This window comes from Sorex fumeus, unplaced genomic scaffold, assembly GCF_029834395.1.
Source record: "Sorex fumeus unplaced genomic scaffold, SorFum_2.1 ptg000003l, whole genome shotgun sequence".
NCBI lineage: Eukaryota > Metazoa > Chordata > Mammalia > Eulipotyphla > Soricidae > Sorex > Sorex fumeus.
The window spans coordinates 47,888,366-47,960,454 of record NW_026606060.1 but is presented as its reverse complement, the minus strand read 5'-3'; the positions used below and the strand labels follow the sequence as shown (position 1 = coordinate 47,960,454).

At 42.3% G+C, this 72,089-nt stretch overlaps 1 protein-coding gene across 1 annotated transcript; it reads right to left on the bottom strand.

The window, feature by feature from the left end:
• Positions 1–40,883: 40,883 nt before the first annotated feature.
• Positions 40,884–71,511, bottom strand: GAS2L3 (growth arrest specific 2 like 3). The gene is made up of 9 exons (XM_056117819.1): positions 71,488–71,511; positions 58,153–58,200; positions 55,077–55,245; positions 53,173–53,288; positions 50,531–50,672; positions 47,797–47,860; positions 46,860–46,998; positions 44,539–44,646; positions 40,884–42,354 (listed from the first exon to the last, which is right to left on the bottom strand). Exons 2-9 carry the CDS (start codon positions 58,174–58,176, stop codon positions 41,038–41,040), a joined length of 2,079 nt encoding a protein of 692 aa, XP_055973794.1. The 5' UTR covers positions 58,177–58,200; positions 71,488–71,511; the 3' UTR covers positions 40,884–41,037.
• Positions 71,512–72,089: the final 578 nt, after the last annotated feature.

The following is a 72,089-nucleotide window of genomic DNA, read 5'->3' as shown; positions in this document are numbered from 1 at the left end:
AAACCCTCACCCAACACACAAATATTTGTTTCCTCTCCTTTTCCACTTTCCAGGTCTGTTTTCCTTGTAGTAGAGACATGCCCCCCTGTTCCAGGACCCCAATCAGCAAAGGGCAGCTGTCTGGGACCTCTCACACTTACTGGCAAAGCCACCGTACACTGGAGAAGCATGGTCAGTACTTCTGCTGAAATTTCTCCCTATCACACTGAGCGCAGGGTGCTTCTTGATCCCTGGACTGTCCTCTTGCCTGCAGGGACGAGCTGTAATGGGCCTTGAGCTGGGTACAAACCTGGAAACCAGAGAGAAGGGTGCTGCCTCTGCTATTTAAGTCAATCAATGTCATCTCTGCAACAAAGCCCACTGCCTTCCTTCCAAACCCAAGTCTCCAATAAATAAAAGGTTCCGTTCCCCAAAATATCTAGGACAGGCAGGAGGCATTCCAATCAAGTGGTTCAAGAATGGTATCTTTGACCACACACTCTCATCATGGCCCCATGGGGTCTGTTGCTTTCTGGCAGCTGTCCAGTGCCCAGGAGCACCTTGGTGATTCCTGCTGGCATGTCCTCCTGGCACTGGGCCTGCAGTTTGATGGGAGGAGCCGAAGATGCAGTGCTGGGAATTTTCTGGGTCTCCCTGGGTGGTGCTCAAGGGCCTTCCAGGCCTTCCTAGCAGTGCCCAGTGCGATGGTGTGATCACGATCACTATCACAATTACAATCATCTGTTGTTTGTTGATTGCCTCGAGCAGGCACCTGAGATTTTAAAAAGTGCCATATTCAAGGTTCTTTCAGGATTAGGAGAATGAGACCTATCATTGTTACTGGTATTTGGCATATTGAGTACACCACAGGGAGTTTGCCAGACTCTGCCGTGTGGGCAGGTTACATTTGGTAGCCTGCCAGGTTGTCCATAGTAAGAGTCATTCCGGAAGCCGGGTTTTATAGTCTCTGGGTCTTGGTTGTTGATGGGATTACACGGCGTGGTGGAGGGGGGGCTGAGAGGGAGGGGGGCAGTTGGTGGGTATGATCCCTGCCTACTAGAAGATGGAGGATCTGGGTGGAGGACTGTGTGATATTTGGGATCAAATCAGAGGGGATCACATGCCTTAACCCCTGTGCTATCTCTCCACTTCAAAGAGCATCTCTGTTTAAAATATGAAGAAACAGCAGATAATATTGTGGTAAGTTCTCATAATAGTCATTTCACATGTCTCTTGCAGACATGTCCCTGCTCTATGCAGGAAATTAAAAAAAAAAAAAAACTTCCTGGCCTCGAACTTTCTGGATGAGCCACTCTGCTTCTGTGGGTAGAATCAACCTTTTCCTCCTATGCATTTCATCCCAGTCCCTGTTCCCAGGTCACTCAGCTGAAACCCAAACCTGTGTAAACTCAAAAAAGACAGCAGTGTCTATCTCTCCCGCCACCTGTGTTCGGTAGTCACGCCGGTTCCCCCAACCCGGAGAGGCCATGGCCATGAGCAGACAAAGGAAGGAAATGAGGGCCAGGCTGGTTGGTGTCAGCTGCAGTTTATTCCATGCCCATCTCCATTCTCCTCTGATTCTCCTCCTGCTTCTTCCTCCCCCATGCTACTTCATTCTCCTCCTCGATCCCCCTTCATTCTCCTTCTGGCTCTGGAATCTGAATCTTGATCCCTTTCTCCTTCTCCTTCTGGAGTCTGGATCCTGATCCCCCAGCCCACTCTTACAGTCTAGTTATATCCCAACGCATGAGGGGTTGGGGTTTACACATAGGTGTGGTCGCAGTCAATAGGGATAAAGTTCTTTCCCTCAGGGAAAGCCGCTTATAGTACAGATTCTCATTTAGCAGGTCCACCTACCCTAGGGCGGAATCCCATGGGTGTGTGTCTCCTCTCCTTGTCCAACAAACATATAAGCATTCATAATATAAATCATTTTGTATGGACACAGTAAGAAATACATTAAGCTTATAGAATTGCTCTCCTAGGGCCATGTCGATCTCAGACTACAGTGCTCAGGCCAGATAGTCTTTCCTCTCCCTAGCAGGGTCCTCAGTCTCGTTGTTACTTTTGGATCATGACAACATTTGTCTATGATCAAGCTCCTAACTTATAGTTAAGAATTGTGGCACTTTGGCCTGGCCCATTTTGATCCCAGGGTAGCTCACAGCTTGCCCTGGGTCCATTCAGTCCCTTGTTGGGACCCTGCTTTTGGGGTGCTAGGAACTAAGGGCAACTGAGGCTTAAGTCGAGAAAGCAGATGCCCGGGAGAGAATAATATTCAGAGCCAATTAAATCCTAAGTTACAAAAGCATAATATTAACTGTCTTCCTGTATCTATACAAAAAGGACATTGCTTTAAAGTAAACTATTCATAAGACATAAGGAGAGGAGAAAGGCAATATTAACTTACAGTACAATTTCAGTGTCCTAGAAGGATCTGACCTTACTAATTAACAGAGTCTGATTAGGGGAAAAGCTGATTAACTGGTTGGGGTGGAGAGCATAGAAATGGTTACAGATAAAGAAAGGAATGGAAGCGACTCGGGAGCACTGTGATGGCCGTAATCTGATAAACCTAAGCTCCTTGTGGCAAGGGAGAAAGGACAAAGCAATGTCATCCTAGACAAACCCATTACTGATCTCTCTCAGGCTGACTCATATGTTTGGACCAATGGAGATCTACATTTGTTTGCTTGCGTGTGTGTATGTGTGCTCACGCACGTGCGTATACATGCCCATGCCTGCCAAGGGTGGAACCCAGGGTTTCACGCATGTCAGGCATGCGCTCTATCACTGAGCTACATTCTCAGCCAGGAAATCTCACCTTGGAGACAACCTGGCTCATTTTGGTGTTTACTGCACGTCATCCATGTGGTTGATTACTGAGTGGCTGCTGACCCTTGTATGGAAATCACCTGCTGAGAAGGAGGAGGACAATGGCAAGGACTCTTGAAGCTTTCACTTAACTGGCTCTTACCACATGCTAAGGACTCTTCTAAGAGTTTTACAAACTATACTGAATTCTCATAACAACCCTTTGTGGTGGATATCAATGTCCTTATTTTTTTAATTGTGACCCTTGAGGCCCATAGTTTGGGAAAAGACCACACAGGTAATAACCAACACCGCCAGGAGTTAAACTGAAATCTTGCCAATTTAACAGTGGTTGCCCTTAGCCAGTGTGATACTTCGATTGGGAAAAGATTCAGTATTAGCCATTCAGTAAGCATCAGCTCTAAGATAAAGGGCAGCCACCTGGCTATCTACCCAGACCTCCCTCCACATCCCCATCCATCCTCCTGCCCATACTTCAATGCATCTACCTACCCATATCTCTATACACAGATCCGAACAGCCAGTTATTCACTCAATCACACAGTTGGTTTTCTTTGCCTAGTGTATTAGTTTGTTTTTTTTCTGTATTTCATTTTTTAAGTCTAATTTTTTGAAAGGCTTTCTCTCCTCCTAGAACTCTTCCTAACCCGATGCTGTGTCCTTCTTCCATATCTTCATGGTACTCGGCATATCTCATACTCAGGGATCAGTCTAGATTTTGTAAGACCTGAGCCACAGTGCATAGTCATGGAGAATAACCTAAAGGATGAACAGAAGCAAAAATTTGAATTCAAAGGAGCCACTTAAAGGGCCAGAGTGACAGAATAGCAGTTAGGGATTTTTTTTTTTTTTTTGCACATTGCCAACCCAGTTTCGATCTCTGGCATCTCACATGGTCACCTAAGCCATCTAGGAGTGATCCTTGAGCACAGAGTTAGGAGTAAGCCCTGAGCACCACCTGGTGTGCCCCCACCCAGGCCCCCCAAAAGAAAGAGCAACTTAAGTAGCTGGAGAGGTATTACAGCAGATAGGGAGCTTGCCTTGAACACAACTAACCAGGGTTTTATTCCTGATATTGCAATGCCCCCCGAGCCCACCACAAGTGATCCCTGAGCCCAGATGTAGCCCAAGAGACAAATAAAAACAAACAAAAAAGAACAGCTTAAAATAATTCATTCATTTAGAAGTTTCACCTTTTTTGATACTTGATGTATAACAAATCACAAGTATTCACAGCTTACTTGAATGCTTGTTAGAAGAAGCATTTAAGTTTTATCTCTCAATAGACAGACCAAGGCTCAAACCATTTAAAACCACAATGGCTGTGATTCATATTTGACTTGCTGAGCTTTATCCCCAGCATTTCCAAAATTTTTGCCCAATGGAGACATGAGAACAAACAGTGCTGCCCTGACCAGAGATTCCAAAAGCTAATGCGTGTCGTTTCAATGATCAGCTTAAATCTCAAGGGGTGTGTATTGAATCATTTTGGCTTATATTAATTCTTTCAACATCAGATCATAACACTGTAGCACTGTAGCACTGTCCTCTTATTGTTCATTGATTTGCTCGAGCGGGCACCAGTAACTTCTTCATTGTGAGACTTCTTGTTACTGTTTTTGGCATATCGAATATGCCATGAGTAGGTTGCCAGGCTCTGCCATGTGGGCAGAATACTCTCGGTTTGCCGGGCTCTCCGAGAGGGACAGAGGAATTGAACCTGGGTTGGCTGCGTGCAAGGCAAACACTGAAAGCGGCATCAGACCATAGGAAATATTATTATGTTACTTGTAATCCAGGCTGAAACTTAGCGATTTCTGTCCGCAGTAATGGAAACTCAGAAAGATGTCTCTATCTGTCCTTATCTCACAACTACGGAGACCCTAGGAACAAGGAAATGATCCATCTAAGACAACAAATATTCAAACACAGCAGCTTGGCATCTGAATAAGGACCTGGGAGTAAAAGGTAATAATACTGAACAGTAACAAATCATAGCTCTCCACATCTTGTCCACTCTCCGATTTCATCTCATGCTCCACAATTATTTCTGTTATTCGCAGGCTCAGCCAAAGCCTCAATCCACCCCACTTAGGGTCAGGACCATCCTCCCTCTGGCATCCACCAGGGGGCGCTGTCTCCCATCGTACCACTTCCTGACTTGGAACCTGGAGCCATTGAGAACCAGAGCCCTGTACCCAGGCCCCTCAATGGCCTGCACTGCTGGCATCCTTCATGCCTCACATTCACCCCTCAAGTCTCAATGGGATGCCCCTTCCTCCTCTGCTGGAAAGAGCCAATGCTCTTATGCTGCCCTGTGCTCCAGACCAGTCTGAGGTCCTCACCTGTAGGATAACATTGAATTGTCCTTTCTGTCTTGCCTCAGGGAGCTTAGGTTTATTGGGTTACTCTCATGACAATGTTCCCATTACTCTGTGTTTACTTGTAACTTCTTTCTTTGTGCTCTGTTGACTTGTAAATATTGTCTTTCTCTTCTCCTTAATGTCCTTTGCATGGTGAGTTATTTCAGAGCAATTGCTTTTTGTATAGATACAGGAAGACAGTTAAAAAGACAAGCCTGTGGCTTGGGAGTTGATGGACTCCAGATAATACTACCTCCTGGACATCTGCTCTCTCGACTTGAGTCTCAGTTGCCTTTGCTTCCTAGATCCCCAAAAGCAGGGTCCCGACGAGGGACTGGATGGACCCAGGGCAAGCGGTGAGCTAGCTAGCCTGGCATCGAAATGGGCCTGGAGCCCACAGAACGCAGGCTGCGAGAGGAAGAGCCCCCGAGGCTTTCCCTAACTGCTTGGAGATTACACACTTACCTTTGGTTTTTCCTCCAGGTCTGGGTTGGGGATGATGGGAGGTGAGATGTGGGACTCGCACACTCTTAGAACATTGGGACATGGTTCTTGGGCCATGGTGGGTTGGGAGGGGATTTGGTTTTTATTGAGTTGTTTTGTTTTATTTTATTTTATTTTTGTTTTATTTTCCTAGTGGTGCTCAGCTCCAGGCCCCAGAGGGTGCTCCTAGCAGTGCTCTGGGGACCACGCAGTGCAGGGCCAGGAATCTGGGCCTCGCACTGGCCCAGCAGGGCCCAGTCAGGGGAGCTAACTGCTATGTCCAGGACCGTGGGTTCCCAAGTGGCGAGACAGACAGAGACACTAACATGATAATGCAACAGCAGTAAGAGTTTTATTCCAGTTAACTAGCGTCAACTATCTCACTGACAAAGTAGTCTCTTGATAGCGACCCCGACCTCCAAGTGCAAGCAGTTTATATAGTTTGATTACATAAGCAGTACATGCCTTGTTATTTCAGAAAAAAAAAAAGTCTTAGTTACCAAACAAAGGTGTTTGGGCAAGTGTCTAGGGTAAGAGTGATCAGGCAATAGTTAAACAAAAATTTCCAGTAACCGTTTATGGTTACATAAACTACTCATTCCTTACAGTTAACAAAAGATAATTTCTGGGGCATTTTAACTTGAGGTATAGTGATGATTGATTGATCCTATTTATTGGGCTCAGGAACTTTCCAGATGGGTTTAGGTTGGCTAGTTATGCATTGTTTCATTGCTGGGAAACTGAATCTGTTTCAGTTCCAGGAACTGAATCTGAGGCCTACCTGATTTTTCTCATTTCTGCCACCAGTCACGGCGTCAGTTTCACCCTCCCACTAACTCTCTGGCTTCCATGGTGCTTCCATGCACCCGGATCTCTGTCCTTAGCACCCACTAAATGCAGAAGAGAACAGGAGAAGAGGCCTGGGGAGACAGCACAGCAGCTAAGGTGTTTGCTTTACACAAAGCTGGGCTTCATCCCTGGCACCACTTATGGTTCCCTGTACCAAGACTGACCCTTGAGCACAGAGCCAGGAGTAAGCCCTGAGCACTATCACATGTGGCCCCAAGACCAAATCAAAACAGAAGACAAAAACCAACTCCCTGACCCCCGCACCTGCCTCCCCCTGTGCTGTTGAGTCCAGGAGCTAGAAGACATTTGGAACGGGGCTGGCTGAGACCCACAGAGCGAGGACCAGCACACTCACCTCACATCCTGCAGGTTTCCCAAATCCCTGTCCTGCCCTTGCTCCCGGCTGCAAATTCACCACCACTTCTGGGAGGAAATTTCCAGAACACCCCAACACTCATGCTTTGACATGGCCTGCCCCTGCCTTGTGTCCCCAACACTCACTGGCCCACCAGGCCTGGGGCAGCTCAGGGCCACTGCTGGCACTTGCGTAAATCTCGTGGCATCTTCTCCAGAAATTTCTGTTTCCTGAAGGACCCTTTCCCTGGACCTCTGACATCTGGGAACGCACAGATAGGGTGGGCTTTGGCAGAGCAATCCAGTAAACAATTGCTGAAAGAGGACCAGTGTGGCCAAAAGAAATACAAAGTATACACACACACACACACCCCCCTCCGGGCAAAGCTCGTAGTCACCCTAATATTTCTTTCTCTTGGCTTCCCCCTTCTCTGACTTTGCCTTCATTTCGGGCTGGAGATGTCCAGCCTCCCAGAATATTGATGCACTCAAGCGCCACCAAACCTCGCCCACGGGGTCCCCTGGAAATAATAATAACAACCTGACAAAGGCTGAGTCCCCTCAAAATGGATTCAGCACTGGGCTCCTGTGACTGCACATCCAGGACAAATGCAGGGAATAAAAGCCCGAGGTCGACAGTGAGAAATGGCCAGCACTCGGCCAAGCACTGCTCTCAGCAAAGCCTGGGTCTGGGCAGAGGGAGGAAGAATTCAAGGGCACACAGCGAAGGGCAGAAGCCTGGCCCATGCCCCGGACTTTGTATTTGTCTCTGCCTCATCGATTTCCTAATACAGCTCCTTTTTTACTCTGCACAACAGGTATCTGAAATACCTATCATCCCCCTGCGCTTTCAGTGGCTTCCACAGTGACAAAGGAAAAATATCCCTCAGAGATGCTGACCAAGTGTTTTGATATCCTGAGTGCATTAGTCAAAACTGTGGTGAGGGGGGAAATTCCAAATAATAATGGCGGGTCTTTTGTCGAAATATTGAATGCAATCAAAGTAGAGAGAGGGTAACAAAGTGAAAATCATCTGCCACACAGGCAGGGGGAGGGGTGGGGTGGGATATATACTGGGGTTCTTGGTGGTGGAAAATGCGCACTGGTGACGGGATGGGTGTTTGATCCTTGTATGACTGAGACTTAAGCTTTGTAACTGTTCTCACAGTGGTTCGATAAATTTAAAAAAAAATTTAGAAGATTAAAAAATACTCTCTTTAAAGTGTTCACCACACAATAATTAAGTTTTAGAAAATATATGCAACAATTGCTAGTTGTATATTAATGTTTCGTATTGTATATTTAATTAAGTGGGCTGGAGCGATAGCACAGCGGGTAGGGCATTTGCCTTGCACTCAGCCCAACATGGCCGGCCCGAGTTCGATTCCTTCGCCCCTCTCGGAGAGTCCGGCAAGCTAACGAGAGTATCTCGCCCACCTGGCAAAGCCTGGCAAGCTCCCCGTGACATTTTCCATATGCCAAACACAGTAACAACAAGTCTCACGATGCAGGCGTTACGGGGCCCGCTCGAGCAAATCGATGAACAACAGGAGAACCATGACCGTGATTTAATTAAGCAATTAATTTAGCTCCAAGTTTTGGAGTAGTAACCTATCAAGGCATTAATGCTAATTTTTCTCTCATCAAAACCATTTCATTGGCAATAGTATGCTTTTCTTACAAACAAAAATGTTGCATTGGGGCATGGGAGGAGGGAGGGAATCAGTAAAACTAATTAGCTAGCTAGCAATAGTTTAATTTGGAGCAAAGAACTGTATTGTTTAAAAAAAATTTAGATAATGCAACATCATCTTCTGGTGTTCTTGCCAAGAATATTTAAACTAAATTTAATCAGAAAAAAGGAATCAGAAAAATGGAAGGAAGAAAAAAAATCTGGCCTGGATTTTTTTAAATGGTCAGTTTAATAAAAGACAAAAAAAAATATCTGAGGAACATCTCCAAACAAGGGAAATTCGAGAGTCAACTAAATATAGAGGGTGAACTTTGATTAGATCCTGTATTTTGAAGTAATAATAATAGAGTGGCATTACCAGGACAATTTAGGAAACTCAATACTAAGATTGATAGATGATATTGGATGATGTTACATTTTGAGCACGATTGTGGTTAAGTAGACAAATGTCTTTGTTCTTAGATACACAAAGAAAGTGTTTTGGGATGACAAATTGTGTATGCAACTCATTTATATATGGTTCAGAAGAAATTGTATGCATAGATTGGGGGTGAAGGAAGGGAGAAAGGAAAAATGTCAAGAATTTATGAATCTTGGTGAAAGGTACATAGGTGTTCATTATATAGGTACTAGTTCTTAAAACATTTTTTTAGCTTTCAAAATTTTTGCATATAAAATATTGATGGGAATGAGTAGGGGGTAGGTGAGATTATGGTACAGTTTCAAAACAATCTAAAATTTAACTCCCCAAAGTAACATAGAAGTGGAAAAAATCTAGTTGTGCATATATGAGGTCATTATGGTCTGGTTAAATAAATAAGAACACTGGTTTTAATTCTAGTTGGGGAGAGGGTGGGTTGGGGAGATTCCAGGGAATACTTCCGCCTCTATGCTCAGGCAGCATTTCTGGCAGTGCTCAGGGGTCCATATGGGATACCGGGGATTGAACCCAGGTCAGCCACATGCAAGGCAAGTGCCCTGCCCTCGTTACTCTCTCTCCAGCCCCAAATGAGGACAATTTTAGCTAGAAAACTTAAAGGCTTCCAGGTCTAAATCTATTCCTCCTACACGCTGTGGATGGCTCCCCCTGGTGGCGGCTGTCTGCTTTAGCTTAAATGGGATGGATGCTTGCTCTAGGTCCTTTTAGAGATAATTTCCCGAACCTTGCTGGAAGGAACAGCCATTACACTAAGTGTTCGTTCAGTCTACAGAACAAAAGCTGTTGCATGGACTAACTCTGCATCTCCTCGCTGACTTTTTTTTAAAAAATTGTTTTAATTGAATCACTGTGAGATAGACCCTGACATAGCTGTTCGTGATTAAGTTTCAGTCATACAGCATTCCAACACCCATCCCTTCACCAGTGTACATTTCCCAGCACCAGTTTCCCTCTCATCACCCTGCATCCCCACCCTCAGCCTACCTCTATGACTTCTCTCTCTCTCTCAACTTCTCTCTCTCTCTCTCTCTCTCTCTCTCTCTCTCTCTCTCTCTCTCTCTCCTTCCCCTGCCCTTTTTGGGCATTGTGGTTTGCAATACAGATGCTGAAAAGTTCTCATGTATATCTCTATACCGACTTTCAACACTCAGTTCCAGCATGTTCATTTCCAGCTCTTATTTGCAAATTTAAAAAAAGAGTCTCCTGCCCCCACGCCTGGCTGTCCTCGCCAGAGCCCCTTGGAGGGGAGCGGGTTGAGTTTCCCTCCCTGCCCCGACCAGGGCTCTGGCAGCCAAAGACCTCCAGAACCAGCCACCACCATGCTGAGAACACTCTCCACACGCATGAAAGTACCAGCAAAGAAACAAAGGCATGCAGGTCCCGGGGCTGAGATCTCCAAGCCTGCTCGGTTCGGGGCTGAGCATCCTCCACCCAGATCCTCCATATTCCAGTAGGCAGGGGTCACACCCACCAACTGGCCCCCTGGCGCTATGTAATCCCATCAACGGCCAAGACCCAGAGACTATAAAACCCCGCTCCTGGAAGTGCGCAGCAGCATTTGCGGCCTCTCTATATCTTATTATCTCATTCTTACTTTGGACAAACTGGCAGGCTACCTATTGTAACCTGCTACCTATTGTAACCTGCCCACATGGCAGAGTCTGGCAAACTCCCCGTGGTGGTGTACCCAATATGCCAAATACCAGTAACAATGAAGGATCTCATTCTCCTAACCCTGAAAGAGCCTTGAATATGGCACTTTAAAAAAAAAATCTCAGGGCTAGGATGAAGGAGACGTTACTGGGGCCTGCTCGAGGCAATCGACGAACAACAGGATGGTCATGATCCTAATCGTGATTTGCAAATAATTTGCAACTTACCTATCTTAAGAAAATCTTTCATTGAGGCTTAAAGAGCCAGCTCGCCGAGCTGAATGCATGCTCTTATTATCATTGTGCCCTACTGCCATGTTGTCCCTTCTCTATCTTACCTACCCTCAACCCACACACGCTTGCGGTAGATTCCAACCATTGACCAGTCCTCCTATCTTTGCTGATGTTTTGATCTCAGCTCTACTTCATACGGTCTGTGCAAATGTTAATCTCTTCTTCATAGAATGAGGTATATAAAACAAGACAACAATAAAGATCTAAGCCTACAAAACTCTCAAGGGAAGAGAGAAACCAGGGTAAGCTAAGCAGTCCCAGGTTTTGCTTGGATTTCTTAGAGATCCAAAAGAAAATAAGATGGTCTATCGCTCTTGGGTCCTCACCAAAAGGGCTTCCCAGAAAAACAGGGGATGAAGACAGGGAATCAAAGCAGAGACACAGTTAAGGGCATGGCTAGAAATCACCTCTGAAAGCCACAGGCACGCTGGCTGCGGGCTGATCAAACCAGAGTCCAAAGCAGGGCGGAGGGAAGGCAGGATCTTGAGGATCAGGAAAGCAGCAGATATAGATAGAGCTTTTCACCCTTTTTTGTTTGTTTGTTTATTACTATCTCCATTCCTTTCCCTTTGTTGTTATAATGACCAGAGGCCATACACGCGCATCTAGTCATGGTGCATTCACATTGGGTGATGTGGTTTGTGTGCACGCCGGCCAGGAGTATACCATGGTATACGAATGCATTCTGGAGGTGATGTGGGTCCAGGCAGAGGACACATGCCTAGCATGTACCATCTCCCTGACCCCTCTGTTTTCCACTTACAGAAAAACTATATTGACCTGTCATAGAGGCTGCATTGAGTGGCACATTGACTCTGGACTTTGAAAATGACACAAAATGTTCTTTGTATGAATGTTTCTAAGACTTCTCTACATGAGGTAGAACCTGTACTTTCAGAAAAAGCCGGCTGAGCAGTAAACACATTTTGTGACAATCAATTGCATTCTACATACCAGGAGAAGCTATTATGAAAAATAATGAGAAGAGGATTCCAGCGGCGCTAGTGAGAGAAAGACCCAGCACTTGGGAGTCATTCTTTATGACAAATGTGTGTGACCTCCAAAGAAAAAGTCTAAAGTTGTACTGAGAGAACAGACATATGATTAATGAAAAGACACACATTTTGGAAGACAAAGTATGTGTCCCTTCTTGACAAATTTATTTGTAGATTAAAGACACCAAAAAAGAAAAACCTCTAAGGGGATTGTTTTTATGGGGAAGAAAAAGAAAACAATTTAATGTTACTTTAAAGTAATGACCGAAGGTGGATATAAAATAACTTTCAAAAGCAAAAGTAATTTTGCTGATGGGGCAGATAAATGGGAATGAAAGATCTACAGCATAAAAAGATTTTAAAACATTTTTTGTATATGGGGGGGCACATGCAGCTGTGGGCTTGTTGAGGTAGAAGTCATACAGTGCTGGGGATCAAATCCAGGACCTAATAAACTCAAGGAATGCTTCTACTACCTGAGCTATAGCCCTGGCTCCTAAAACAGTATTTTAATGCAAACACTAATTTGGAAGGATATTTGCATCTGTTGTTCATATCATTGTTAGCCAGAACTCAGAATCAACAGATACACACAGCAAACATGTCTCCATACTAAACAGTGGTCTGTATCCTCGATGGAATACTACTGTGCCATTAAAAAGACTAATTTTTACCTTTGGGACAAAACTTGGGGTGAAAATATTTGTAAACAATTGCCACATGACTTCTTTCCTGTGTAGATTATGAATCACTAGAGCAAACACACTGGTAAAAAAAATCACAACAAGCACCCAGAGCAAAGATGCTCAAACTTATTTGACCTCCCACCCCCTTTTCTAAGCAAAACCTACTCTACAGTCCCTGAAATCTACCTTCTACATATGAACAAGCAGAAGTCCCCTCAAAAGCAGCCAAGGAGACTATCACCCCTGATGATGCCATTATCTCTCTGAGCGGTGGCATCATCCACTTTGGGAAGCACTTTATTTATTTTACCATTGTGATTGTGGAGGTCACTCCCAGAGATGCTGGGGGTGGGATTCATGAGGAGTTGGGTCTTCCATATGTCCAACATTTGCTATATCCTGTGAACCACATCCACGACCCTTTAAGATGCTTTTATAAGCATCTTCTTATAAGCAAAAAAGCTGGTGTCGAAGGTGATTTCATAAACACTGGTATTCCCCTGCCCCGAATTTATTGTTTCACCTTAGTTTTCATTTCTGATGCTATTTCTTAGAACCACCACATCCTGGGTAAATATATATATGTATATATATGTATATTGATTTTATTTTTGCTCCTGCAGACTTAACACAGTGAACAGAGGTTAATTTGTTATCTGGTCCATTGATTTTTCTCCTAGAAGAATGGGTTTCATCTGCCACCTCTCCAGCTCTTTCACGCTCCTCATTCTATAAATGGGTTCCCTAAGCTAAATTCTGTTGACATCTAATAGATTTTCTGAGTCATGCAATGTTCCTGTGGTTATTGTTTGGAGGCATGATTGAGTTCATCCTCTATTCTTTTTTTCCTCCTTCTTTCTCTTCTCTCTGGTTTGGAGGCCACAACCGGCGGTGCTCAGGCTTACTCCTGGCTCTGAGTTCAGGGAGCACCTCTCCTGAGGTTCAGAGGACCAGATGTGGGGCCAGATATTGAACCCGGGTTAGCTCTGGCCAGTGCCCTACGCACTGTGCTCTCCCCAACCCCACCATCCTCTGTTCTTATTACTCCCTGAACTATTAGAGGTATTGAGAAGACCTCCAAGTCAAGATCTACAAAATCTCCGAAATGGGAACCCCATTCTTAGCCCAAGCTCTCAGCAAGCTGAGACAAAGGGTAATGAGAGAAACTAAAATGTCAGGTAGAGGAGAGAGCTTGGGGCTCAGGGGGGACATGCAAACTCGAGTTGAATTCCCAGCACTGCATGGAGCCTGACCAGTGAGGCATTGCTTGGCCACTGAAGGGTCAGCTGGACTGACCAAATATTGCTGGAGACCAGTTGGGAAACCAGTCTTCTGCACAAAATAACCAAAACATTCTAATTATTCCTGCGCTGGAGAGATATAGGCCAGAGTGCATAAGACGCTTGCTTTGCACAAGGCCCTCCCATCCAGTAGCCCTTTACTGAATATGACCCCCTTCCCCAAGCTCCACCAGGAATCACCCCTGATCCTGATGGCAGAGCTAGGAGCACAGCCAGGTGTGACCCCCAAACTAAAGAAACCAGAGGGGAAAAGGACTCAGAAAAGATACCTCGATCCCAACCCCACTTCCCGGACACCCCGGAACTCCTGGAACCGGCAGGGTCCAGCTGTGGACAGGCGAGCTCCGCCCATGGGGGGCAGGGAATGGATACTGAGTGAGGAAGAGAGAGCAGAACAGGAACTGAACTGATGAGCTGCCCCGCTGGAATGGAGATTTCAGAGAGGAAAGGGGTCCCCACTAGGAAGATGCACGTAGAGACACAATGGAAACAAGCCCGGGGAAATCAGGAACACGGAAATTAGCGCAGTTCGGTCCCTTTGTTGCCCGGCTAGGAGGAGCGGTGCAGACAAAAGCCTCTCCCTGCGCGCCTCAGTTTCCCTCTCTCTGAAATGGGGCTCATAATATGCCCTGCACCTCCCAGGAGAGAACAAAAAATAAACAAACAAACAAACAAAAAAGGCCCAAAGGTCCCCTCTCAGTGGATAAAAACTTCACGCGCAGAAGCCCGGGATCCAGCGCGGGCTCCGGCCCCAGGTGCGCACCGCCTGGCCTGGCCCTCCCCTTTGCTCCGGTGCGAGGGTCTCCCCGGGACCGTGTGTCACGCAGAGCTGGAGGAGGCGGCTTCGTGCGTCCGCGGGATCCCCGGAGTGCGACTGTCCACCTGCACAGAGCCCGCGGTCACCACCGGTGCCCCGGAGCTGCACCGTCGTGGGCCCTGGAAGAAGGCGGGAACCCTGCGGGAGAGTTTCTGGAAGTCCCAGTTACCTGCTTCAGGGTCTTCTCCCAATACCGCACAGGGATTTTTTTATTAAACCTCCGTCTGCGGACGGAAAGTTGAGAGAATTCGCCCTTTTCCTCATTTCTCCCGGGTTCGTGCACACTGTGCTGCCCGCCTTTTCAGACACAGTGACTGAGTCTGCTCGGCCCACCCGCCAGCTCCGAGGGCTTTGCAATTCCCCGATTTGTTATTCCACGTTGTATTTGAACAAGGTCTTCCACTTGGCCCCAGTACTTCTACTTGACCAACTCCTAATCAGACCTTGAAACCCAGTTCAAGGTTTTTCTTCCACCAGCCGTGGCAGCGGGATGAGTGTGTCTCTCGTGTGCGTTTGTGGACTGTGCGTTCACCCAGGACCCATCTCCACACTTGCAGCCAATAAATAACAACAGCAGTCATGGAAGTTCCCCCTTATTAAATGTTTTTCATGTCACAGCCCTCTGTTGGGCTCCTTATAATCTTCACCTCTATGTTCCCCATCCACATTGTAGTCATATATTACCATGACTCCCATTTTAGCTGGAGCGATAGCACAGCAGTAGGGTGTTTGCCTTGCATGCGACCAACATGGCCGACCCGAGTTCGATTCCTTCGCCCCTCTCCGAGAGCCCGGCAAGCTAGAGAGTATCTGGCCTGCAAGGCAGAGCCTGGCAAGCTCCCCGTGACGTATTCGATATGCCAAACACAGTAACAACAAAGTCTCCAATGGAGACGTTACTGGGCCCGCTCGAGCAAATCGATGAACAACGGGAGGGCCTTTACTTTACTTTACCCATTTTACTGGACTGGAGGGATAGCACAGTGGATTGGGCATTTGCCTTGCACACGGCCAACCTACCTGGGTTTGATTCCTCCTTCCCTCTTGGAGAGCACAGCAAGCTACTGAGAGTATCCTGCCCTCACGGCAAGCTTGTATTTCATATGCCAAAAACATATTCCATATGCCAAAAACAGTAACAGGTCTCACAATGGAGCCTTTACTGGTGCCCACTCAAGCAAATCGATGAACAACAAGAGGACAGTGCTACAGTGCTATGTTCCCCAGTCACATTGTAATCATCTATTACCATTACTTCCATTTTACAGATAAAAAGTATCTAGGGGACAGGGAGGGAGCATGAAGATAGTATAGTGGTAGAGCGCTTTCCTAAGACACAGCCTACCCAGTTCAATCTCCAATATCCGATATGGTCCCCCTAGCATCGCCAGGAGTAATTCTTAAGTGCAGAGCCTGAAGTAACCTCTGAGCATCTCAGGGTGTGCTGCAGAGCTAGCCCCCAACCCCCACAAAAGAAGAAGGAGGAGGAGGAGGAGGAGGAGGAGGAGGAGGAGGAGGAGGAGGAGGAAAAAAACAAAGAGGGGGAGGGGGAGGAAAAGAGCAGGGAGGAAGGAGAGGGAAGAGGGAAAGAAAAATCCTTTTATATCTGTAGACCATATATATGGTTAATCCCAATAGCAATGTAACATAATCCTAATAGGAGGAGGAGAAATATAAAATAACCCTAATAGGAGGAGGAGGAAGAGGAGGAGGAGGAGGAGGAGGAGGAGGAGGAGGAGGAGGAGAAAGAGGAGGAAGAGGAAAGTAGAAGAAATAATCTAGCATATGCCTCTGTATAAAAAACACTTAGTGCAGGACCTGAAGAAACAGTGCAACTGCATAGAGCAGATCTATAAACATGTGGGCATCACAACCAGCTGTGTGCTCAGCACCATAATAGGAACATCATCCTCATCATTGTCAGTAGAGAGAAAAGAGAGGGATGAGGCAAATTTTAAATACTACTTAGCATAGTTGTGGGCAGAGGCATTCCATAATTGTGCTTTGAATTTAAAATATAGTGGGGCCGGAGAGATGGTACAGTGGGTGATTGCAATGATCTGAAAGTAGCTCCTAGAATTTCTAGGTGTGACCCCAAATCCGAATATGTACATGGACAAAGGTGTATCTATGATCTCACAATCAGGTTACTTATTTTGGGGAAACTATTACACTTAAATATGTATAACCCTAATAGTGATATGATCCCCAAAGCTGCCTTATGACAGCTTTCTGAAACCCTCCACATCCTAATAGTGATATAATCCTAATGGTGATGTAATATATGTATTATATGATTAATGGTTATCCTAATAGTGATATATGTATATGGTTAACCCTAATAGTGATATAACCCTATTAGTGATATAATATAATCCTAATACAATCTTTTCTTGAACCCTTTACATCCGCTGACCAGCACCTGCCCTACATCCTGAATAGACCAGCAGTTACATCAAAGGCCCAGTGGTCCCCAACTCTGTGGATCCGTGGACCGTTGGTTAGAGAACACTGGCATCAAGCACTGGTGCAGCAAGTCCCTTGAGATTGGACCCCGGTGCTGCCCACAGCAGGGTGATCCTGCTAGCCCAGCTCCCAGGGAAAGAAGGTAACTCAGTGGTTAGGTGCCCAGATCACATGTGTGCTGTTGAGCTTCATCCCTGGAGCTGTATAAGTACCACAGTGACCCTGATCACCCCAGTATGGGATCCCTAGTGAGGTGTGTTTGTACATGTATCGAGAGAATAGTCAATAACATAAGAGTGGTAGATACAGATTGGGACTAGGAGATGACTCAGTCATTGAAGAACCTGCCGTGCACACCTAAAGCCCTGAGTTCGATCCCCAGAGCCTCTGCATTTGCTAAGCACAATCCTCGCAGCTTTATGATCCAGGAACCACAAGCAGTTTCCAGTCTTCCTATAGCCAGGTGTGAGCAAGCACAACAGCTAATGTAAGGCCAGAGATAGAAATGTAAGGGCCTCCCGGGCTAATAGTCATGAAAGAGTTAAGTGGTAGGAAAGAGTTAACCAGAAAACTGTAAAAGCTGTGAAAACTAGAGTTGCGAAAGAGTTATAATGTACCTCCCACCTATACACTGCTATGACCTTGTGGTTAGGCCAGATATGGGGACATGTGCTCAGGTGTTCCGTAGAAGTTAATCTTGTGCAAGTGTAGTGCTGTTCTTGGTAAAGCTGCAGATTGCTGTACTGTAAGATTCCTTTGTTTATTCTTGGTTATAAAAGCCCACTGTACTTTGGCTCGGGGCTCTCTGCCTCTGTCCTGTTTGCGGGACATGTAGTGATCCCCAGCATGTTTGGACAATAAATCCTGTGCGTGTTGCATGAGAAAGTCTCTTGGAGTCTTCCTTCACGGGCAGCGAGCGTCTCGACCCTAACACTAAGTGGTGCGAACTTCATGCCCTCTTCCCCCACACAGTAAGCATCCCAACTAAAAAGTCGTGTGGGAATGAACTAAATATTATTATGCAAAAGATCTTTCTTGGCAGAATTATTAAAGGGAGAAAAATAAATCCTGAGGAAGGAGAAGGACCGATATAAAATGATTGTACTCATTTGGGGGATGTAAAAGATAGAGTATAAGACTAATACCCATGAACAGGAGAAACAAGGGCCACGGTTGGAAGCCTGCCTCAAGTGCTGGGGGAGACGACAGTTGGGATAGAGAAGGAACCACTTTGACAAAGATAGTTGGAAATGATCGCTTTGGATAAGAACTGTATGCTGAAAGTAGGTAAAGGAACAAACATGATAATCTCTCAGTACCTGTATTGCAAACCATAATGCCCAAAAGGAGAAGAGGGGAGGAGGAAGAAGTAAAGTGAATGCCATAAAGACAAACTGGGGGTTGACAGGTGTGAGAGAGACTGGAGACATTGGTGGTGAGAAATGAATGGAGGGATGGGTGTTGGAACGTTGTATGACCGAAACCAACCATTAACAGCTTTGTAACTGTATATCTCATAGTGATTCAAATACAAATAAATAAATCCTGAAGAAGGTAAGAGAACTATTGCTTTAAACAAATAATTACAGGATGCAAAATAGAAATTGTATTTTTCTTGTCTGATGACAAGATGCACCTGAAGTTCTAGAGAACATCAGAAGGTACTGGGTGAGGTTCATAGGGAAGATAAACAGGTCAAGTTCCTTGTCTTCTTTGAGAATTGCATTTTACATGTGTATAAAAAAACATTAGGTAACTGGGACTGGAGCAATAGCACAGCGGGTAGGGCGTTTGCCTGGCACACGGCCAACCCAGGTTCGATTCCCAGCATCCCATATGGTCCCCTGAGCACTTCCAGGGCTGATTCCTAAGTGCAGAGCCAGGAGTAACCCCTGTGCATTGCCAGGTGTGACCCAAAAAGCAAAAGAAAAAAAAACATTAGGTAACCATTGAAAGCATAGAAATAGAATGTTCGCAAACCGGTAAAAAGACTAGGTAAAAAGGAGGAAGATAAATGGAGGCAGGGAAAGGAAAAAAAAATAGAAACTTAGCGGAAGATAGCAGAGAGAGACAACCATCAGCAAACACAATGTAGATGGGTTCAATTCATGTAAGAGAGACCTAGATTGAATTAAGTCAGGAAAATAAGATATTTTCATGTGACAAACCTAAGTATCACTCTATTTCTTTTGGGCTGAACATGGCTAAGTGATGTGGTTTGGAGTGGATTGTGGGGAAGGGCTGGGATACCAATTTCATCTATAGACTCTGCAAAAGATGCTGATGGCACTTAAAAGTCTATGAATCAGGGGAGAGTAATAGTACAGCAGGTCAGGCTCTTCCTTTGCATGTGGCCAATCCTGGTTTGATTCCCAGCACCCCAGATGGTCGCTGAGGCCCACGAGGAGCGATTGTAGAGCCAGGAGTAAGCTCTGAGCACCTCCAGGTGTGGTCCCAAAACAAACAAACAAACAAACAAGTGGTATGGCCTCAATGACACAGCTTAATTTTATGCATATTTTTACAAAATATATTTAAGATTTTTGTCTTGGAAGTCCATTATTTGGAAATCACAGACAACCATTCGTTAGACCAAAGTGAATATTCAAGACAGCAGTATCCACAAGAATGATGAAAAGACCACACACACACCAAACACCAGCTATGTTACTCCCTGTATGAGAAATGGGCCAACATTACCCTTGATATTTTTTCTAATGACAGCTAGTAAATCCTCAGGGGTGGAAGTTTCACGCTCCCTGATGATTCCTTTGGCAATTTGAGCCAGAAGAGCTTCATTCTTTTCTGGGACTGTATAAATCAGTTGTAACAAACTGTAATTATCATTCCTACTAAGAACTGCTTGTGGCAGACCGAAATTCCATTTTGCAAGAGAGCCAAAAATCTCTCCTTAACCTCCTAAAGCTCAAAAGCCAGAAAGCAGCTGAAAGATGGTCACTGCTCTGTTCCTGAATGGCGATAATTACAGAGTTGTCAGTGGCAGGATGGGGTTTGGCAGGCAGTGTGTAAATAGGAACAATCAGAGCTCATTTTAAACTCATTTGAATACTTCTAAAAAAAGCAACATAGCTTCCGATTTTAATTACTCTCACAGGAATTGTTACATTAAACAGAACCTGACCATTTTCCCCCTTGCAATTCATTTCACCCAACATGACAATTCTCTGTCATAAAAAAAAGTTCTAATTTTAACAGTGCTACAGATGGTTTGGTAAGAATGTGAAGCTTATTCCTCCCTTGTTTCCTCCCTGGATTTATTTTAATCCTTCATCACAGTTAAAAATAATGCATATAGTATTGAAATATGTATGGCATGTATTCTATTCCAACATATTTAAAACTTCAAGCAGTCATTTACTAAAACCTGGATGTATTTTCCAATCATTGCATCTAATGCTTTGAAAACATTTTCTTGCTCAGTCTTCCTACCTACTTGATGAAGAGTGCTGTTCTCATTTTATAGTTGGGAAAATTGAGGTATAGTTACTCAAACAAGGTACAGCAGTTTAAATATATATACTTACATATATTTATATATAGGCATATATATGGACTGGAGCAACAGCACAGCGGGTAGGGGGCTTGCTTTTCATGTGGCCGACCCGGGTTCAATTCCTCCATCCCTCTCAGAGAGCCCAGCAAGCTACCAAGAGTATCCCGCTTGCACAGCAGAGCCTGACAAGTTCCCCATGGCGTATTCGATATGCCAAAAACAGTAACAACAAGTCTCACAATGGACAATGGAGACATTGCTGGTGCCCGCTTGAGCAAATCCATGAACAACGGGAGGACAATGCTACAGTGCACTGCATATAGTTTGGAAATTAATACCCACAGTGCTTAATCCCAGAGAATGTGGCTAGAGAGACAAAAGAATCAAGATATGTTATTGCACACTTTACAAAACCACTATATGGGATCCAGAGGAATGGCGCAGGGGCTAAGAACAGCTGTCTTGCAAGCATATGGTCATGAGTTCAAATCCCTGGTGTCCCACATGTGGCAAGAGCAACCTCTGCAGCTCCGCTGACTGCAATCCCTGGTATCAGCAAGCAATTATTGGCCATACCATGAGAAGGATCGCAAAAGGGGCATAACCCCAGTGAGCTCCTGCAACTAAAACATGTTGGGACCAGCATGAGCAGGAAGTATGATCTCTAGCAAGCATGTATGTGAGAATGGCTGTCACCCCCAGAAAGCACCACAATCCAAACTTACTTCTGTGTCTCAACTAAGAGTATGAGGGTGGGAGCGGTAGTACAGTGAATAAGGCGCTTGCCTTGCACATGGCTGATTCGGATTTGATCCCCGGCACCTAATATGACCCGCAGATTTCCCCAGGTGTGCAGAGCCAGGAGCAAGCCCTGAGCACTGCCAGGTGTGGTCCCAAAACAGACAAATTGAAAAAATAGTACAAACCCCCAACTCCCCAAATTACACACACAGACACACACACACAGACAGACACACACACACTCAGACACATGTGCAAGCAACACCACAGGTGAGCCCCACAGGCAGATATGGGTGTCTTGGCCACGCAGGGACCTTGGCCAGGCATATGTGCAGTCTCGCAACACAATAGTGAGGAAGGGGTGGAGTGAGAGGACCAAAATCAATTCATCTTTCATTTGATTTGATTTGATTTGATTTTTATGAAGTTGTACATTACAGATAATATTCAAACACCAAACCCACCACCATGCCCCTTCCTACCACCATAAGAGAAAAGTGTGTGAAGATTATCGTATTTCATCCTAGATCCTTTTAAGCCCTTGTATAAGAGATTACAAGCAATATGTTAAATCCAAACAAATGTGTGCGACGTTTGGTACATCGGTGGGTTAGAGTATAAGAATTAGCATGGCTGCACTCATGACCCTGCACTCAAGGACATTCTGTGTCGCTCCTTTTGTTTTATAGACTCTAGATCTTGGCCATTGATGAGAGAATTCATCTTTTGAGACCTACTGTGTGTGTGTGCATTTGTGTGTGTGTGTGTGTGTGTGTGTGTGTGTTTGGGGGAGGCAGTCCCACAGCCTTGGAGTTGGCAAGTTGTTCCAGAGCTGAGGATGAGAGTGGGAAGGAGGGTGACTCCCGAGAGGCCGCTGTGCTCTTCACAGTTTCCGGGATCGATCTGCTCCGCCAGCCACGGTAGCTCCTTCTCTTGCCCTGTTGACTGGCATAGAGAGCACTGCTCAGAGATGCTGCTTGCTCCTCTTGCTGATCGGCCTCTCTCTGTACTAGGAGACCGTGTTTCCCGGGGACAAAGCACAGAGATTCATGGCTTAGTGCTTTAGACACATGGCTGTTTCAGAAGGCCACACGGCTGTTTAGCTCATTCCCTGATCTCCCCAAGTGACTGCAGTGGTGGCGAAGGCAAAGTTCCCCTGCCAAAATGTTCCCCAAATCTCAAGCAGCCTCCAGGGGCAGGAAAGATCACATTGTCTTACTATTGTCTACTACAAATTAACAGTAATACAACGTTCACAAATATTTCTTCTTAAAAGTAGGCCCTCCCGTTGATCCTCGATTTGCTCGAGCGGGCCCAGTAATATCTCCATTGGAGACTTTGTTGTTACTGTGTCTGGCATATCCAATACTCTCGGTAGCTTGCCGGGCTCTCCGAGAGGGGCGGAGGAATCGAACTCGGGTCGGCCATGTTGGCCGCTTGTAAGGCGAACGCCCTACCCGCTGTGCTATCGCTCCAGCCCTCTTAAAAGTAAAATGTTTCGGGCCGGAGTGATAGCACAGCAGGTAGGGTATTTGCCTTGAATGCGGCCGACCTGGGTTCAATCCCCGGCATCCCATATGGTCCCCCAAGCACCGCCAGGAGTAATTCCTGAGTACAGAGCCAGGAATAACCCCTGGGCATCGGTGGGTGTGACCCAAAAAGTAAAATAAACAAAACAAAAAAAAAGAAATATTTAAAAAAAAAAAAGTAAAATGTTTCTATTTCCCTCTTCATAATCAGACCCTGCAAGTCCATGCAGCTCATATGGGCTCGGGAGTTTTCAGTGAAATGGAATAGATGAAGAGTGGACAGTCAATAAAGAAAAAAAGAGAGAGAGAGAGAGAGAGAGAGAGAGATGGGAAGGTCTTATCATCTTTATGTTGGGATCACTGTCTTTGTCTGTTTCTGGCTCTCTATCTCTCTGTCTCTGTCTCTGTCTCTGTTTGTCTGTCTGTCTCTCTCTCTCCTCTTCCTCTCTTACCCCACCTTTCTTGTTCCAGGACAATGTCACAGGTACAAGCCAGAGGAATCAAATCTGTGACGGATATTTGTGGTTTGGGTGGAATGTGTGGCTGTGGTGCCGGTGGTTACTGAGGTGAGCATGGTGGGACTGGCTGACACTGCAGAACAGTCCCAAATTCTGGCGATGGGGCTGGAGCAACAGTGCAGTGAGTAGGGCATTTGCCGTGCACACATCTGACCTGAGTTCCGTCTCCACTACCCCATAGGGTCCCCCCCAAATGCTGCTAGGAGTAATTCCTGCATGCAGAGCCAGGAGTAACCATGAGCAGAGACTCCTCCACAAAAAAAAAAAAAAACCCAAATTCTGGCAAGGGAGTGGCTTTCATGCCCAGTTCTCACCCCTTATTGCCTGCAGGCTGCCCCGCCCGCCCCCAAATGTCTAATCCACTGCAGTGAGGAATGTGGCAAATTCAGTCAACTGTGTCGGGGGGCCACCCTGCCGGCTGCTCTGTGATTATGACAAATGTTGCCCCTTAGACAGGAAAATGAAGAATAATGTAACAAAACCCCACATGCCATCTTCAGGCCAAGGAACAGAACAGAGGTGATTCCTCAGAATTTTACCCAAGGAAACTACACCCTCTTCCATTCCTGCCCTTCTCTCATGTGATGGTTCTCTTATTTGTGCTAAAGTGGCGAATTTCATCAGTTTGCCTGGAATTTGGGGTGTGGGATTAACTTTGTGTGAAACAAGCAGACATGCACGACTGTGGTCACAGTTTCTGCTTTTACCACGTACAGATCCATTCATCAACAGCGTGCTGCGTTATATTCTGTGATTCAGCTTCATAGAAAGCAGCTCCTGCTGCAGTTCCAGGCCACAGATTTCTTTAAATTGTTGTTTTTCTTTAAAGTCCAACCCACTATCAGTGAGATGAAGTCATTGGACCCTTAAAGCTCAGGTTCGCTCATTCGCAGGGCTCCAGGAGAGCTCCATACTCGCACACGGCGGGAAGTGTCTCATCATTCTGTGGCTGCTGGGTCATTTGGGACATTTTTCCTTGTGGGTAGCCTCACTGTCTGAGTCCTGGCTTCCGGCCACGGGAGTTGTTTTTTTTTTTTCTGGGCCTGAAAGAATTGTCTTCTACACACTGTACACCACTGTACCCCTCCTGGGGTAACTGCAGAGGGGCTCTCTGAAGAGGGGTGTTATTTTTTCCCAGCCAGCCAGGTGGGTCAAGGTTGTGAGTTCTGTGCAGGCGCCAGGTCTATACTCGGCCCACCCCTGGATGCGCCCTCACACCGCTGGGCCCAGAGCCAGGCAGTTAGTGTGTTTGCTTTAGTGAAGATGGTGAGGACGGAACTTGCCACTTCCTCTGCTCCAGGGCCTGATGACTAATTCAGGGCGAGGACAGCCACAGAATCTCTGATGTGCGGCTCTTCCCACAGCAGCCTGGACACGTCTAGTCCTCGCCTCCTGCTCTCGGCAGCCTGCAGACCCAAGGCAACCCATGTCCCTGCAGATGAACTCAGCCTGTGTGCAGATACTCGAGGAGGAAAAGCACAGCATGGAGGACAAAGTGAACACGCCCTTGTCCTTCCTAGGCACATACCTTGCTCCGGGCAGAAGAGGCAGGGCCTAGAGTGCCCACGGGCACCTGGAGAGGTAACAGTCCAACAGTCTGAGCCAGGACTCCTCCTGCCCTGCTCAAAATCTCCACCCAGGACTTGTAGGCGGTTTTCACTTGAATGAATGTATTTTCCTAACGTCTGTTATCATCTGCCTCAAAGAGGGCATGCATGGAAAAAAATTGGCAGACGAGGGTCAGAGAGAATGCACAGAGGTAAAGGCACTTGTCTTGCATCTGCTGATGCCGGTTCAATCCCCAGCACCACATGTGGTCTCCTGAGCATCCCTGAGCACAGAACAAGGAGTAAGCCCTGAGCACCGCTGGGTATGACCCAAACACCTCACACCCCACCCCACACTTAAAAGGAAGAGCACTTCTTCATTATAATTGTAATTTTGATTCTTAAAAAACAGTTCACATTGGTCTCTTGGTTTTGTCTGAACAGAATCTAAGCATTTGTGCTTCTGATGTTTTTGGTCCATACCAGAGGTTACACCAAACTTTGTGTCCAAGTGTCACTTCTGGTGGTGCTTGTGTGACAATACTTGGTGCTGGGGATTTAATCAGGGTTGACTGTATGCAAGGCAAGCACCCTAGCCCTGTCCTGTCTCTCATTCTCCTATCTCTCTCTATCTTCTCCAACCCTCTCCTATCTTTGACATTTTTATAGTGATGAATGACCTGAGCTCTTTCTTTCACATCCATGACCCCCTTTTTCCCACAAGGCAAATTCTTCAGACTTTGCACAGTACAGCCCCTATTCCTCGCTGTCCCTCTACAAGCACCTTTCCCAGATGCCTGGGGAAAATCTCTGCTTCTCCCACATTTGCTCCAGAATTCTCAACCATTGCTCAAGCAAGCCACCCTCTGGAAGACACTGGGATGCTAGTGCTGCAGCTGGGGCCCTGGCAGGTTCCGCTGCTTGCTGCCCCATGAGCGAGTGGGTCTGCGGTGCTGTGCTTGTCTGTTCTCTGGGCCATACAGGCTGTTCTCCAGACACACGGAAGGCACCAGCCACCCTGAGGGGAAGAAGTCAGTTTCTCTTCCTCTCTCCTTACTGTTGGTGGCAGCTATATCACACGCTTCTTGGCTCCAGCCCCGCCAGACTGCTGTGGTTTTTAGCTTCCTGAGGTGTCAGGGAAGGGGTCCCGAGGATCTCAGCTGAACCTCACAGTCAGCTGAGCCCGAAGCAGAAGGATGTATTCTCTGCGGTTCTCAAAACTTAAGCCATTTTGGCTTGGATCTTTGTACCATTAGCAATAAGAGTATTGGTCCAACCCACCAGCCAAAAATCACCTCTAGTCAGCAAGTAGATAAATAAAACCCTTCTGTTTCATTCTGGGAGTCCCCTTTATATGAGGTCTGTTATGCATCATTCGTTTCCAAGTGGGGTTTCCTTACATTTTATAAATGACCATTTAGGATTTCTGGCAGAGCTGAGCAGAGGCAACAAATCCCTTTAGCTATTACTTGTCTTTAAAAAGCATGTTTTAAATCAGTCCTTCAAACCTGAGTGATAACCTGTGACTGGAGGTTCTTTTCATCCAAACTTTTGGATGTCCCCTACGATTTCCTTCTGGCCTGCAGAGAAGAAACCTTCTTAAAATCTCTGGGATGCAGGGTGGAGAGCTCTGCTTGGTGTAGGAGAGATGGAAGCGCTCACAACAGGTAGGGGCCTGGGCCAGTGCTCAAATTTGAAGGGTAAACCCACTGAGCCATGGCGTGGCACACTGAGTCCGAGGCAGACAACTAACAACCTCAGCATGAAACTGCAAGCGCCAGGGCACTGTACAGTTACAGCGGGTGCCACTTGCCGAGACTGCACTGTGAACAGTGCTCCCTAAAGCTCTACGCTCTGCAGACTTGAGTTATGGAGTGAAGCAGAAAATGTAGTCCACGAACCCTTAGGCACTCTTGTCCAGGAGAGAGATGAGAAGGCTGGGAGTTGGGGCAGTGCAGGACAGGGTGCAGGTGTGAGACATTTGAAACTAAGCTGAGATTGTCAGTGTGGAGGGAGAAAATGCAGTAGCTGGGAGAAGAAGAGAGTTGATAGAGATGAAAACAGGAGAAGGCTGGATAGTAGCTGATCACAGCACAGGCTTCCAGAAAATGGGACTGAGATCAAGAATCAGAGGAGACAGGCAGGGAGCTCAGATGCAGAGCTCGTGCTTTGCATGTGGAAGGCCTGGGGCTTCATTCTCAGTGGCACCTCCAAGCCCTGTAGTCACAACAAGAAGCTGGAAACCACTCACAGAGATGGTACCAGAAGCCCAGATTTGGAACGCATCACCGAAAGAATCTGTTAGAAGACGACCGAGAAATGATTCTTCAACCTGGGAAAGGTAGAGAAGGAACAGAAATGAAACAACGGGGTTGAGGGAACATGAAAATCATCAGAAGCACATTGGGAGGACCAAAGCTAGGAGGACTGCCCTTCCCACTTCTGTTGGCGCTGGCACAGCAAGTCACTGGAACATTTGTTAAGGTGGAGCTTCTAACCAGCCTGGGTCCCTGAGCAATTGGAATGAGCCAAGCCCCAGGCTTGCAACGGACTTCTTGCTTGAAGAAGCATGTTACATGAGTCACAAAGACTATTTCATTGTGACTGTAGCAAGGCCTGGCCCAACCCTAGCAATGCACAGCAAAACAGAGAGTAATCACAGTCGAGAAACCCAACCACGTTTGTTATAAAAAAAAAAAAGAGAGAGAGAGAGAAAACATGAAAAAAAAAGAGACTGGAGATAGATAGACTGGTTGTTCTTGCCTCTGCAGGAGGTCTGGGCTATGCTCTGCCAAATCTCACAGTCAGACCCCAGAGCAGGTGCCCTGGGCATGGGCCCAACATGCCTAATGGTGGGACATTTGAGACAGGCATTGACAGCACATTTTTTTTTTCCAGTGAATCACTTTTGGGGAAAGCTGAAGGGCTGATAATCAAGGATTATTCTGAGATGATTTGGCATCAGGTCTTTCCCAATAGGCAGAGAAACGGTTTTTCTGGGCTTTAGTTTCTCATCCATAAAGTGGGATTATAATAGCGAGTAGGGCATTTGCCTTACACGAGGTCGACGTGGGTTTGATTTCTCTGCCCCTCTCGGAGAGCCTGGCAAGCTACCTGTGATGTATTCGATATGCCAGAAACAGTAACAAGTCTCACAATGGAGACGTTACTGGTGCCTGCTGGAGCAAATGGATGAACAATGGGAGGACAGTGCTACACACAGTGCTACTGTAGAGAGTGGGGTGGGGGTGGGGGTTACGTGAGGATAGGAGACCACACCAGGTGGGCCTAGGAGATCCTAAGTGGTGCTGGGGATCAAATCTGGTTTGGTGGCATCCAAGGCAAATGCCTTCATCTCAATGCTATCTCTTTGACCCCACTGCTTAGAGCTTTGAAAATCAGAGTTACTGTATGTAAAGCACTTAGAACAGCATCTGCCCAAAGTGAGTTTTATTTAGTCATGATCTCAGAAGTCCTTCAAGGCTTTAGAAAGTTCTAAATATGGCCATAAAATCTATTAACCTTTTTTTTTCTTCTTTTCTGGCAATCCTTTAAACAACAAGGAGGAATTGTAAAGAACAGCAAAGCCCTGCTGCCTTAGAAGACAAATCACTGTCACTGTCACTGTCCTTCCATTGTCATCGATATGCTCGAGCAGGCCCAGCAACATTGTGAGACTTGTTACTGTGTTTTCCATATTGAATATATGGAATATTTTTGACCAGCTTCCAAGATACTATTGTAGTATAAAAATTAATCTTAATTTATCTTATATCATTGAGCCCTTCCATCCAGTAAGAATATCTTCAGAAGGAAAAAAATAACCCAAATACTCAGGAGAGGTAAAAAGCCCTTGAACACTTTCTAGGAGTCTTTCAAAGTCACTCAACGGGTTTTCAGAGACCCAAACAATTGGGGCAAATAAAATAAACTTTGGGCATATCATGTGATGTCTACAGGCTATTGATCTATCACTCTGAATGTACCTAAGCTAGTCAAACCACATCTACAAAATATCAAAATCAACAATAAATAGTTAACCACTTTGTTGCTTGATGTACATGATTCTAGATAGCCACTTTGATAGTTGCAGGGACCCAATAGCTTGTTGTGATGTTTCATTGTAAGGAAAGTTTTGATCATCTCAATGTCGACTCAGGAAGGGGTCTACAGGACCCAGAATGAGTCCATTTGGGGTTTGATGCATCTCCAGGATGCAAGGGTAAAGCACAATCTTGTCAATGTGGACATTGCAGAGACATCCTCAGTAGCCCCCGTACCTTTGAGCATTTCCAAGCACTGGTCTGGGGATCGGATCTGTACCCTGTGGGCTCACGCACCTTGAGAGAAAAAGTCACTGTTGAAATATGACGGTTCTTTATGCAAAAGAAGACAGCTGTGGCACCCAGCTTCATAACCTGTGGGTCTCAACCTCCTATGGGCTTGCTCACTGAATGGGGTGGAGAGGTTTTGGCACAAAAAATTTGGCAACAGTAAGCTTTCTGCACACACAACAGCAAAATAGTAGCCCAAAGCCAAATGTGTTATGAACCCAAGACATACGTGACAACGCTTGCCTCTGTTGCATTTCTAGGGCAAAGAGGGATTAGAAGTGGAAAAAGTTTCAGAAGCCCTGGTCTGGGAGAGCAGATTAAATTAAATCACATCCTGGGCCTACCTGCGGAGAGAATTTGATAAATGAGTCAAGTTCAGCCCTTTAGGAAAGACTATAGCTGTGGCTTCTGCTAAGAGCAGTTTTGAGTGTCCCTGCTGTAGACCCAGCACTTTTCAATGGGGAGGGCAATGGGGACAGTGGGGATATGGTCCTTGGGGTCCCCCAGGATATTCCAAGGGGACCTCGGGTGAAAAGAATCTCTTAAATTGGGCACCATAGCATGAGATTAACTTCTAGGACAGGGGGAAAACAGGGTCAGAAAAGTATCAGGGTTGGGAAAAGTTTAAGAAACACTACTCTAGCCTACTGGCTGCTCTGGTCTCAGCTGACCGAACAGGGGAAGGGTATATGATTGGCTGACTAGTGACCTATGTTGTGGCCTAAAACACAAAGGAAACAATCATTAAGCCAATCAGATGGTTTCTTGAGACTTCTTTTCTGGAGGAGGGTGAAGTTTATGTTATACCCTGTTGGTGGTTAGGGGATACTCTTGGCTCTGAATCACTTCTGGTAATACTTGGGGCACCATATGCCGTGCTGAGATCCAATCGCTTGACACTTTCAGCTGACAAGTGGTATCAAGAGAGGATTTTGTGTTCAAATAAGGATAGTAGAAAATACAGAAAAGCAGCAGTAGAAACATGGAGGTTGGGTAGTGCTATGCTTATGGCAGAGCATCAGGATGAAACAGGGATTCAGGCTGCAGGGGAGGATGAAACAACCCATCTCTAGAGCATTCCAGGTTTCTCCGTGACTATCCCAGTTCCTGAGCCTCCCGTGCAGAGATAGCTCATTGCTTTGGTTTCTGTGTATCCATCAAACTACACATTACTAGAGAAAGCCAAACAGATCAATTGCTTGCAACCCAAACATCTGACCCAACACACCAGATCGTCTCAGGATGCCCAAGAGTTCCTTGGAGCTACAGAGCAGCCAGGAGGACACTCAAATCTCACTTCCAGCAATGCTTCTTCCAGGACAAACTTCTCTGTCATTCACAGAGGCCTTGGAAACATTCCTCAGATAAAATCCCCTCCCTGCCAGGATAATCGAGGAGGCTGGAGCAAGTCTAACCTTCCTCACACTGCAGAGACCAGTCTTCGTAACCGTGGACACTTATTGAGTTCAACGTGGAGTTAGAGACAGAGAGACAGAAAACCATGCCCTAGTGTCAGTGGAGATATTCTATAGTTAGTGGCACACCTATGTATTAGAGATGAGCATTGCTTAATCTTTAAAGTAATGACTCTCACAGAGAAAATGCCAATTCCTTTCTATTTCCCAATCTCTTGTTAGGGCTTGAATCTTCTGCTCCGTTTTCTGAGCAATGACTAGTAGTAAAGGACTTTTGTTCTAGAATCGAAGACACATACACTAGTCTTTCATCTTCTTTTAGGGGCTCCTGATCTGAAGCAATATAAGAAAAGACAAGTTGTTTTCATCAGTGTATTTCATCTCACAAGTAAAATAAATTGCAGAAGGTATGTGTATCAGTGACAGTACATTTTCTTTTCATGTGTGAGACCCTGGGTTCAATTTTCCACATAATGTCCAGAGCACCGTTAGGAGGGAACCTCAGCACCAAGCAGGGAGGAACCTCTGATGACCACTGGTGTGATCCCAAAACAAAAATCGCAACAAATTGAGTAGTCAAAAGAAATACCATGCTTTTAAAGAACGACTTGAATTATGACTATACTCTCCTGGGAAGTCGTGGCTGGTCAAATCACTATGCCTGTAACCCCTAGCTTCACTCTGGCACAGAGCAGCACTCCAGAAAAATGGCCAAATGAAGGGCTGGAGGTTACAAAGTGGCTGGGGTGTATGCTAGGTGTGTCCAAAAGGAGTCAGATCCCCAACATCACATGGTCCCATGAGCATCACTGTGCAGTCCTGCAAGTCCCCTGAGCACAGCCAGTGTGGTCCTTGGGGCCCAGTGTCAGCAGGGTGACCCAATTATCCCTGGTACAGCAGAGCCTGAAGATTCGCATCCTTACACCTTTGCATTGAACTGTCACCTGCTTTGCTAAGAATCCTGGGTGGGGTGCCCTGACTTCTTCAGCACCCCTAGGACGGCCCCCCAAATTGCCAAATGAGTAGTTGAATGGTGGTCCAATAGACTGCTTTAGAACCAATCATAATTAACAAGTTACAGGAAGGAAGAAGCTGCTGCCCGGGTCCCCTGGTGCCAAGGACCTATTGCAAGGGCAGGTACTGAGATGACTCATGGCTTCCCAAGTCTCTGCCATCTCCATCCTGACTGTTTACGTGCAGGGCCCATCACAGACACTCTAGCCTGCTTTTCTGCATCTGCTCTAGAGAAGAATAAATCATGCAAATCCTGCCCCTCATGTATTATCTAAGTCATTATGTTAAGCTCTGAGTATCGTCTTTCAACTCTGAAAAGTCATATTTTGAAAAAAAAAATAAACTAAGTTGGGAAATTTCCAGTGTTTTTCTTCTATAAAAATACAGTAAATCCTTACTGTGGCCAAAGAGATCCCTAATCTCTGTCTTCTAGCCCTCCTCTACTTCCTCTGTTCTCTCTCCTGCCCTCCTTGACTGCTGCTGGTCTCAACCCAGCAGGTCAGGTCTACAGACTCCCCAAGACTATCCTGGCATTTCTCTGGGAGATTCTGTGCAAGAGGTACATTAATGATAGGAAGCTGCAAGTTCCCTTTACACATGCCAATAGTTCATTTTTACCAGTAAAAGAGTGATTCCATGTCTCTTCCACAAACACTTGGGCAGTTAATGCTGGAGGTGTATTTGGGAACAGGTGAGACAGTGTTCTGACCCTGGAGGGAGTTTGATCAGTAAACAGGAAATTAGTATTAAGTGGAACACAACGAGAGAAAATATGTCAGAAGGAAGAAAGAAAACTACACTAGAAGCATTCGGCTCAGGCTTGGGAATTCTGGAAGTGTCTGAGGAGCTGATGTTTCAACTGTGAGCCAGAGATGTGGCTCAGTGGTAGGGCACTTGCCCTGAATTGAGAGGCCCTGGATTCAATCCCAGGATACATACACACACACAGACACACACACAAACACAGCTATCCCATGAAAGGAAAGTGGACCAGGTGAAGACTTGGGGGAAAAGCTTAAGGGATATCACCTGCTGGGATACCCTCTGAGACTCAAACAACCACCCCGACCCATTACCCCTCTGCCTTTTTACAACTGTACTAGAGCCATTTGGCAGTCCTTGGGGGACATAGGGTACCAGAGAACAAAGCCAGGGCAAGCAGGGCATGTGCCCTGAGCCCTTCTTTTTTGCCTTTCTTCCCATTATAGTAACTCAATTTTCATTGCTGTCACTTAGCTACATGCCTCGAGCAGGAGGATCGTCGATTGCCTCGAGCAGACCCCAGTAACGTCTCCTTCATCCTAGCCCTGAGATTATATTCAAGGCTCTTTAGGAGAATGAGACCCATCATTGTTACTGGTATTTGGCATATTGGGTACGCCACGGGGAGTTTGCCAGACTCTGCCATGTGGGCAGGCTACATTCGGTAGCCTGCCAGTTTATCCAAAGTAGGAAGGAGATAATAAGATGTCATAATAGGATGTCGCGCGGCCGCATTTGTGCGGTTCCGGAGCTGGTTTTTACAGTCTCTGAGTCTTGGCCATTGATGGGATTACACGGCGCCAGGGGGCCAGTTGGTGGGTGTGACCCCCACCAACTACATGAACAGACTAGAAATATGGTTTTGCAATCCTATGTTCACCACAGCACTATTCACAAGAGCCAAACTCTGGGAACAAGCCAAATGTTCAAGAACAGATGAGTAGCCGACGAAACTGTGGTACACATGTACAATGGAGTACTTCCCGGTTACGAGAAATGATAAAGTCATGCAAGTTGCTCCTATGTGGAGAGTATCATGCTGGGCAAAGTCAAGATGGGAGATGGTCAGATACAGAATGCTTTCTCAAAAGTAAGATGCAAAGAAACATAAGGGAATAACATGACCAAAAGCAAAAGAACCTGCAAACTAGTCTACAGAACTTAGCATGAGCTTACCATGGGCAGGGGAGAGGGGCACCATGATACGGGTAGAAGGGAGCAGACAGTGGTAGAGACTGCTGACAGAATGGCATGTTTTCTTTCCTTAACATGCCCTTTGAGCTCACTGAAGGTTTTTCAGGGTGGAGCTTTGTTCTGGGACCACACTGCAGTGCTCAGGTCTTACTCCTGAATCTGTGCTTACGGATGCATGGTGGCAGGGATCCAACCAGGGTTAGCTACAGGCAAGGTGAACGCTTTAACCCTTGTGCTATCTCTAGCCAGGCTAAATGATTTTAAAAGCTGTAATCTCAACAGTGCTTTTTTTTTTTTAACCTTAAAGAAATTTGGAGCATGAACTTCAAAAATTGATTGGGATAAGGGTAGCAATGCAAAGGGCTGGAGCATTAGCCTTGCTGCATGCATGAGTTTCTGAGTTTGATGTCCTCGGCATTAACAAGAGACCTCCGGCCTCCAGAGCACTGCTGGGGATTCCCTAAACAGTTTATGTTTACTGATGTGTGTAAATGGAAATATCTGAAGATTGCAGTCTGCTTTCATTTTACTTTTGTGCTTGGGATTACATTTTTCTATGGTAGAGGGCTAGGTTCCAATGGTGCTCAGGAGACCTTGGGGCCTCTCCCAGCAATTTCCAGCTAATCGGGTCAGCTGTTCAATGTAGTACTGGGGATTACCTAGAGCTGACCCAGTATTACCGAGGGAACTACCTGCTGCCAGGGACCGAACTAGGGTCTGCTGCATGTAAGCGACAAGCCTTACCTCCTTATAACTATCTCTCAGGCCCCTTGGAATTAAAACTGGAATGCCACATCCTCCTCCAATATACTCCACGGTGGCTTATTCTTCCAGTTATGTACTGGGTTTCTGCATATGGGCACGTTGCTATGAACTGCCTAACAAATTGATACGGCATGGCTCTGTATCAGCTGTTAGAGGCAATAGGATTTATTCCTTTGAAAGCATATGAAAACTGTTCACTCAGAAAAGAATCAATTTTTAAAACTATTTTTCAAGAAAAAGGTACTAGGGCCATCTTTCCCAAAGTGAGCCCCTGGGGTGCACTTTTCCTATCCAGGAAGGCAGTAGTAGCCTTCGGTGGGACTGGGGGTTACTTCTCTTTGGTGGTTCAGATAAGGTCATTACCAGCTGCGTTCTGAGCAACTTTTTTGTTTCCTCCTGTAAAAATAAGGTCAGATAAGCCTGGGAACCATCTACAAGAAGCAATTTTTACCAATAATTTTCATTGCATTGTCAGAAAATTGATTGCAACAGTTAGTCAAACTATTTTGTATTAGATTTAACTTATCTTGTTCATCTACCCAGCAGATATTTATAGAACACCACTACCTGACTGCTTACCCTGGCATAATTCATTATGCTAAGAACAGCACTTTTGAACATAGGTTAAGTACTGTGTAAATGTTAAACTAAAAACATAAGAATGCATTAATTTTTAAATATAATAAAGCTTAGAATATTTAAAGAAAACGGAATTCAACATAAATCAAGATTTTTCTCATGAATCAAAAAATGCACAAAGTGCTATTTCAGTAGATTTTTAAAAATACTGAAATCCTATTTTTCTTACCACATTAACATAAAGAATGAACCAAGTCTATGGAAAAAGCACAAGTTGGTAAGAAAAACCCTAGAACTTACCATGTAAAAAATGCAATAAGGAATCTGAGAGCTAGTACAGGATTTTAAGGCACTTGTCTTGCATAGTCTTGCAGAGTCTCCTACCCCCATGCCTGGCTGTTCTCACCAGGGCCCTTTGGAGGGGGGTGGGTTGAGTTTTCCTCCCTACCCGGAGAAGAGCCCTGGCAGCCGAAGACCTCCTGAACCAGCCACAGCCATGCTGAGACCACTCTCAGCATGAAGGAACCGGAAAGCATGAAGGAACCAGCAGAGGAACATAGGCATGTGGGTCCCGGGGCTGAGATCTCCAAGCCTGCTTGGATAGGGACTGGGCCTCCTCCACCCAGATCCCCCATCTTCCAGTAGGTAGGCGTTACACCCACCAACTGCCCCCAGCACCAGGTAATCCCATCAACGGCCAAGACCCAGAGACTATAAAACCCAGTTCCTGGAGCATTTGCGGCTGCACGACATCTTATTATTTAGTTCTTACTCTGGAGGACCCAGCAGGCTACCGAAAGCATCCTGCCCGCACAGCAGAGTCTGGCAAACTACCTGTGACATACTCAATATGCCAAAAACCAGTAACAATGATGGGTCTCATTCTCCTGACCCTGAAAGAGCCTTGAATATGGCACTTTCTAAAATCTCAAGGGCTAGGACAAAGGAGACATTACTGGTGCCTGCTTGAGGAAATCGATGAACAACAGGATGATCGTGATCATGTCTTGCATACACATGACCCCAACTGGATCCCCAGCACTGCCAAGAATGATCCATGAGCACAGAGCCAGAAGTAATTCCCTAGCACCACTAAGTTTGGTCCTGCTTCCCCCAACAAATAAAAAAAAATGAAAATGCAATTAATCTTAATTTTATTTGCCACTGTCAATTTTCTTGAGACTCGGTTTCCTTATAGCCCTCTTACAAAAAGTTCTCTCATTGATTACTATCAGTTATTTGTTTAATGCTCACTATATGTCAAACATCATGTTAGACTTTGGTAAAACAATGATAAATAAAACAGATTCAATTACTGTCTTTATTATGATACTTGAATTTAATGAAGAAAATGTTCATCTCATTGACTAGTTCAGACACCTAAAGAATAATGTGATTTGAAGTGTTATATATAATAAACCAAGACTCTTGGATGCAGACTCTCTTATTCCTGCCCCTCCTCTAAATCCCTAGATATTGCTGGTGATTTGGGTAGCTGCAGTGTTTTAATACTGTGGCATGTGACTACTAGAGGACCTCACCAGTCCTGCCCAGCATTAATTCATTCTACTTTGTTTACTAATTTCATGTTTCCTAATATTCTCCAAGATTTCCTAGTGTTGAAGTGAATTCAACTTTCAGAATTTCATGAATACATAATTTACATCTTGTGTGGTTTTAAGAAACATTAAAGGAGACCTATATCGAACAGCTGCCCCCCACCAACAGCCCAACTTCACTGCTTCATGTTCATCTCTGCAGAGATGCCAAGCTGATGAAAATTCCAGGCACACCAATTTTAGGGCTGAAAACTCTGGGTCTTCTCAGAGTGGAGCAGGTGCCACCCCCATCACCCAGACTTCCAGAAACACCAGAAGCCACACCCACATCCCACATCTGCCACGTAACTAACTCATCAGTCCAGTTCTACAGATCCTGGAGCTCCTGGAGCTGGAGGCTGCATATTTGGCCACATGACACCTCCAAATTCCACAATACACAAAGTCCAGTAGGAGGATGCCAAATTAAAAGGGAAGGTAGCATAGAAGTCAACCAAGCTCAATAAACAAAACAGTAACACAGAAGGCTTAACTAACAACAGTTTAGTAAGCCCACAGAGAACAATTAATGATCCCACTTAGATTTAACAATTCTCACAAAATTATTTTTACTGAAGTATTTTTAAATAATTCCATTAGTTATTTAGTTGTAGCAAGCAATATAAAATAAATTACTTTATGCCTGCTAAGGGGATAAGTTTAGGGGGTGGGAGACAATTTGGAGAGAATAAAGTAAAAGGCCCTCCCGTTGATCATCGATTTGCTCGAGCAGGCCCAGTAATGTCTCCATTGGAGACTTTGTTGTTACTGTGTCTGGCATATTGAATACTCTCGGTAGCTTGCCGGGCTCTCCGAGAGGGGCGGAGGAATCGAACTCGGGTCAGCCATGTTGGCTGCGTGCAAGGCAGACGCCCTACCCGCTGTGCTATCGCTCCAGCCCTTGGAGAGAATAGTGAAGGAAAAGTTACACTGGTGATGGGATTGGTGCAGAAACACTGAATGCAGAAACAAGTATATTATAAACAACTTTGTAAACCATGGTGTTTAAATAAAGCATAAAAAAAGAAACATCAAAGGAAATGAATGTTGAATTAGGTACTTTTAATAATTTTTCCAATCATGAATATAGGGAAAAATGAGTATTTCAAAAGTATTCTCACTGTATCAACGTGTGAAACTGCTAAGAATTACAGGACCTGGGAATTTCTACCTTCTGTGAACACATGATCTATAGAATTCTGCTTTAATAAACAACAATTATTTCTACTATCTAAGAGATGATGAAATATGTTTTCAGTCTTATTGAGACAAACTCGGTAAATACAACCACAAACTGTACAACAACTGGTTGGTTAAAAGCAGAGTCCTCTAATTCTGCAGGAACCATAAAATAAATTCAAAAATATAAAAAGGGAAAACCCTATTATAAATATGCAACCTAAACTATAGTAATTAAATTTTTAAAGAGAGAAAAAGGGCATGTTTAACAAAAAATTGTGAAACTATTCTCAAATTATGATTGTTTCATCTTACAATTTCTCATATGAACCAAATTATCAGCATTATTCAGAAAACACAAAAAAGCAAACTGGGAACTTGGCATATACAATTAAAGTCTAATGCTTGAGAAAAATGAAAGTTAAAATCTAATACAAATACTGCTGATACAAGAAATGAATATATACAAATATGTATTCAACTGGACCCACATGTAACCTGGATATAAAATTAATCCTAACAGTTGGTTACTGAAGTCTCTTAAAGAGGTAACATATTTTAAAATCAGATACAACTAAACAGATTGCAGAAGAAACAGTAACTTTCCCAAAATATTTCCCTTGCCTATTAAGAGAGCAAAGTTAGAGGCCAGATCTATTTTATCAAGCATTCTGAAAATATGAACCTTAATTTTCTACTGTAAATTCAAGCACTATAAAAAATGACCATCATTTTATTTTATTATGAAGACTAATTTGACATATTAGTCACCCTAACAAATTATTACAAAGAAAAATAAGACCTTACTCCATTCTTTTGTACCGATTATTTCTTCCTCTGAGTACTAGTAATTTAAACTTAATATTCACACAATATGTTATACACCAAAAATTGTGTATTAATATTAAGCAAAAAAATCTTTAAAAATCTTACACAATTTTAAAAATATTTCCAACATTGATAACATAAAAGGTATATTTAACATTTTAAAATGATTAGAATTAATAATTTTTAAAAATTATATCTAAATACATTTGAAGAAAGTGCTTTTCAGCCACAGTTTACACATAAAAAGCCTCCTTTTTTGGTAGGTATAGCTATATATAAATAAAAATTTTTTCAACATGAATATAACTCAAAAAGATGATGACACAAATTATAAATTCTAATTTTTCAAAAAGGGAAACCATTTTTGTGCTTTGTTTCGGATGTCTATGGGATTCCTAATAACTCCCAACACAAAGTTACTATTCACATGTTGTAAAATCAAGTGGATTCAAAGGCTGACCATTATATTACTAACTTCTGTATTTAAATTCTAAAAGTTATTAATACTGAACTATCATTTGGTCTTCAAAATCTAGCTTGTAGGTAAAATTTTTTCCTCTTTGAAAGATACATTTTTGATATTCGGTAAAAAGCATCCAGCACTAAAATACATCTAGCACTTCTTTGATATTGACTTCACTTCCCAAAAGATGTTGACATTGTCTCTTTTGTTATCCAAATAGTAGTAGAAATAAACCGAATATTTGGCGACTGTCTCTTTCAAGAAGAAATCAACAATTATTCCCCATAACCTGCACCTATCTTTGATTTTAACTGTACTCCTTACGCAAAAGATCACCTAATACTATACAAAGTGTTCTTAGTTTAAAACCTATGAAACAGTATCAAATTAAGATGCTTAGTTTCTATGATTGCACATTTGTGTAAACCATTCTTTTTCTTTCAAAAAGCTTAAAATAGGGACCACAGACTTAAATGTTTACTATAAGAACCCGTGGCAACATAACATTAAGTTACTGCATCCCATGAAAACTTATAAAAAAGAATATTTAAATGTTTTAAATAGTTAAAGTTTCTAAAAACACAGATTATTAAACCTATTTTAGAGCAATGGAGTCTGTGCAGTTATTCCATATTCCATGATCCGAATCTTGAAGAAAGCCAATGGAGCAGGAAATGCTGTGTTCCTATGGTACACTTGTCAGTGGAAAACTAAAGGCAGCATGAGCTTAAAAAACAAATAACTGAAATAACTGAAGACCTGAACTAAAACTAGTATTGTGATATCTAAAGAAAAGTAACAATCATATGGCAGAATTTTTACTTAGCACCACTTTAGAATTTCTTTCTTTCTTTCTCTTTTTTTTTTTTTTTTTGCAGTGTGAAGGATGAAACCCAAGGGCCTCACACATGCAAGGTAGGTGGTCTACCACTGAGCCCCACTTTAAGATTCTTTAACACTACCTTAATTTCAAGATTAGTTAAAATGTAATTGTGATGTTAAAAAACATTATTTGAGCATGATAATTCAAATATGTGCTTAGAGAAAAATTAATTATTAAAATATTTATTTGCTAAAAATGCTACTAAAAGTTTACCTTTTTTCACATTGCACAACATCCATCTAAAATATAAGGTACAAAGTTTATAAATAATTCATGGAAAGACTTGCATTTTTAAAAAATACTAAAATTCAGCTTATATTTCAATACATTATCTTACTTTCATTTACAAAATCGTTGGCAATAAAATATTACAGTTAATATATGCCAGTTAAAAGTATCAGTCCCTTCTGATTTGAAAAACTTAAAGAAATTTAAATAGTTTACTAAACCCAGAGTAACACCAAGCAAAGCAGAAGCAGCCACTGGTACTTAGTATTATTAGATCAGGGGACCCTGATGAGGAAATTTAACTCAGTGCCTTTATAAAATAAGTGCGAAACCGTTGATTTTTTTTCCATTAAAAGAAATAATACCAAGAGCACCAATGTTACCATTAACAGGGATATAAATTCCATACTTAACAGATATTAAAATATACCAACTCCATGGATGAGTCTAGTAGTGTTATTTGACTTGCATTTCCCTTAAAAGACAGACATTAGCAAAGATGCCAAGGACCAAAGTCTATCAATATCTTTTGTCAATCAGAACCCTGTGGGGATCTCATAGCAATCTGCTTAGAAGGGTATCCAATAAATTCTGAAAAGCCCTCTCCTCACTCTAATTCCCACCCCATCTGACAGTACTTAACTGCAGCATCTATCTTTATAAAAACACAAAGGGGAGAATTAGGAGCTAACACATTCACTCTTCCTTGCCTCCATGTTCTTAAAATGAAACATTTACACTTATTTCCTGGGTTTCTTACTTCCAGTCATAACAAAATAATGGTCATCATCATCCTTTTTCTTTGCCGTAGCCTTTTTGTCAACCCCTGCTTCCGGCCCTGGGGAAGGCGGTTTCCTGGTTGCAGCAGGGGCTCTGGCCCTGTGTGGAGGCCCGTGAGCTGAGCGCGGGCCCTTGGCCGCAGTCTGTGCCGTGGGCCTCTGCACAGGTGGGGTCTTGGCAGAAGACTGAGGAAGACTCACAACGGACAGTGGAGTGCGGCCGGGTGACCGGGAGGAGCCGGCTCCTGTCTTGGGGACGGAGCTTTTAGTCTGGGGCTTCTTTTTGACCACTGACACCGTACCCTTCTCCCTTGATCCCTGTGCAGCCTTTGCTGAAGAAACCGATGGTCCAGGGAGGGGCTTGCTTAAATTCGAGACCGACTTAAGCGTCTGTGCTGGTGCCACCCCTGCCTGCAGGGCTCCGTCGGTGGGCTGAGATGGAGCTTGGAGACCCGTGGCCATGGCTTTGGAGCTGGATTTTGTGATTTTTGCAGGAGACTGGAAAGAAGCAGATGGTTTAGGTCTCACATGTATGTTTCCTTTAGGAAGCTTTGGACACTGTGGCGATGAATTTAAATGTGCAGTGGAGTGAGATCCTGCAGTCTCCCTGGAAGAAACATGATTGTGCTTCAAAAGCTTTGGTTCCGTTTTCCCGGGACATTTGCTTGCTGACAGTCCAGGCTTGGGCAAAGCTCTTGAATTCTGGGTTGGAATAAGTTTGGCTTTAGGAGTATGGGGTGAGGAGATACATTTTCTCAAGGACTCAGATACACAAGGGGCAGGTCTCGGTAAAGCTGGTGAAGATGTGCTTTTTCCTACTGGATTTAAAGGGGCATTGTTTGAAGGCGCGTGTGGTGTCTTGGTTATGCCTTTTGAAGATTTAAGTTGGAGATGCGATGCTGCTGCTGGAGAATTTGGCAATTTAGAACGCACTGCCGGGGAGCTCGGATGAGCCCCTTTCAAGGAAGAGGAAGGTAATGCATCTGGAGGATGGTCCTGCTTTTCTTTACTCCTCGCAGTGCTAACCGGTGTGCCAGGTCTTAATTTTTGTTTCTGAAACATGTTAACTGCTGACAAAGGATTCATTTCAGGAGGCTGAGGTGTTCTGCCAGATGTATCAGGAACACTTTCATTAGAAACACCTTTCTGAAATGCTAGAATCTTCTGTTCCAGTGTGGCAAACTGTAAAATTCGGCAGGGGTCATATTTAAGCAAAAATCCTTGAAGAGTATCCCAGCCTCCACCAACACGGACCATGACGTGCTTTCCATGGAGCATCTTTTCCCCAAAAGAAAACAAGAGATAGAGCTGTAAAACTGTACGGTTCACACTTACAATTCATTAGCAGTGACATTTTTGTGATGTCTGTGATCTTTGAAATTCATAGTATTTGTCAACAGGTTCATTAGGAACTAAGTCACCCTCTTGTACTATGAAAATAATAGATTTAGTTCATACTGAATTATGATACCAAGAATGCACAGTCCTCCGATTTCTAAGAAAGATATTTACACATAATTTGCATCCAAAAAATGAATCAAATAACTAATTTACAAAAGTTGCAAAGGTAATGCTGTTCAATAAAGAATTGAATACAGAAGAATGAGAAGAGTAGAGAGAGGACGAGAGGGAGAAAAGAAAAATTGGGAACTTAGAGGGAAGTGTCTTGTAATAGAGAAAAGAATTACGGAAGATAAAAATGACTAAAACATACTACAACTGAATAAATTAATTTCATATGTACCATATCTAATCTTTCTAAAACTTTGATATAATGTATTTACTCTTCTTTGCAGATGAGAAAAATATGGCTCTATGAGAGTAAAGATGTGCTGAATTACACAGGCTTCTCGGGTCTCAAATGCACCAGGCTGCACCAACCCCAACAGTGCCTTGGTGAGGCAATGCCACCATTTGGCCTGCCAGTGCAGCTCGTGCTGGACTGCAGGCCCCTGTCCATTCAGCAGGAAACCTGCGCAACTGTACAAGATTGCAGGTTAACTTGGCATCCATGCTCTGTGTGTTATCACCATACCAAAAGCAATTTTTTAAAAAAAGTATACCAATTAAAAAAGAGAATCTCTGAAAAATAAAAAAGATACATAATAAAAAAGAGCCATAAGAGACCAAAGGCAACAGAACTGAAGAGTTAGTCTACAGAACTGAGCTCATCTATGTGGGGCGCAGAGGGAGAGGAGGAAAAATGGAAGGTGGGTGAGAGAGGCCCCTGGAACATGGGTGGAGGGAAGTGGGTACTCTGTTGGTGGACGTGGTGCATAAAACTGTCGTTAACAGTATTGTAAAGCACGGTACATTGATTTAAAAAGGAGTGCATCCAGGTTTTTCTGTGGGAGTATGTATGAGAGCTAAAATAATATATGAAATAAAGAGAAAATTTAGATAGTGAAATTATTATTTTTGGGGGGTCTCCCACATAGTGCTTTGGAGGTTGGGGAATCCCAGCAGCAATTATTAGCCGTCAGTTCAGCACAGGGTCCTGAGGATGTGATCCTGACTGGATGCACAGGGCCAGGGATACTTGGGCCACTGGTGCTAGGGAGCTTCAGGGATGCACCTGACAATGTTTGGGGGCCACAAGGTGCCAGAAATTGAACTGAATCTATTGCTGTAGTATCCCTTGGCCTGAAATTACACTTTTAAATAACTTTACGCTATTTTTCAAATTAGCTCCTATCGGAAGTGGACAGAATACTGAAAATGGTTAAATTTCAATCTTCATAGCATCAAAGAGGCAATCAATTAATTGTGCATTGTAGATAGGATAAAGAAAGGAAAAACACATGTATGATACAGGCAAATATAATAATGCTGTGCCAATAAACCAAAATACATTATTACTAACTGCAATATCTCCATCTCTTCTCTTCTTCTTTCTAGGGGGAGTGGCAAGTTAGGGCTACACCAGGCAGCGCTCAGGAGCTTCTCTGGGTTCTGTGCTCATGGTACCATGTAGTACCAGGGACAGAACCAGGGTCAGCTACAAGTAAAGTGAGTGCCTTCACATCTGCACCATCTTCCTGTCCACCCCACCCCACTGTCTTACTTAATATAAATATTCAGTTGTATTAGATGCAATATAATTTTTTTCTTATTATTTTGGAAGAGTATTCTTTTTCAGCAAATTTGAAAAATGAAATGCTTGCTGAATTACATGAAAACTTCCCCCCAATTATATGCAAGTGCAAATAACTTAGGTGAACACCTTTAGCAGAACTATCATGTAGTTATATGCTGTGCTAAAGATATTTACTTAAACTGTTGCTATAATCATGAAAATTAAAACATTCCATATTTTTCTGTATAGTAAGATTTTTCCATTAAGAATGCCCTCTATTTAATTTTTTAAAAACTACAAAGGGAGAAAAGGAGGCTCGTAAACCAATAAATTCAACTTTGGAACAAGATCTGTAAGTGACAGGATACAAATGATGATGGACTTACTCGTATGAAGAGTATTTTATCCCCTAGTCGGTACCGTCCTTCAGATAAGTACTCAATAGAAAATCGATGAGAACAACTACAAGGAGGGTCTTCAGCAATATGTTTAACCTAAGATTAAAATCAAGTAATGAAATTCAGTGCTTGTTACAAGAAGCATTATAAATGTTAAAATGTTCAGTTATTTGACACCTGGTAAAATCAATCTCTAAGATAAAAATTTAAAGGCAGTTACATACTTAGTGTATCTTCTTTACTTGCAGACCAACACTAGGCCAGAAGTTAGCTAACTGATATAAAAACTGGCATCAGGGCATTGCTAAGTTTCTCTCTCTCAGTAACCCCAGGCTGCGGTGGCCTCAGTGAACACTGGGTGGGGGCCCCTCAGGTTACACATGTGGGAAATTCTGGGAAATGCATGAACTCAGTGCTGATCAAGTGTGAACTGATTTAAACCCAGGATCAATACATCAGAGTTTGAGTAAATCAAAGAGAGGCCAATCAGATAGAGGCATTCCTCCTTATCCCTAAGTATAGTACTAGATTGGCTCCAAAATTATTAAATTAGCAGAGATGGGGATTAAAGAGAGAGTACAGTGGGCAGGGTGCTTGCTTTGCACACACCTGACCCGATTCAATCAGATATGGTCCTTTGAGCTCTGCCAGGAGTGATCTCTGGGTAAAAGATCACAGAGCAAGGAGTAAGCCCTGAGCTCTACAAAGTGTGATGTAAAACCAGAAAATAAGATGAACTAGCAGAGATATACTCATAGTTACACACAATTGGATAAAAATGTAAAAATCAAAAAATTAATAGAGTACCTCTAGAAAAGCACTTTTTCACTAAAATGAGTACCTTTAGCAAAGTACTTTGTTTCTATAATTTGTCAAGGAGATCAGAGATGGGGAGAAAACCAAACTTCCTATCCCTCAGAACTCACAGAATTTTTGTTTTGTTTTAAATTGGTACCACACCTGGTGATGCTCAGGGTTTACTCCCGAATTGGGCCTTAGATTAACTCCTGGTGGGCTCAGGGGACCATATGTGGTGCCAGGGATCAAAAACCAAGGTTGCCCGTGTGCAATGCTAACACCCTGCCTGCTTTACTATTGCTCTGGCCCCTATCACACAATTTTTAATTATAGTATATATCTAAGAAGTAGTTTCAAAAGAAAAGGATTTAGATATAAATTTATAGATATGTGAGTGTATGTACAGAAATGTAGGAATTTTATCTTCAAACAGAAAAAAAATTATTTGTTGAGTTAGGTTTGATAAAAAAAAAAGTTGCATGTTTAACTATGGAAAATATTTTGTCTTCCTTATGTTTTTTAGGGGCTGGAGAGATAGCGCAGTGGGTAGGACGTTTGCCTTGCACGCGGCCGACCGGGGTTTGATTCCCAGCATCCCATATGGTCCCCTGAGCACCGCCAGGAGAAACTCCTGAGTGCAGAGCCAGGAGTAACCCCTGTGCATTGCCGAGTGTGACCCAAAAAAGCAAAATAAATAAATAAATAAAATTATGTTTTTGAAAAAGCACAGCCATGAATACACTCCTCAACTACTTGAAACAGTGAGAGCATAGACAAATTTGTTTAACTGAACTTTGGAATGATGTTTTAACTTATCATAAAATAAATCCAGTTTGTCTGAATAATAACAGAAAATTACACTTGTAATTTTGTTTGTATCTCATGTAGATTCACTAACACCCAATCAACAGGTCCAGAATTTATCTCTTTTATCACTCAACAAAATAAATGATTATAAAGAGAAGCAATTTTTATAAACCTTCCAATCAAGCTTATCTTAAGTATTTTTCTGTATGAAGCACCTTCTGTGAATTCTAAACAAAAATCTAAGCAGAATAATATTTGATATGCCATTCACTCCCATCACTTATTATATGACTGTATACCATACAGTATTTTTATATTATAGCCATTGTAGAAGAAAACAATGCATAAGCAAGAGCTATTCTACATAATGAAAAAAAAGCTAAAGTTAAGAAGACTTTGCAGTGAAAGCCCATCACCTAACAAGTCTGCATCTATCTACCACTTGGGGAAGGTTCAGAAATTTCTCCTCAAGCCTCTTCTGCCTCTTAGGTTCTCCCTCACTCAGCATGCCATCTGCATAAAATTTTGGAGGATCAATCTAGATCCTCTCTCCCTCGTAGGACTAGCATACTTGAACGCACCAAGGATTAGAAATTAGTACCAGTAGGAATTTAAACAGGGAACATTTTCTTTAAAACATAGTGTAACCTTTGGCAAACAAGGACACTTTCATCCTTAGAGCAGAAAATGGTGCAATTACTTACGGCTTCATCCAACTCCTCATGCTGACAACAGGATTTTGGAATACTGATGGAATCGTCAAGCCCAGAAGTATTAAGTAAAGTCTCTTCCAGCTCTATTTCTTTCTCGAGCTTTACTAATACTGGTGGCTCAACTCCGTATCTGAAACCAATGAGGAAGATCTCATCATTCAAGGGACACTCAACCCAAACGTTTAGCAAAATCACTAAATATCAAGTTAGGTTATGTTTTGAAAGTCTTTATGACTCTTTTCTACCAATGTTTGAGACACCTATAAATGTGTGTGTGTGTGTGTGTGTGTGTTTTGTCAGAAAGACTGTAAAAATTTAGATTATATTCTTTGCAACATGGTAATTAATTACTGGAAATTGAACCGAGGATCCTGAAAAGTGTCTCTACAGTTAGCTCAGGAGTAAAGATGGGACTGAAGCAGGTATGGAAAAGACTAATCCTTGACTTTCTGTTTAGAGTCTCCAGTCTCCAAAGGACTTGCCTAATTTGACCTGCTAAAAGATCACAAGCTCTTAATATATATTATTTGGGGAGGGGTTGTAGGGGATGGAGAAGGGGAATAGATGTACTCAGGGGTTGCTCTGTGTTCAAGGATCACTCCTGACAGGCAGTGTTTGGGGGACCAGATGAGATAAAGGTTCAAACCAGGTTCAGCTCCATGGAAGACAAGCACCTTACTGCTGTACTCTGGGTCTCTTACTCTAGTCTTAACCTTAAAATTTTATGTAATAACTTTTACATTTTAATATTAAAAGAAGGTATGGTTTTTGAGCAAGCAGATACTGACACATGGTTTAAGTAAAAAAAAAAAAACAAAGAAGACAAAGGAAATTAAGTTATTTTAGTTTCACCAAGAATTATTTTTTCATTTAGAGAAGATTAAAATGTTTATGATTTTGAAATCCTCAAATACTGTGCAATACATACCTTGACACAATTCGGCCGATTTCAAGAAGACAAAGATACACCTGTCTTGGATCTTTGTGCAAAACTGGAAAAAAAAACCCACACATTTTAGGGGACAAAATTATATGAGGAAATATGATCTCCCATGGCAATGAAGTGGTAAAAGAAAATAAATATGAAGGGTTTATTTGCTTGCAGATTTAGAAAAGACTTTACTTTCTCCACATATCTAGTTAAAAGAAAACTTATCATGAGCTTTGACCTATATATCATTTTAAGTAAAAAAAAAAAAAACACTACAGACACAGTAACATTAAGTTATTTATATTTCAAATCTCTCAACAGGAGATAGTATTCAAAGATATACACTGACTCGTTTATTCTAATGAATCATTAGCCTAGGACCTATATGTAACTGCCTTCTCAATCTTCCTAAAAAACAGAACTGGAGGGAAGATCTCAAAAGTCATTCTGAGGGTTGTACTACCCTGATAACAAGGCCAGACAAAGAAAGACATCAACAAGAAAATTAAAGACCAGTGTTATCAATATGACAATAGATGCAAAAATCCTCAGTGAAATACTGACTGAATCTAAAGCAAATGGAATTTATCACAGAAATGCAATGTTAAATATATAAAACATGTTTTATATATGAAAAATATATAAATGAACCTGTGCACATATAAAGGGGAAAAAAACACAGAATTATCCCCATAGACATAGAAAAGGTATTTGACAAAATCAAATGGGGGTTGGGGGGGGGAACCTATATCAAGTAGGAATATAAGAGAAATGTATAAGTACAAAAGACTACCTGTGGGAAAACAACAGCTAACATTATTTTTGTTGGGGGGGGGGTGCTCCCAAAAGGTTACCAAGGGCCCAGGGGTTACTCCTGCTGAAATGAGGCCACATGGGCTGCCAGTGTAGTCCAAGGATAAGGTACTGCTTAGGCCTGTGGGTCCAGGGTCAGCGAGAGCCAACACAGTGGTGGCTCAGGGACCTTTAGGGACTGACATTATCCTGAAAGGCGGAAGTGCAAAACTGTTCCTCCCAAGAGCACAGAAAACACAGGGATGTTCATGCTCGCTACTTCTCTCAATACTGGACTGGAGGCCATAGACAAGGGAATCTTGGTAGGGATAGGAGTAGAGGAGGGAAAAGGAGAGACACAAGAGGCAGACAGGCAGACAGACTTATAGACCCAAAGAGAAACAGAGAAGGGGGCATTCATCTTGGAAGCGAAGACGGAAAACAGTATCTATTCACAGAGGATATGGTCCTTTGTATAGAAAATACTAATGACTCAACAAAAATACTTTAGGGTTAAGAATGTTCAGCAAGGATAGGAGATTAATATACAAATAACCCTGTAATCCTTTGGAAAGATTAAACACAGTGTATCGGACAATGGAATTATTTTCTGTATTTAATTTTGATTGTTCAAAGCTTATGTATAAGCTTTGTATGTATAAATCACTGTAGTGATTTCTGAACATGCTTCCCACTGGATAGACTTTCATAAGAACTCTGGAAAAAGTTATAGGAAAAGAAATTTTAGAAATTTTTAGAAATTTTCTTCTCACTCGGATCATCTAGGGCATACCAAAGGAACAGTAATGAAAACAGCCCACCATGTAGGTGAACAACGAGGGAACATGTGAAATGTAGAAAAATGTAAATGTAAAATAATAATAATACTAATAATATGTTTTATTCTCATCACAAACCAGCAGCAATGATAGTGATGGAAAACTTCACTCTACCAGGGTAGAATTCAACTCCCCTAACACTTGGCCTCCTGTCATAACACCATGCAGTCTGCAGGTATGTGTGTGTGTGTGTGTGTGTGTGTGTGTGTGTGTGTGTGTGTGTGTATGTATTAAGCATACATAAATGCTTTGAGGAAAACTATATAGTCTAAAACTTAGCCTCCACTTGAGTCATTACACATATGCTACTCCTAGCTAAAAGGAAACGAGAAAACATCAATAGATCTTCAGTAGAGCATAACTATTCAAAGTGAATTGTCAAAGACATCAATCCACTTAGCTAATCAAATTGACAGCTGCTATTTATAAGGTAAAGCTAAACACCATGAACATAAATCATTTGGCCTTCTGTTATTTCCTAAGTATCTAGTTAAAAAGAAATTAGTAGTAATTTAGACTTGCTGGAATAATCCTTGATGAAAATAGTAATTAGCGAAGCAATAGACCAGAACATTTCTGCAGCCAATCTATTTAGGAAGTAATATACTTCTTACGGTATTCTAAATATATAAGCTCCACAACTTACATTTCTTGCTATATAACATGTATATAACTTATATAAATTAAAATCTTAATATTTTTTATTTGGTCCTATTCTCCAACTGGTTCACATATTTAAAGCATAATTTTCCCTAGCAAAACGAAATGTGATGTTTGAATCCACGTTCAGAAAGAAAAATTAGGAACTTGTTCTTTGCACCACACCTGATAGTGAACAGTGCTTTGTGTTTGAGGCCACTTCTTGCTCACTGCTTCGGGTGAGAGGACCACTGGGAGTCCTAACAGCCTTCTACAAACCAACCATTTGCTCCAGGCATTTGAAGTAACTCTCTGGCCCAAAGTGAGGACTGTGGATGTAGAACATTTGCCTTGTATACCTAAGATCCTGGCTTTAATCCCCAGCACCAAAAGAAAGTGAAAAAGAATGAAAGCACAAAAACATACTAATTAACATTAAACACAGACATAATAACACTTACCTAAACCTTCAGATTCAAAGAGGTAGGTCTCATCAACACCCAGATGCCTACACCAATGAAGGAAGTTTGCAGTATTATCTCTAGCAAAGAATGAACCTGAGGCAGCATCTTTCTTACAGGGTACTTTTCTCATTGGAAAATTCTGGAAAAGACAAAAGAATACTTTCAGAAATAAATTAAGGGCATTTTTGGGGGTTTCTTTTTGGCTTTTTGGGTCACACCTGGCGATGCACAGGGGTTACTCCTGGCTCTGCACTCAGGAATTACTCCCAGCAGTGCTCAGGGGACAATATGGGATGCTGGGAATCGAACCCGAGTTGGCCGCATGCAAGGCAAACATCCTACCCGATGTGCTATCACTCCGGCCCCACGAAGGGTATTTTTTTGTGGATATTAGTTTAGTATTACTTTAAAAATTTAAACGTAACTAAAAGATACACAATATTAGCATGGAAAGGTATCTTAAAATTTTTATGTAGATAGAACCAGAGATATGATAGAGCAGGTAAGGGCATTTGCCTTGCACATGGCCAACACGAGTTCAATCCCTGGCATCCAATATGGTCCCCTGAGTCCCCCAGGAATGATCCCTAAGCACAGCCAGGAGTAAACACTGAGCACTACTGGCTGTTACCCCAAAACAAAAACAATAACTAATTTTATTTCATTTTTTTTAGAAAGATAGTACAGAAGGTTAGGGGTCTGCCTTGCATGTAGCCAACCCAAGTTGGGTCCCTGGTCCCCTATATAGTCCCCAAGCACCAGAACGATCCTTGGGCAATGCCAAAGATATGAACACTCCCCCAAAACAAAACCAAATTGTCGTTTACTTCTAGTCCAAAGTGTCAGTGAGATGAGGCAATAATTCCTTCTTTCCAACATGACACAAAAATCTTAAATGAAGTGGCCAGTCTAATAAATCCAGAACAGAACATGCCCCTATGGTTATGTCTCTCCATAGATAACATGGGTCCATCACCCATATGTTGTTAAAGATTAACATATACAGGCCCATAACATGTACAATCTCATATGCAGATTCATAAGAATGTTCTGAGTTCCTTGAATCTATCAAACAAGAAAGGAGTAGTCCATTTTTCTCTGGGTTTTGAGCCAGACCAGCCTTTGTTCAAGGCTAACTCCTGGCTCTGAATTCAGGGATGGCTCCAGGTGGGGCTTGCAAGCAAGTGCCTTGCCCCCTATACTAGCTCACCCTGTAGTCCATTCTTAATTCAATTATTTTTAAAACGACTGTCTAAATTTTATAGAATCCTAGTTGGGTTTTTGTTTTGTTTTTTTTGACAATTTAGACCAAGAGTGTTTGGATCATCTTGTTGAAGCTGAGGTTTTAGTTTAAATTTTTACCTAAATAAAGCAATATAGGCATATTCTTTTTTAAAAATGTGAAAATGGCAGTTATTGCATGTTTTTCTACAACCTCTATCACTCAGTTCCTCTTCTTCCTTAGAAATAACCACTACTGCCATTTCCTGTATATCCTTCCTGCTGCCATTATTTTTCAGAATTAAGTTAGCCTTGTGTATTTTTCTAAGTGTAAAAAGAATATAGTCATTAAAAAGAAACTAAACAATACAGCCAACTAAACTGTATCAACTGAAATTCTTGCATTCAGAATTTTGCTTAAAGTTATTTTGCTTACAAACTTATTCAGAAGTATGCACTTTTAGGTGCTAACAGAATTACACAGACAAATTATTCTGCGGGTTGATTTGTGTTTATATGTACACTTGCACATTAAAGACAGATTAGACAGATTAGCATCTTTAAGGGTAAAAACCCAGAATATGAAAATAGTCATTTCTAAAGATGAATAATATTCCAGTCTATTTAGGTATCATAATTTTAACAACTTATTGATGATCATTCAGGCTCTTTTAAATATTCTGTACAATCATTTCTGTGAATGTGTGATTGTTTTCTGAAAAAAAAAAAAAACCCACGGAAGTAAAGTTATGTTATGGACCCAAAATGCACTTTATTTTCAATGTGATATATATCATACACTATCTCTAGAAGAAGAGTACCACTTTGAATTTTCAACACCATTTGAGTGTTCCAAACTTACACTCATAGAAACACCCATGTTTCATGGGAATAGAGAGTGGAGAAACCTTATTTCCCTCAAATAATGACTTCAGGGTCAATGGAGGAAAAGAAATTATTCCATTAATTGATGCTGGTTGATTTGCCACCAATATACTAAAAATATAAATGATGATGGTGATGATTATAGCTTATGACTGGATCCACCACAAGCTCTTTTTCATTTCACACTTAACAACCCTTACAAGCAAGGTTCAATCATTCTTCTCAAGAAGAGGTATTTTCTGAGTACTGTTCTAGGTGTTAGTTAGACACAAAGCTAAGCAGCACCTAAATATTATCTTGTTGAATCTGGCAAAATGTTTCCCAATACATTCTATCAGCTGAATAGTAATATCTCCATTTTACAAGAATATTTATTTCCTAGATGCTTAATCATTTCCTAAATGATTATGGACATCATCAAGGTCTCAGATATGGTTAGGGAGGAGTTTACAACCTTGAAAAGATAAGAAAGATCCATAAACCAATGAATATGTACCAAGGAACTCAATCACTACTGTGAAACAATGACTTACCCTTGGCTCTTCAGCATTGCCTGCTCTCACCATGTTTTGAAGAACATCAATCAATTGGCATAATAGTGCTCCATTGTCAAGTTCCTCCAGTAACCTTTCTGCCTTAACTTCAATACCTTCAATATCAATACATATTTCAAAATTAGATGCTTCCAAATATAGTACACTCAAGTGTGGTGAAAATTTAAGTGTAGTCCAGCACCCAAGAGGAGAAAGAAAACAAAAGGGAATGTCCTGCCACAGAGACAGGGTGGGATGGGGGGTGGGAGGGATACTGGGATCTGCGGTGGTGGGAAATGGAGACTGGTGGAGGGATGGGTATTTGATCATTGTATAATTGAAATCCAAGCACAAAAATTTATAAGTCTACAACTGTACCTCATGGTGTCTCACTAATAAAATTTTTTAAAAATACATTAATTCTCAAACATTGAAAAAAAAATTTAAGTGTAGTCAAATATTACGTCAGACTCCAAATATTCATATGAAGAAGGTACAATTAAATAGTCAAAGGCAACAGAACCTGAAACTAGTCTACAAAATTGAGCTGTGGCAGTGAATTCTGAGGGGTGGGGGTGGGGCAGGAAACCCTGAGGCAATGCTGGAGGGAAGCAAACCTCTAGCAGAGGGTGTATTGTATGTATTAAACCCCATCGCTAACAGGATTGTTAACTGGAGCTGGAGAGACAGCACAGCAGGGAGGGCACTTGCCTTGCGCACAGACAATATGGGTTGGATCCCTTACACTCCATAAGGTCCCCCAGCACTGCCAAGACTAATTCCTGAGTGCAGAGCCAGGAGTAGCCCCTGAGCATTTTTGGGTGTGACAGAAAAACAAAACAACAACAAAAACTGTGTTGTAAATCATGGTGCCTACAATTTAAAAAGGGGGCAGAGGAACAACAAAAAGCAGATATCAAGTTAAGGACAACTGAATGAAACCGCTGCAAAAATATAAAAGAAAACTGAAATGAAAAAAAAATCTGACATCTATTTTAATGTCCTGTAGAAAAAGTCAAAGGCTTAATATTTCAGTATTCACGGTTAAGATTATGATTTGCACTTTGCTTACTGAGTAAGGCTCTTAACATTACTTACACACAAAAAATATTATAAAGTGCACTTTGCTTTAATTTAAAAACTGAAGGCAATAATATAAACAACTGGGAATATTGTTTCCTCAAAATGCCTTCATTAGAAGTATATTATATGTCAAATTTAAAAAAGCATTCAAATCATTAAGCCGACTGACACCAGCTGATTTATATCAGCTAGAGTACATGTTTGGTATGTTTTCAGTTAGTTTGGGAAATAGATGAAGCTTATATATTCCTTGTCATAAGAACTTTGAAAAGTTACATGAAATTCTGAATTTCAAAGAGAATTCTGTAGAGACAGTTCACGCTTCCTAATTTCTAAATGAGTAAAGAAACATGATGCCAAGTGCTGTCTAAACTGACACATCCAACTGTATTAGAAGCTGTCCAATGCTTCTACCCCTCAATGTTTCATAATAGTGAAAAGGGTACATTCTCCCACAGAAACTCAAGTCTTCCATGGGATTTAGGGGACAAATCAGTAAAATATTACCCTCCCCACCCCCCGCAAAAAATTAGACCTGTGTTCTTAAAACTAAGATTTTAAAATTAACAATGAAAATGTTGAGTATTCCCAGTTGACTGACCTTTTTTGCTAAATCTTAAACTTCCTTGCTATTCAAGCCATAAGGATTGAGGTGAATCAGAGTATTTCCTCAACTAGAAAGTAAACTGTGAGCACAAGTTCATGGAACATTTCACTCAGTAGGGTATCCAGGCCTTTAGAATCGCTCCTTGAGAAAAAGGTCCTCGATCAATATTTACTGAGAAAGATGAATCAATCTGGGACCTATTTCCAAGTCTTACCTAATAAGCCAGACAGCCAGATTGAGAGATCTTCCTGCATGGGCAACAGAGTAGCCTCATGCCTCACAGCTATCCACTCATCATACTGACAGACATCGGCCAAACCTGGTCCGTGCCTGGGTGTCAGAGGACTTCGTGGACTTAGAGGCAGGTCTTCTCCAAACCATACCTAGTGAATAAAGCAAGCAGGTGAATGGATAAGAAACGTCTTAGAAGTTAGTATGAGCTTCCCCAATATTTAAAGATGAAATACAGGCCATACATAATATAATAGATGTAAATGCTTGTCAGAGAGAGATGTGTATTAATTAGGAGGGTAGTTTTTTTTTTTAAATTACATGTAAAAAGGAAGAAAATGGTATTGACAAAGGCCATTCTAATTTCTTGCCAATTCAGGACTTTCCTATTATTACAAATAGAAAACTATTATAGCCTGAACTAATCAGTTACACATTAATGCTATTTAAAGTTTGATGTTAATAACAAAAAGCTTAATTTATAACAGTTGTTCTGAAGCATGCTAAAAGCCTTAATACTGCAGATTTATAATTTCTAGGCAGTTTAGAGATGAAGCTGAGCAGGTATATAAACTTACAGTTAGGCAAAATTTTATGCCTTTGTACAAAAGGGCTTTTTCTCAGAAAAAAAAAATCAGTTCTTTTTTCAGTTTCCCAACAGAACCAAGTGGTTAGGAACTATTGTTCATCAAGTACTGAGTTATGAAAAAGAGTGAAAGAAATCTTATGCATTAAATTAATAAGAAAGCAGGGGCTGGAGTGATAGCACAGCGGGTAGGGTGTTTGCTTTGCACACAGCCAACCCGGGTTCGATTCCCAGCATCCCATATGGTCCCCCAGGCACCGCCAGGAATAATTCCTGAGTACATGAACCACGAACCCCTGTGCAGTGCCAGGTATGACCCAAAAAGCAAAAGTACTGTAGCACTGTCCTCCCGTTGTTCATCGATTTGCTCGAGCGGGCATCAGTAACGTCTCACAACAAATTATGAGTCCTCTTGTTACTGTTTTTGGCATACTGAATACGTCACAGGTAGCTTGCCAGGCTTTGCTGTGTGGGTGAGATACTCTCGGTAGCTTGCCAGGCTCAACAAACCAATTGGTAATGGCTAGTTACTGGTGTCTCTGACAGTTTTCAAGTACCTGACTAATATAGTTAGAAGAGAAAGGTGAATATGTTGAAAACTTCTCACATTTATCAGGGAAAAGTCCAAGAGATATCGAGGGAGAATATTTGTATGGACTCTAGACTGGGGAAGGCCTCATGGAAATATCAAGTAAAACTATGAAAGCAATCACCAGATTAAGAAAATATTAATGGTGATAAGTAGAGATGTGGAAACAAAAGCAGCCCAGAAGGCAATTATTAAAAAAAAAGGGTTCTAAAAAGCAGCAAAAAAAAAAAAAATCAACAAGAAACTGAGGACATTTCTGAGACCAGAATAAAGAGAGAAAGCACAGAAGTTTCAGATTTTATAAACAGTTCTGAATAACAAATGCAGACTTGAAAGGACCCAAAAGGGGAGGAATCAGACCTTTTGGGAGACTGCCACCGGCTCCAGAGTCTCGGAGGAAAACAGCCTAACAGAACTCTGTTTGTCGAGGGGACACAGCTGCACAGCGCAGGAAGGCGCACATGCAGTCACATGCAGACTTGTTCTTAACTAGCAGATAAATTCTCTTTAGACTCTCTTAGTAAAGATACTGTTATCTTAATAATATCATTTTGCATTTGAAAAATGATAATCATGACACAGGCTTGACCTCCTATTTTATACCTGGATCTTTGTGTTGTATGAAAGTTTTGAAGTGTCCACTATGCAATCGAGTGCCCCTAATCTCATTGATTCCTCACATCTATTCTGTGAAACAGCAGTCTTTGACCTTTATAGCAGTGAGAGCACTGAGACTCTTGACAGGTAAAATACCTTGCCCGATTCTCACACTAAAGTGACAGAACTAGCAGAAGAAAAGAAATCTGACTGGGGGCTGGAGCAATAGCAGAGCGGGTAGGGCGTTTGCCTTGCACGTGGCCGACCCGGGTTTGGTTCCCAGCACCTCATATGGTCCCCTGAGCACTGCCAAGAGTGATTCCTGAGTGCAAAGCCAGGAGTAACCCCTGAGCATCGCCGGGTGTCACCCCCCCAAAAAAAAACCGCAAAAAAAAAAAAAAAAGAAAAAGAAATCTGACTAAAGTTCTCGCTTTCCTAGACAAATTTTATTTATTTATTTTTTTTTAAATTTTATTGAATCACCGTGAGATAGTTACAAGCTTTCAGGTTTGGGTTACAATCACACAATGATCAAACACCCATGCCTCCACCAGTGCACATTCCCCACCACCAACATCCCTGGTACACCCCCACTTTCCCACACTCCCCCTGCCTCCATGGCAGACAATATTTTCCATACTCTCTCACTACTTTTGGGCATTATGGTCTGCAATACAGATACTGAGAGGTTATCATGTTTGGTCCTTTATCTACTTTCTGCACACAACTCCAATCCGGACGGGTTCCTCAAGCCATCATTTTCTTAGTGATCCCTTCTCTATTCCAGCTGCCTTCTCCCTTTTGCTCATGAGGCAGGCTTCCAGCTATGGAGCAATCTACCTGTCCCATGTATCTACTACCCTTAGGTTCCTAGACAAATTTTATTATCAGCTATTTGTATCTTTCTAGGAAAGCCATCCTACAATGTATTTTTTAATTTTTAATATTTAATCATATTCTATTTCTATCAAAGGAAAGAAAATGTAAAAGGATATAAGAAGTGTTCAGCAAATACTAGAAATTTTGGATCATTTTGCTTTATCTCATTATCCTCATCTGAACCAGACTAAGTAGAAAGATCTAAGTTTTTACTGTTTGGCTATCTACATTGCACGTGCACATAAAAATAATTTATATCTGTTCTGAGAGCTCTTACAATTAAATGCTTACAAATACATACTAAATTGCACTAAGAAAAAAAACCACAAAAATTGGTATTTTACTAATTATAATTTGGTTATATTAACCTCATTATTTAAAAAATATTTTTCTAGGAAAATCACTTACTTGAATTGCAGGCTGCATGGTCATCAATATGGAAATGAAACACCTTTTCTGAAAACAGAAAAAATATAAATATGCAGACATTGGTAGATTTCTAACTCCCCATACACCCTCAAATAACAGGAAGCTGCTCTCCTCTATTTAACTGAAAACCTAAACCTACCTTACCTACCTTCTAGTTGGAATAACCTGACTAAGTGAATATTCAATAATTACTGACAGCTTCTTCATAAAAAAGTTCAATGGAAAGAAAAAAGCCTGAAACACATTTTAATATGTGGTCTCTGGCACAAGTATCAAAGGAATTCCTGAAGCATCTTGCTAGCAAAATGAAATAAATAAAACCTAGCTCATATAAAAACCTCTTGTAGTTTCTCTTATAATCAAAATGTAAATATAAATACATATATCACAACTGACACTGTTATGTATCGCTTATCTAATCTTTACAAGAAAATCATGTAAGTTCATCTGGTCTTCATATACTTCACAAGCTTAAACATAAGCTGCTTATGCTAAACAAGGTAAAAATGATAAACAACTTGAACTAGGAAATAACAATGTCTTTCTATAATCATTTTTCATGTTAACTTCCTCCATAAGGCAAAACACAAAGACAAAAGCAAAAGGAAGTACAATTTTAGCTCCAATGTACTATTCTTAATATGTATAAAAACATACCACCTTAATTAGCAATATTAATATAATTCTTTAATGGAGTTTCAGAGTTTAAAATTGTGAAACATTTAGAAACATTAATAATACAGAATATAGAAAACCTAAGAGTTTTGTTGTTAATGGCAGCATTATGTATTAGTCAAGCTTGTTTCTATTGCAAATCACCTCTAAATCACGCTAAGAAAATTTACAAATGCTTTATAATAAGGCTATAAAGTTATCTTTCACCTTCCAAGGAAGTTATTTTCTCCTCTAGGCTGTACTCAACATACCTCATGCAAAGAACCAACTACACATATCACCAGAACATTTCTTCGGGTACTAAAGTTGAACTTGAGTAAACCTTAGTGAAAAGTTGGATAGCACATCATATTTTCTTTGCAGGAAGGCAAAGGACAGCAGAATGTTCTTTTTGATGTCTTTTGTCCCATCTCTCTACCATACCAAAAGGCCAAAGTACAATCGTGCATTACTAATGAGCTTGTTATGCTTCCCACGAGCTAATTCAGTGGAGAATACATTTTCCTTTAGCATAAATAATCCTTTGTACCCAACAAAGATCCACAGTTGAGAAGCTTCCGAGACCAGTTTTCAAAAATGCAGCAAAGAAGCTGCTCCCATTAAACGAAGGAGTCCCACATCATCAGACAAGGGCTTTAACAGTTGGAGCTGCCAACCACAAACAAAAGGAGGCCTAAATTATAAGGCGTGTGCAAATCAAGAACAGTGACATATTCACAAAGAAGCTATCACAAGAATGTTTAGTAGTTGCACTTTTTATGAAAAATTCAACAAAATTAGTTTTATGAAAGAAATGAATTTGTGCAAAACCTTCAGTGACTTGAACTTTAACCAGAAGAGTTAGGCATTTTTCTAATCATTCTCTAGTAACAGAAAAAACTACTATTAAGATGACAGAAATACAACCATCTAGATTATCTTAAAAAGAAGTTATGCAATAAAACAGCACTCAGATAAGATATAACCCATTCCCATGTATAAGGAACGATCAAATACCTACTTTCATCGGAAAATTCTGTACACTGATGAGGTTGTATCAATGAATGAATATTCATTGTGTACCCAAACTAAAGAGTGAGCTATTCATTCACTATTCTCTTTATAAATCATCTTTATGTTTTAGGCATTTAATTCCAAGGACAGTTTCTTTTCTACAGTTAACTCCAATCCACATCACAATTATAATGCTCTCTTCTTACTCATTTCACTTATTCTCCTCTTTTCCTCTGCTCCCTAAAAAGTCTCAACCCTCCCTAAAAAGTCTCAACCCTCCTGTCCTCATCCAGGACACTAGTCAATCCACCTTTGGAGTCACATCTCCACTAGCAACTTAGTAACTTTAATTTTTGTTTCGATCTTTCTGTGCTTTCCACAAGTCCACTTCAATTCTGCCAATCAGAAAGTATTTTCTCTTAGATTTGGCAAAAAAAAAAAAAAATCTCTTGTGTAACTAAATCCAAACAAATCCTTTTATAAAATAAGGGGTTTACTCCAAGATCAGAGATAAAGATATTAACTTTTCTAATCTAGCAAAAATCTAGTCATGGATATAACCCAGAGGCAGAGCACCTGCCCTGCAAGTGTAAGGCCCTGGATTTGATCCCTGGCACCACACACACCTCTCAAAAACTAAATAACAGTAGAGGGAACATGTTTCTAGAAACACTAAAGGTACTCATCCACTTGAAATTTGAATAGAACTTGGGTCTAGCCTACTTGTCTTATTATGAGATCCTTAGTTCATTTGTGGCAAGGCTGTTCATACCAATATGACTTTACATCACGATGGGAACAAATGGGAACAAATGTCAACCTATTTAACTGACTCCGTCCCAACTGCCAAAGTTCTGAAGCTGAATGCGTTTCTACTCCTTACCCAGATGATAGTGTATGGAGGGAAGACGGGGGGAAGGATCACAGGTTGGCATGCTTGGTCCAATACAAATTTGGAAAAGAGGGAAAAATTAGCAAAGAATTAAGTTTCTTCAGAAAAGTAGTTACATTTACCACCACCAGACCACATACATTCAGCACTCAGCAGATTACTGTCAAGGAACATGAGCTGCAGAAGCGTGATAAATGCCAAAGCTGGGACAGTGTGACTACTGCAAAGGGGCAGAAGGAAGATGATACTGGAAGGAAAATAGATGCCTTTCAATTGTCTTTCAAGAGAAGTGGTAAAAACGCAGGTGTTATTATACTTGTCCAGGATCTCTCTAGGTCAAAAATCATTTCATCATTTTAATGCTACATTCAGAAAATTAAAATAATCTCTCTTTTGTCCAGAAAATTTCTTAGCTTTAAAATTTTGAGTTAAATATTTCCTTATTGCCTAATAAAAATATGAAAATATTATATGCATACCAAATATAAGCTCTTTCTCAAAGCCAGTACTAGAATAACTCAACACAAAGGCACCACTGCAGCAGTCTAAAGTAGCAGGGGGACCTGGCTTGAATTTTGGTTTTGGCACATATTAGCTGTGGATAGTAAGTTTCAAGCACAATGTTCCCATCTATGAAGTTGATGCTGTCACTTCCCTCACATGGTGGTTGCAAAGATTAAATAAGATACTATATAGCAAGTGTACTGCTAGACTTTAAAATTAGTTGCATGGTCAGTATTAGAATATGGTGGAATGAGCACAAGGTGGCACATAATTAAAGCTCATTTAATACCAGTAAGAAAATAAAAAGAGTCTATTCAAACTCAAATCATTGAAAATAATTTGGAAATCATCCTAGTTACTAACAGAAAAATAAACAGTCATGTGTGGAAGAAAAAGCTTTTAAAAACCCTTTAGCAACTTGTGAGGATGCTTAGAAATGAATTTGTAACTCACAATTTTCTTTGCTAGAATGAAAGTCTTCTAAAATTTATCTAACATAGGTCCTTCACTTCACTCTATCTCCTCACTGTCCTTCCGGTCAGTTTTGATCATGTCTCTGGCTATGCCATTATTCAGATCATACACCTTTTCATGTGGCAGACATCCATTCATTTATTCAGCAAGCATTTTTTTCAGATCCTTTACTAGATTAAGCACTATGCGTAAAGAGAGATGGTGACCAACACAACTAACAAGTGACTGTACTCAGGGACTTAAGCCAATAAAGAAGATTGAAAAGAACAAATATACACACAATGTCACATGATAACTGCTTTGAAGGAAAGAAATATCTGGGATTTAGAAGGAAATGACTTTGAAGAAAGGTAGGCATTAGCGAGAAGAAAGGTTTCTGCACAAGCAGAATAATTTTTGAAAAAAACTGAACAAAGAAAGAGTTTGGCACATTATACGACTGGAAGAAAAGCTAATGTGGCTGAGGCATGGTGGGTAGATATGCCGGAAAGGTTGAAGAATTGGGCAGTGGCCTGGTACACAGCCATGCCAAGGGAATTCAATGTTACTCTAAATGCAGAGAGATACCACAGAAGAGATTAAGCCAAGGGAGTGTAAATAATCTAATTTCAAGTTCCAAAAGAGCTGTGCAGGGGAAGAGAAACATGGGAGAAAAGGAAGACGATTTTAACAGGGGAGGGGAAAGACACTGAAGAATAGGAACAGGGCCAAGAATGAAAAGAGGAAGAGAGGGAGAGAAACAATGAGCACAAAGCTGGAAGGGGAAGAGTTAGGGACCCACTCCAGTAGTTCAGTGACAAAAATGGTGAACAATGTCTCTTGGGGAAAGACAGACACATTCCAATCTATTTTGGCACCAGAGTCAAAGACTTTATAAAGATTAGAGATATAGGATGACAGAGACAGATGTAAGGACAGAGTAAAAGTGTCAAAAATAACTACTAATTTTCCAGCTTCAAGCAATTGAGCAAACAGATACAGGTAATACTCAGATGAGAAGGATGGGGGTTAAAATAGACTGAAATGGAAACTCAGCAAAAATAGGTCAAAAGTGTGTCTTTTTTAAGTCATTTTAAATTTGAGAAGCCTTTAAAGACATTCAAGTGGAAGTGCCTGGTAGGCATTTGGAAATACTAATCTCAGGCTAAGAAGAAAGTTCAGGAGGAGAGAGAAATGTCAGCTAATACCTGGTAGCAAAACAACTGGGAAAAGAACAAGGTCATCTGAGAAAGCAATGGAGAAGTGAGGAGGGCCTAAGACCAAGTCCTGTGAAAATCCAGTAGACATAAGTCAGCAAAGGAGTGCAGAAGACTCACAGAGACGGTTCAGCATCTCAGTCTAGGCTTATTACATTTTTATTTACCTCCTCAGACTTTCCTGATTGATCTGTACTAATTCTGACTATACCTGACTTTTCAATGTAAAACATGTTTTACTTGGCAAGTAAGTTTTTTAAGATAATATATATTAACACATAACAGCTGTTTTCGGTATATAACATAAAGAATGCAATATTTATCTATTACAAAGTGATCACCACAAAAGCTAGTTAACATCCACTACCATGCTGATTTTTTTCATGTGATGAGTATAAAAATCTACTCTTTCAGCAACTTCCAAGAAAACAACAGTATATTAACTATACTCATATTAATTCTGATTATCTTTGGCTGTTGGATTCACTAGCATTTTCTCCAATCATTTCTCTGTACGGTGCCTTACACTATTTTGAGTTATTTCTGTACAATGCTTAACCAGTATAAGTCTACAGATTGATGCTGATAGTAATACTGATAGATGTACTTAAGCCTAATGTTTAGAAAATAATTTTGGTGAGACAGATAAGAAAATTTCAAGGGAAAACTGGGTAGTTTTTTTATAGTGTAGGGTGGGGGTGGGGGAGAAATGGTGACAAAAATGCTTGGAAACAACCTCAGAACTTGGAAACAGTCACCTAGTCCAACCTTCTTAAACGGTAGGACCTAACTGCATACGGGCTTGCATAAATTTTTAAAAATTGTTTTGAAATAGCCAGAAAGACAGCATAGAGGGAGTTAAAGTGCTTGCCTTGAAAGCATTACTAGGTGTGGCCCAGAAAAACCCTCAAATATAATAGATTAACATTTTGTTCTAAAATAAAGTTGTTTATGACTTATTATCAGTAAGCATTAGGTTTTACTATTTTATATACTTATATACATGCGGTCATGTAAAAATTTCTCAGACAAAAAGGAGTGGCAAGTAGGAAAAGTTTAAGCCTTTACCTTAGTAGACAAGTCTTTAAAAGTTTTTTACTGTATTTATGTCTGACAGGAGTCCTTAAAATAAATTTTAATGTAACTTGAACTATAAATCATTTTCCCTACCACCAACCAAGTTCAAGGTGAAATTTCTATAATGGTTATTGATTAACGTACCAGCAGGTCAAGTGAATTGCTTAATCTACCAGAGTAATCACTTAAGGGGGGAAAAAAAAAAGGACTAAGACTGGTGTGCAGGGGGAGGGTCCAAGTAAACAGGCTAGAATAACTCTGCCATGGAGCAAGAACACTTTTCTTACATCTTAATTACTGGTCTCCAAAGATGTCTATACTTTTTTATACAGTTTGTGAAGATGCTATGTCTGCGGACAAAATGACCTTGTAGTACATTAAGGACCTTAAAAATGGGAGACTGTTCTGGAGGGTCGAGTGATTTTGCAAGAGTTCTTGCAAGAGTACAGAAACGCAAAAAGGTAAAGTCCAAGAATATGAGAATGAAGGCGGAAGGGAGAGGAAAGATAAAGAAGAGGGGGGAGGGAGGGAGAGAGGGAGGGAGGAAAGGAAAGAAAGAGAGACACACACAGGGAAGAGGGGGAGAGGAAAAAAGAGTGGAGAGGTAAAGATGAGTTGTTTAGCTGCTGGATATGAATCACTTATTGGCTTGCTCACACCTTTAAATACATCTTGTGTTTTAATGACTTTAGGGAAGAGCTCCATTTTTCACTGTTACCAGACCTTCCTTGATTTCTCCCTTCCCTCTCTCCTCCCAAACAGCAGAGAAAACTCAGTGGCCTTTCCTTGTTGCTTCCTGCTCCCCATATGGCTGGCCCTCCTGTTTAGCCAACAGTATCTTTCTCCAGGCTTCCTGCAAGGGTCAGCCCATCATCCTTCCTCCAAACTGTAAGCCCCCAGCTGTTCCTCATGGACTTGAGCACACAGTGACCCTTCATCAACTTCCATCTGAGGACACGTTCCTAAGCCCTGCTTAAACCCTTTATACCTCAGGGATAAAGCCAAACTCCTGAACAAAGCTAAAGGTCTTAGAGGAGCCCCTCCTGTATCATCAGGACCCATTGCTGAACTCCCTTTTGGAACTAAAAGTACCCCAAAGACCAGAGAGTTCTCCTCTATCTCCTCCTTCCAGTAACACTCCTACCTAACACTCCAACGCGATTCCTCTAAACAGCCTCCCTGAAGCTCTTCCCAAAATGAGGTCATTTATTAGTATTTACTGCTATTTTTTTGCTACCCTAAAAATTTGAAAAATAAGATACTTAAGGGACACCCACCACTTTATGGCATACAAAGTGCCCAGCTCACAACCTATCTTGAAACAAATGACAAGCCACTGAATCTCCCAGGAAGTTCCATCTGGACGAAGAACTCTGGAGCCTTCTCAAAACGGGGTCAGGCATAGTCCCCTCATACTCCGATGCCTGCTGGAAGGCCCAGTATCCCCTGCCCACCCCCAACATCTTCCAGGACAGGAATGGCCCAGCTTCACAACTGAACCTCAAGCCACCAAACTGTTCCAGCTCCACAATGGTGCAGCCTCTAAATGTCATAGTACTGATAGGCCCATAGGAGCACGGAAAATCTGATGGCAAAGTTGTACAGAAGCCCACCAAGCTCAATAAGCGAAAATAATTAACACAGAAGACTCAATTAGCACCGACCAGCTATGTAAATCCTCAGACAATGACTTTAGTAATATGACTATCAGATTTAACAATTATCACAAATTGATTTTATGGGTCTATTTTCTGATAATTCGTGGTAACATGTAATATAAAGTGAATTATTTTGTGCCTGCAAAGGTGGCAGGCTGGGGGGGAGGGGTTGGTAGGAAGATGTCAGTGTGTACAACAAAGATGATGAGCAGTGTGGCCAAGTGCACTGACACCACAGCTAACATGTGCAAGCTCAGAAAGTCAGCACACATCTGCATGTCCAAAACATGTGTGCACCCCGACTATCCCAGCAACAGCTCCCACTACAAAGTGAATTATTAATGCAAGAGCAATTTTATGTTTTAGTGTGTAACAAGCAATGTAAACTATGTTGTGCCTGCTAAGGGATCAGGCTTGAGGGTGGGTAGAAAACTGGGGGTAAATGGTAGAGGGAACATCATGCTGACTGATGGGGCTGATGATGAAATACTGCATGCCTGAAACAACTGTGTAACAAACAACTTCGTAAATCATGATATTTAAAGTTTTTTTTTAAATAATAAATAAAATTCTGAAAGATCTTTAAGAGCCAAAATATATATCTCATGGTAAAGAGCACATCTCGGTGTGAGAGATGTGTCAGTACGAGACCTGGGTTCAATTTCCAGCACCACATGCACATACGCATGCACACACAGTCAGTTATATCTATCTACAGATATGTTTTATATATATATATGCACATACATATATATCTAGAAATATCACATATACACAATAGACAATTTAAGGAGCTTATCTTCCTCACTTCTACCTTTTTATAAAAACTAGCGCTACCATTAGCACTAGAAATACTCCTAAACAAATGCTACATTCACCACTAAAGAGACTGTAAGCCAGTAAATAAATCAGGGGCCAAGAGATTTAGTATAGTGGGTAAGGAGCTTGCCTTGCATTTGACCAAACCCAGTTTAATCCCCAACACCATACATGGTACCCTGAGGACAGCCCAGAGTGATCCCTGAGCACAGAGTTAGGAGTAAATTCTGTGCACTGTTAAGATGAGGATAAAAGGTAAAGGCCCTCCCGTTGATCATCGATTTGCTCGAGCGGGCCCAGTAACGTCTCCATTGGAGACTTTGTTGTTACTGTGTCTGGCATATCGAATACTCTCGGTAGCTTGCCGGGCTCTCCGAGAGGGGCAGAGGAATCGAACTCGGGTCGGCATGGCCGCGTGTAAGGCGAACGCCCTACCCGCTGTGCTATCGCTCCAGCCCAAGATGAGGATAGAAAAAAAAAATTAATTAAGTAATTAAATGTGTAGCATATCTATTTAAGGAAAATACAACTTCCAAAGCAGATGAAAATTTTTAGAAGAAACAATATTTACGAAGTTTAATAAAAATACCACGTTATTTGGGCTGGAGCAATAGCATAGCGGGTAGGGCGTTTGCCTTGCACGTGGCCGACATGGGTTCAATTTCTCCATCCCAATAGAAGAGCCTGGCAAGCTACCAAGCGTATCCCACCCACATGGCAGAGCCTGACAAGCTACTATGGCATATTCAATATGCCAAAAAACAGTAACAAGTCTCACAACGGAGACGTTACTGGTGCCTGCTTGAGCAAATCGTTGAACAATGGGAGGACAGTGCTACAGTGCTACCATGTTATTTGCAAAATATCAGAGACTTAATTGTTTTAGGATTCTCTTTTTGTTTTGTTTTGTTTTAAGCTTTTCTTGAGTCTTTGGCAGAGACTCAACCTGAATAATATAATTTTTAATTAACCAGATGTATTATTATAAAATTTTGTAGAATACAAAAACAGTTAAAGAACTTAAAATCACATTGCCTCTGTATATAAGCTGAAAGGGAAAACATACATCTATACCAACACTAATATAAAGGAATGTAAAAACAACATTAAGAAAATATAAAAACAACATTAAGTGTCTATTAATAGGAAATTGCTCAAATAACATGAAATATTCATAGGGTAGATTCATCAGTCCCCTTGAAAGAACTGAGAGTTCTGATATGAAAACATGTCATTATATGTCATGAGACCGAAAGCAATCTGCAGAAGAGTGTATGTAATTATATCAGTGGTATATACTTATAATGCTTTATAAATTGTGTATATGTGTCACAAAGGAAAACTTATGAATTTAACAGACAAATTTCTCAACAGCCAGTTTTATTTCTAGTATCAAAAATATTGTCATCTAATAAGAGAAAATAAAAGCCATTATGTTTAAAAATCTAGACAGGGCTGGAGAGACAGCCCAAGAGCTGGCGGCATCCCTTGCATCCACAAAACCCCGAGTGGCATTGCCAGGTGCCCTGACCATGAACTGCCAGGGAACCCTAAGAGTGGGAGAGGTGGGGTGGGGGCCAAACAGGGATGCAACATGGAATCTGCACACTGAACCAATGGGCCTTCATGGCTGGGCCCATCCTCAGGAACCACTAGCACTGCAGGGAAGCCCCCTATTAAGACATCTCTATAAAGTGAACCCTTCATCATAGCTCATATTATATTTCCTTTCAGAAAAAGTTTATGTTGTGTAATGGAAAGTAGGCAGGAGCCTCTACAAGTCAGCACTTCCGAACAGCCAGCACGTGACTGATGGTCACAAGGCTGTAGATTCCTACCACACTTGCTTTCAAGCAGCAAAGGTGAAACTGTACTCATGGATCTGCTATATTTCCTTTAATTCTAGTTATTTGGAAATGACTGGTCTATTAAATACATGGTAACTTTCGCCTAGTCTGATCTGTAACAAAGTAATGATGTGAAAAAACTAAAGAGGGGCTGAAGCTATAGATAGTACAGTGTTTAGGGTGCTTGCCTCTCACATTACCCACCCCAGGTTTGATCCAGGGCACCCCACATGGTCCCCTGAGCCCGCCTGAAGTGATCACTCAGCATAGACCCCGGAGTAAGGCCTGAGCACAGCAGGGTGTGGCGCCCAGACCCTAAACTGTCAATTACTCATGACACATTTCTCTATGGCAGTTATATTTCAATTAAAAATAGGAAGACTTGGGGAAGAGGGTTATTACAGGAAGTAAGGTGCTTGCCTTGCATCTGGCTGACCTTGGTTCAATCCCTGGTTCAGCATACAGTGAACCAATAAGTTTCCACCGGGCATGATCCCTGAGCACAAAACCAGGAGACGACCCTTTGCAACATAAACTGGTATACTCAATTTTCCTGGCCACTCAAATTCTAGGTATGCCATATGTGTTAGGCATGTAAAGGTGTATCATACATCAAAGAACATAAAACAATAGGAAGAAAGTGATAAGAGACAATTATGACTACATATTACCCTTATTAACCTTATTACCTACTTTTCTAACCAACGGTCAACTTGAAAAATCATTCAAATGATTTATGAGGTAAGGGAATGACTTTATGGGGGAAGTGTTGGTTGATTTAAAAAATAGACTAAAACTATATGGGAATATATAAATTAGGAAACATTATTTTAGAATGAGCCAAGTCAATTCTCCAAGACTTCCTTTAGTCTTTTGGGTTTTGTTTTTCTTTTTCAGTTGGAAGATGCACAATCAGTCTGCTCAGGGCTTACTCCTGCCTCTGTGCTCAGGTATCAGTACTGGTAGGGCTAGGAAGGGCCTCATAGGGTGCCAGCGGACCAAACACGGTCAGCCAAAGGTGCCCGATCCACTATACGATCTCTCTGGCCCAAACTCCTTTAGTTTTTAACAGCACACCAATTACTGACATTATCCTCTCGTTATTACACTTTAGTTTACCAAAACTAATAATGCCTCATTATTATTTTAATCCATAAAACACTCAAAATAAACTCATCCTTAGGACAGAAACAAACCTAGGCCATACAAACATTGTGCCAGGAAGTTGCTTAATGCTGGGAACATAAATACATGAGTACGAGTGGGTCAAAAAAGAGGCTAGACAATGGAATGAAATCATCCGGACTAAATTGCGGATGATATATAGGTTATTCCCTTTCTCATCTTCCTCATCTACAACACAGAAATAACACCAGCAACAATGAAGGTTCTAAGATGTTTAACAATAATATAAACAAGGTCCCTAGAACACAGCACCTGGCCTATACTAGGTTACAAAGAATGCCACATACAAATTATCTGCCTTGGTTAACTAACCAAGGAACTATCTTGGTTAACTGCCTTGGTTAACTAACCAAGTGTAACTACAACTACACCTCAGGCATTGCCTTCATTTTCTGCTGTCAACCTTGAGATAGCTTCAAACTTTTAATTCAAATTAGACAGCAAACAAATAACAACTATGTGCAGGGCACTCTACTAATTATATGGAATATTTCATTTCGTCCTCATCATCACAACCCTGGCATCAACAAGGAGGGAACTATTATTAACCTACTTTTGTAGATTAGAAAATATAGGTTTAAAAAGAAGAACTCGCCCACGGCCACACACAGGGAGGCAAACCTGGGTTCAGAGTCCACACACTTAAGCACCCCTGCGACTGGAAGAAGGAAATACTACTTTTCCCTTGGTAAAGTCAACACAGCAGGCACAAAGAACTTGTCAGAAGTCCATTGATTTGAAATGGGCTCTGGGAAAAAGATGAGTCAGAAACGGATCCGCACCTGAGGACTCTCACCAGCTTCCACTTTTTCAATCAGATCAATTCAAAATCTGAGCTGGCAGGAATTCCAGTTGCTAATCATTGAAGTGGCCCTCAGAGGGGGATCAGATGGCTGTTCACAAATTTCCTATCTCCAGCGAGTGTCAATTGGCCGGTGTCAATTGTCTGGTTGTTATCAACTCAAGCAAAGCAAAACCCAAACTCTGACCCAAAAGGGAGCCTGGGGGAAGATATGTATACATGTATATGGATATATATATATATATACATATATATGGAGTAATGAAGAGACTAATGAAGAGAGAAAGTGTGTGTGTGTGTGTGTGTGTGTGTGTGTGTGTGTCTCGCTTCCCTCTTCATTAGTCTGTGTCTGCGACTTAAATAACCCCCCCCCAAAGCACTCTAAAGCCCTAAGTCGCAAAGCCTTGGACTGAGACGGATCAGTTAGGATCCAGCAGTGCCCGCCTAGGAAAACACGCGGTGCATCCAAAACGTGCATCGATTTTCCTTTTGCAATCCTTTTGCAACCCCTGCCCCCCGCCATCCCCCGCCCCAACGCAGTCCTCCAAACTGGGGCTGGAGCTGGGGCGAGGGGAGAGGCGGTATCGCGCCGAGAGCCGTAGCCCCTAATTCTGTCCACCTGGTAGAAAAAAGGGGGGAGCGCGGCAACCCCTCCTCAGACCGATCAATTCTTTCCGAGGTGACGTCGACTCATCAAGTGACCCTCTAATGCTCGCGCGTTGGGAGTTGGTGGGGAGGGATTGAGGGTGTCCCCGGAGACCCTCAACTAACTAGCTACGGCCTCTGACAGTTTTGTTAAGCCGTCCAGCAGGCTCGTCGCCTGGGTCTTCCCGAACCCGACCCCGTGGTTCGCTAGCGCGATCCCCCTTCCCGGACACCTGTTGCCCCTCCAAGCCTGCAGCCGGGTGGGCCAGCGCTAGGCAGGCGGGCGTGATTTCACCTTGACAGCTCCGCGGACCAATCAGAGAGCGCGGGGCGCCCGCGGCGAGCCAATTGCGGGGCGCCTCGGACCTGGGTGGGGGGCCGCTCGAGAAAAACCCAAGCAAAGCCCGGGTTCGACTCCGCGGCACGCGGGATTGTTTCACTCCCCGGGCCCGCAGGTGAGACGCGTGTGCGGTCTCTCTCCGAGCGAGGGCCAGTTCGTTCAGATTCGCGAGGCCCAGAGAAGGCGGCGCACGGGGGAAGGACTTACCAGTCTGCGCGCGGGACGGTCACTTCTCCCGGCGGGGCGACATCGCGGATTCAATCAGTGGCGGGCCGCCACGCCCCTGCCCAACCGCCGGAGCCGCCTCCGCCTCAGGGTTCGCTGCGGCTCGCCGCCGCCTGTTTCGAAGGGACCAATCAGAAGGCGGGGAGGGGGCGTGGCTTGAGGCCCCACCCACCCCCGCCGGGGCCGCCCGGGAGCACGCGACCTGCGCGTGCGTTTTGAGTCAGTCGGAGGCGCGCCGCTGGCTGTAGTCCGGCTTGCTGGGCTTGGAAAAGCCCGTTTGTCGTGAAAACAGCTCAGGGTGGCCCAGCCTGTGAGAAACGCCTCCTTTCTGGCCGCTCAGCGCCCGAGAGCGTCTTCCTTCCTTTTTTTTTTTTTTTTTTTTTTTTTTTTTTTTTTTTTTTGCTTTTTGGGTCACACCGGCAATGCCTAGGGGTTCCACCTGGCTCTGCAATCAACAGTTACTCCTGGCGGCGCTCTGGGGCACCTTATGGGATGCTGGGAATCAACCCGGCTCGGCCGCGTGCAAGGCAAACGCCCTACCCGCGGTGCTATCGCTCAGACGTCTTCCACTAGCGTCTTCCTTT

Bases quoted from the DNA above. Each gene is read 5' to 3' on its own strand.
- GAS2L3 (XM_056117819.1), bottom strand. From the start codon at position 58,176: ATGACCATGCAGCCTGCAATTCAA. The intron at 55,246-58,152 runs GTAAGTGATTTT...TTTATTCACTAG, and splicing joins CCATGCAGCCTGCAATTCAA to GTATGGTTTGGAGAAGACCT. The intron at 53,289-55,076 runs GTAAGACTTGGA...TTGATATTGAAG, and splicing joins CTGGCTGTCTGGCTTATTAG to GTATTGAAGTTAAGGCAGAA.